At 39.9% G+C, this 72,089-nt stretch overlaps 1 protein-coding gene across 1 annotated transcript; it reads right to left on the bottom strand.

Moving 5' to 3' along the window:
* Nucleotides 1-18,913: 18,913 nt before the first annotated feature.
* On the bottom strand, nt 18,914-49,532 carry SMCO2 (single-pass membrane protein with coiled-coil domains 2). Its single transcript, XM_047741834.1, has 10 exons — nt 49,159-49,532; nt 44,230-44,367; nt 41,470-41,587; nt 35,645-35,781; nt 34,287-34,436; nt 31,003-31,093; nt 27,682-27,738; nt 26,013-26,069; nt 23,322-23,497; nt 18,914-19,162 (listed from the first exon to the last, which is right to left on the bottom strand). Exons 2-10 carry the CDS (start codon nt 44,355-44,357, stop codon nt 18,964-18,966), a joined length of 1,113 nt encoding a protein of 370 aa, XP_047597790.1. The 5' UTR covers nt 44,358-44,367; nt 49,159-49,532; the 3' UTR covers nt 18,914-18,963.
* Nucleotides 49,533-72,089: the final 22,557 nt, after the last annotated feature.

Here is a 72,089-nt window from a genome sequence, read left to right as displayed (position 1 = left end):
GCAGGATAGAATAACAGGAAGTTGCCTCCCATCCCCTCTGCAGCTGGAGTGATAACAGCTGCCATCAGAGTCCAGAAAGCAGAAGAGTCAAGAGGAAAGCTGAAAACAGGCGGGGGGCTGAAACAGTAATGTTCATACCAGGGGTTTCAGAGTGGGTGAGAAGGAACCAGTGGGTAAGATTTCAGCCTCCTCCCTGCACTCTTCTGCTCCCCCTTAGCAAGAGTTAGAGCTTATCTTTTCTACATTTGGGCTTCAGCATAATGGTTCATTTAAAAAAAAAAAAAGTATGCATATGTATACTGACCTCTGGGTATCTTGGAGAAGCCCCCAAAGGATTAGAACAATGCAACAGAAGTGAAATAGGATGCCTGACTAGCGGATACCTGGAATTTCCCCACTATCTTGGATTCTAGCTGGCTTAATGGAAAAGTCCATTTATAACTCCTGTGGTTTCAACACTGATTAGCTCTGTAGGTCTAGATATCTATTGTCCACCTAGTTCTTCCTATGGTTAGCCTTACCTTTAGTACCTCTGAGTTGTGCCAGATACTAACACTATGGGGTATGGGTGGGGAGAAGAACATTTTGAAAGCAGGAGACACCCTACAGAGAGTAACAAAAATAGAACTTGAAATAGACCCCAAAGGTCATCTGATGCAACCCCCATTGGATGCCCTTCTATAGCATTCCTGACAAATAGCCTCCTTGTACGCCCTGCTTGGATTCACCTGGTAACAAGGAGCATACGAACTCAGAGAGCAGCCCACCACTCAAAATCTTTCTCCTAGCAAGCAGTTCCTGCTTTTCTGACTTTGTCTTCCAAAGACTCGGTCTTGTGTCTTATTTAATCCTCATAACCATTCATTAAGCTAAGTGTTATTATCCCCCCTTTTAACGTAAGGAATCAAAGGCTCAGCAAGGTTATATAAGTAAATTGCTCCAGAATACCTAGAACTGGGATTGAAACCAAAGTCTCTGACTACAAGCCTTTTTCTCTTTATACACCTGAAGCCTTGCCTGTCCACAGTCTACCCTTTTTCAGTTCTGTCCTCCCGAGTAACAGGGAGCAGGCTAACTCTTCATTCCTCATCCCTAAGCCAGTGCAGGCACATGCCCCACTTAGTTTATTTAGATGCAGATACCAAGAGAGGTTCACCTGACTCATCAAGGTCACATCACATGCCTGTCTGGCCTTCACAGGCTTCCAGCAGCCGCTCTCGAGAACACTGTCCTGATCATTCTTGACTTTCCTTTCAAAACACTTGAACGTGTCCCTTTACTAGGGAACAAAACCCAAACTCTCTTTGGGTATCCAAAGGCCCTTACATCCCTTACATCCCTTACATCCTGGTCTCCAACTTACCTTTCTACACTTAGTGATCCACTCTTCTTCATACTCCCGTGTTGTGCAAAGTTGGCACCCATATTCCCTAATAAATTTTTTCCTTAATCTGATTTTTGCCCATTTCTAGTAACATCTACCTCACGGGATTTTGTGAGGATTTGAGGAGACATCATGGGCAAGGTGATAGAACACATTGCCTGACATATAAGACATCAGTAAAGATAGTTTCCTTTTTCTTACGCCACAAAACAATTGTACTATTATTTTTAGAGAGGGCTTATATCCCTCACTAAGTTCCTGAGGACAGGATGCCAATTTGTGTTATCTTTAAGTTCTTTAGGAAACCCAAAGCCCTGCTTCACCCTATAGACATTCAATAGAAATTCACTGGTACTGACTGACTGACTGAATGAATGCTGTCTTTTGCTTAAAACTTTTCACCTTCCAGGAGCTACCTCTTTAGAAACTGGTAGCTCTAGAGAGCTACCAGAGAGCTCTAGCTCTCTCAGGAAGAACTGGACCAAAGTTGTTTTAAAGGATGTGGGTGCCTCAGACTCTTCTTACCCTAGTCAAACTGCTAAACACAGAGTGAGTTGGACACATGGTATAAATCATGAACCCAAATTCAAATGAAACAAGCCTAGCTTTAGAATTCTTTCTAAAGGAAATTGCGGCTTATTCCGTCTGATTCTAAGCAGGGCATTGGTGATAACCCAGGCACCATTTTAATATCCTTTAGCTGGATACTAGGCCACTGATATCATCTATGAAACCAACGTTCCTCCCTATTCCCTTCCTGCCCATGGAGACAGTTTAGAAAGAAGACTGGTATCTCCCTTCAAGTAGGGTCTTATTTCAATAACTCTTCCCTTCCAACCCGGATTGTCTTCATTATTCTCTGGTTACCTGCCAGACAAATCCAAAAACCCAGCTACATTCAATTACCCATTTTATTATTCTATTTATAAATGGAAAACAACTTTAAAAATAGAGACTATTGCTTTTCATGGTCCTTGATTAATGTTCAATTAATGGCTATACTAAACAAATTGAATTCCCTTAAATAGTTAAGTCCATTTACAAACATAGTTAATTGAATTTCCTAAAAAGCGTGTCTGGTTCCTAGACTCTGAGAGAGTCCAGAGAGATGGCTGGTCAGTCCTTCCAGGACACAGCAACAATTCCTCTCTTCTGTTCCATGCAGATGATGGGCAGAGGGTTCTTCCCAAGCAGGCCAAACCCAGGCTGTCCAGGGATGACAAGTCACTGCCATTCCTTCTTACAAACAGGCACTGTGCACAAAGCCTTTTTAGAGGTCCCGGGAATGTACCCAATCATGCTCTGTACCCAGCAGAGCATTATTCATAACCAGTAACTCTCACTTTAATTTTCATCTGCCACAATATTTAGTAAGGCTCATTTTTCAAATACTATATCATGGCTCACTACTAATCAAAATTTACCCCCCTGGAGAGTTGTAGTGTACCCCATTCTCTGGACGACTGCCACATATGATTCCCAGACCCCAGACTAATCCATTAATTTCTACCCCACTCACCTTTTCACCTGGACAATCATTAATTTACTGTTGCTTTATTCAGTCTCTCCTAATCCTTAACTAGAATCCTTCTACTTAACTAGAATTTACATTTTAAATGGCAGCTTAGATTTCATTGAAACTTCTAGGGGGATGAAGAGGAATGGGTTTTAGTAAGCACAGATGTAAAATGAAGATGGGACGACTTGTTCAAATAAATGCTTTTGTTAAAGGGACTTTTGTGGCAAGTCGAAACCAGTTGAGGATTAACAAATCTTTAGGCTAGAGCATCTTATCTCCCAAATCCTATAAAAATGAGGTTCTCTCCTGCTTTCCCTAGCTCCTCCAGATTCTATCTCCAGAAAGACCTTTTCACTGAAGGATGCTGACTGTGTAGCATGTGAATTGCCAGTAATTAGTATGGTGGTTTGTTAAACTAGCCGGGGTATTAAGGAGGCAAAGAGAAAGTGGCTCAGCCATCACTTTAGTATGTCTGTCTTTAAGTGCTTTGAACCTTGTTTCTCTTATATCACCCTGATATAATTTCCATTTGACCCTATATTGCCCGAATTCTGAATTAATCATAGTGTAATAGCCATAGAACTACCTTCTCCATTGTAAGATGCTACTCTGAAAAAGATCATCACCCATTCCTGAATAAGAGGAAGTGTAAGAAATAGCACCTCCTCTTTGGTAAAACTAAATAAAGCACGGAGTTCTAAGACATAGGATCACTCGACATTTTTGACACTTAGCATAAGACAGAGGATCACTTCATCATCTATAAATGGGATGACTTCAATGCTAAAGAAAGCACTGGAGTAGAGCCACAAACCCCTGGATGCTGCCAACCCCACAGCTTCCTTCTGACAGAGTCCAAAATGGTTCTTCACAGAAGTCTCAGTTAGCAGCCCAAGATCTTTGAACGGTACTGACTGGACCATGGATTCCCACCTGAATCAAAAATGGTCGAGTATAAACTTGCCAACAACATGGAGCAAACAAGCATGGGAACTCACCAGCAGAGTTGCCTACTAACTAGTCTCAGTGGCCCCATCAGATTCTCTCTCAAGATAGTGAAGGTGAGACACATTAAAAAATAATAATAATAACAACAACCCAGAGAGTAAAGCAGAAAGAAGCAGAGAGGCACATAGAATGAAGGCAAGAAACAGAAGCATGAGTAAGTAGCATTATGAAGTCTAGAAAGTCTAGAAAGTGAACCATGAGACCATAAACCCCAAAAGAGTAGTGGAAAGTAGCAGCAGAAGTAATAGCGAAAGAACGATGATAATAAAAATGATGATAATAGGAAACACCAATTTCTCTCTGGTACTATTTTTTTCTTTTTTCTTTTTTTTTTAAAGATTTTTTAAATTTATTTGACAGGCAGAGATCACAAGGCAGAGAGGCAGGCAGAGAGGAGAAAGCAGGCTCCCCACAGAGCAGGGAGCCCAATGTGGGGCTCGATCCCAGAACCCTGGGATCATGACCTGAGCCGCAGGCAGAGGCTTTAACCCACGATCCACCCAGGCACCCCTGGTACTATTTAAATGCTATAAATATATTAACTCCAATCTTCTGAGGTCTGTTTCCATTTCACAGATGAGGAAACTAGGCCACAAAAGGCTAAGTAACTTGCCCAAAGTCCCATGCTAGAGTGATTCAACCCAGCTGAGCACTAGAGTCTGTGTTAAGAGGGAAGCTGAGTTACCAAGAATAATAGACACATAGCCTTACTGTTGAATATTTAACCATGCTCCTGTTCTTATGAGGCTTGATGATTCAGTGGTTTCCAGCATTTCCTTCATTCCCCGGATAGTCTCACACTAAATCTCCACCACTTGAGGTAATCTGAACTCCTGAAATAATCTAGCACTGGAACTTCAAATGAGACAATAAATGTGAGAGCATTTTACCTTCCCTGAAATAAATGGCCCAAGTGAGGTGTTTTTATTCTGAAAGAAGGTGAAAGTTCTGAAGATGCAGTCCAGTGATCAAGATTGAGTTTTTCTCGTAATCACATCGCTCTGCAACATAGCTTTGCATCAGGCTCAGTCTGTCTTGGTGGTATATTTTTCCACGCACTGTGGGAATTTTAGAGTGTGTTCGTTTTCAACATGTAATTATCATTACATATTAATTAAATATAATTATATTAATTACATGACCCTGTTCTACCTCATTCCTTCCCTAAGCAGCTAGAGCGAAGAGGCTATGATTACAGGGGCAATGAACAAAGACCCAAAGAAAAGCAGCTCGAATATTGTTTTATCCTTCCACCACCTCTCACAACAGTAATCAGATCGCTTAGGGTATTGAAGGAGTTTTAATTTATTCTAACTCTAATGAAAAATCAGGCCATACATTACTACCATCTTCTTTTTTCACAAAAAAATTAAAAACTTTTCTCGATCAACCCCATTTTGCTTTTATTGAGCCCATTCGTGAGAGTGCCCACAGATGTGATGACAGGTGATGCTTTCTTACAGGGCTCCTTTGCAGGGTTCTGAGCTTTGCTTTCAAAAGGGCAATCAGTGGACATTGTGAATCAGTGCCTCCCTCAGCATGTTAAGGAGGGAAAAAGTTGGAGCTTAGAGTCAACCCTCCCTTAGCAGAGGTTGAGTAGCAAGACATTGAAGTCTGCTGAAATACTAGCAGAAGATTTAGAACTTTCTGTGTTGTACTAAAAATTATTTCCATATGGTATCATTGTTTGAAAAGTTGTTAACGTTGGGCATTTAATCCTGATTTGTTCAACGCACTGGCTTCTCAGTGCTCCTAGAAGGTAATAAACATGTAAAAGAAAATAATCACCCCTTTCCAAAATGCCACTCAAAATCCCCTGACTTTACCTCATAATGAGGACTAATCTTATAAGGATCAGCTTTCTTTGTCCTGTCCTATTTTAGATATCGGGGTTGTGTTCCGTTGCCATCTAAAGCTTTATTTATTTATAGAATAAAAGAGTCATATGTGTGGAAATAATAACACTTTTGTCAGAAAGTCAGGCAGCAACTTGGAAGCTCCAGGGTCCAAGTGCCACTTTCAGCGGAGCACACTTCTACAGACTTGGAGAGAGAAAAGAGAAAGAAATCGCGTACCCTATAGCAGAGACCCTAAGACTATAAATAAGCAAATTATCAAACAGTCTGCGTTGTTCACCCCAGCAGAGTCTCTCAGCTCTGAAATGTCCCTGCTTACTCCCCATATACACTCTCCCTTCCTCCTGACTAATGTCTCACTGACCAGAAATAGATAAAAAAAAGCCCAAACTATTCTTTCCTGTGACCCTCTGACTCAACCTCCATAAGACATTTAATGTTAAACTTTAAACACCTTTGTTGGTAACCCTTTCATGTTTTCTGAGAACTAAGTCCTAGAACCTGATTTAATCTTCTCAGCAAATCTAAAGGTAGGTGCAGTTATTATCACAACCTTCCAGATAAGGAAACTGAACTGGTTTTAGAAGCAGAACTTGCTCCATGGGCGGGAGATGTGTGGAGTCACAAAGGGTCCATGCTTAGAGGGGCCCCATACTTGGTTTAATCCACTGTCGCCATCTTGAAATTCGAAATTCCTTAAAGGGCCCCACATTTTCATTTTGTACTGGGTCCCACAGAATATATAGTTTATCGTTTCTAGAAGGAGCAAATTTCCCTAGGTCCCTTTATTGGTTTTCTAGGGTTGCCATAATGAATTACTGCGGATTGGGTGCCTTTAGGCAACAGAAATTTTTTTCCTCACAATTCTGCCAGCTGGAAATCTATCAGTGTCAGCAGGATTGCTTTCTTCTGAAGCTGCTCTCCTCGGCTTGTGGATGGCTTCCCCCTCTCTTTGTCTTCACATGGTCTTCAGGATTAAGGCCTATCCTATGACTTCGTTTTAACCTAATAACCTCTTTAAAGACCCTATCTCTGAATTCAGTCACATTCTGAGGTAGTAGGCATTAGGTCTTTGATATCCAAAGGAGGAGGGGGGCAGGTAAGGAGAGGACAGATGGAGAAACAACTCAGCCCATAAGAGTCCCATAACAGGGGCTCCCGGGTGGCTCAGTGGGTTAAAGCCTCTGCTTTCGGCTCAGGTCATGATCCCGGGGTCCTGGGATCAAGCCTCGCATCGGGTTCTCTGCTCAGTGGGGAGCCTGCTTCCCTCTCTCTCTCTCTCTGCCTGCCTCTCTGCCTACTTGTGATCTCTGTCAAAGAAATAAATAAAATCTTTAAAAAAAAAAAAAAAAGAATCCCATAACAACCGGTGTGTGGAAGAGCCTCTAAGATTTGTTCTATTCATTATTCTCTATGTGTCTTCACAAATACCTATGTGAGTTGTAAAAGTGTCTCTTATCACCCTTAGGAGAAGCAGAGGCATAGAAAGGTCAGTACTTGCTATCGTGAAACTAAATGGCAATACAGGAAATGCGTTAGTAGTACGATGTCAGCGCTGGGTTGAAACCTCAGCTCTCCTGGCACTGAGTCCCCTGCTGGCCCGGTACCACCTTTCGCAACCTACACACACAGACACTGATGCCAGGGAAGACGGGCCTTCTCTACAATTATAGGTTCTGGACTCTTTGCCTTTGGTAGATTTCAAAATAGCACAGTTGACTGTTTCTAGCCAGGAAGAAAAAATCATTACTCTTCTCCTCACAAGTTACACAAAGGCACCTCTGTGGACTACATCCAACATACCATTGTGTTACGGTTTTATCTCGTTCTTTCACTGGCTCCAAGCTGTGAGTGTGAGCAGGGAGAAGTGAGTTTGTGGAGATTAACAGGAGAGTAAGGTAACTCATTTAAATGATAAAACAGGAAACCGGTCTCCAGTTTGGACATAGATAGTGTTGGAATGTGAACAGATCTGGAGTCCGGACCAAAGACTTGGGCAGTATTAAAATATGGTGTGCCAAGGGGCACCTGAGTGGCTCAGTGGGTTAAAGCCTCTGCCTTCGGCTCAGGTCATGATCTCAGGGTCCTGGGATCGAGCCCCGCATCGGGCTCTCTGCTCAGTGGAGAGCCTGCTACCTCCTCTCTCTCTCTCTCTCTCTGCCTGCCTCTCTGCCTACATGTGATCTCTGTCTGTCGAATAAATAAATAAAATCTTAAAAAAAAAAAATATGGTGTGCCAAGGCAGTGGGCAAGGGAGGCACCAGATTTCTTCTTTTAAAGAAAAGCGTTCTTGACGCCTGCTGGGCAGGGAAAGCGTTTATCGTGCTTTGGCTTGCAGGTACAGTGATGTGGGAAGGGTCGGAGAGGAGGGACAGGGCTTTGGTCTTAGCCCTGGCCTTGATGCTAATGGTGGGCAGGATACTTCACCTCTCCAGACTCAACCTTCTTTTCGGCAACATGGTGCTTTCAAGTCTCATGCCTGTCTCTCAAATTCAGTATTGTTGATGGGGTGTAGCAAGTTCTCTTTGCAAAAACAAGAGAGCATGGCATATGCATATAGTTTTTCATTGATCGTTCTCAGTTACTGTAATGTGATCTTTTATAATTTATTAGTTTTTAAAAAGACATTTTCCTGGAAGATTAGAAAAACCATACATCAGCAGGGAAACCAGACAATACTATGACCAGATGATCAAAACTAACATGACTAATGATGGGAAGATGGACTTTGTATGACTGCAGATATGATGCCCTGAGAAGGACACAACACCACTTAGGTGATTTTCTGGGCCAAGATGCATAGTATGAATCAAATCATGGGGAAACATCAAACAAGCCCAAACTGAGGACCTTTTGTAAAATGATTGGTCTAATCTTAAAAATGTCAATGGCATGAAAGTGAAAGAAAATTTGAGGAAGCCATCCAGATGAAAGCAGGTTAAAAAGACAAATTACGCACAAGTAAAAGTCGTCTTATATATTTCAATGGGAATATATATATATTCTAATAATATATTAAGAATATATTAATATATTATTATTAAGAATATATTAGAATAATATATATTAGAATAATGTATAATATTATATATAATATGGATTATATATAATATAAATATATAATATAATAACACATAATATATAATAGAATAATATATATTCTAATAATATATTAAGAACATATTCTAAATATATTGAGCTACTTAATTAACCAACCCTGGAACCAGCCTGGCTGCAGACATTTTTGTCACATGATGTAATAAACATCCTTATTCTTTAAGCCAGTATTGCTTAGTATCTGTTACAGACAAAAGCATCCCAACAGTTAAATCTCTATTTTTAAACAAGATAATGTGGCCATTTGCACTGCTCACTTATCAAACACATGTAGCAAAAGTTCTTCCAAAGGAAAAAAGTCATGGGACCAAATCTGGGTTTTGAGCATGTGGTGAGGTCACTAGCCAGAAGCTAAAGGGAACACGAGTTTCTAGATTGGGACAGGCAGTTCCAGTCATGCCCAGAAACTGAGAATGGGAAGGCTAGTCTTACTTTCTGGAACATTCTGACTCTGGAATAAGTACTGGGATTTAGATTGCTTTGGCTTCCAGAGGGGGATTCAATATGGGGAATAGACAAGGTGGAGGAAGCAGTAAAAGCCGTAGCTCAGTATCCGTGCCTCATGTATAGGCTGGGTGAAAAGTGGACCATTGGCCTTTCCAAGCCTATGTTAATGACCTTTGCATCAGTGTGATTTCTGGGAATAGTGATCAGTGGCAGAGATGATGCCAAAGAAGGGCAAAGTGGCAGGTGGTGTCTGAAAGCTACAGCCCTGGTGGAGGCTGAACTTGACAAATCAATGTTAGTTCACTGATTCGTTAATAAACCTTTATCAAATACTTGCTATTTCTAAGTAATGTTGTAGATGCTGAAAATACAGGGCTTACCATGGCATTGTTCCTGCTTTCACAGAATTTACGATCCATGTTTGGAAGGCTGTGTGTCCCACGAAAAGGCTACAGACACTGTACTCAGATAGATGAAGATTCAAGTCCTGACTCTTCCATTTACAGTGGGACAATGGACTTATCCTCTCTGTGCCTTAGTTACCTTATGTAGAAGAATGGAGATAATGGTGTGCCTGGGTGGCTCAGTCAGTTGGACATCCTACTCTTGATTTCAGCTTGGTCATGGTCTCAGGGTTGTGAGATGGAGCCCTGTGTTGGGCTCCACTCTTAATGGGGGGTCTGTTTCTCTCCTTCTCCTTCTGCCCCTCCCCCAGCTTGTGTGTGTTTTCTCTCTCTCTCTCTCTAAAATAAATAAATAAATCTTAAAAAAAAAGAATGAGGATAACAATAATATATGACTCATCAATTCACTCTGAGGATTAAATAATGAAATGTGTAAGAAGTGTTTCACATAGTGCATTAAACATAGTAATTTGAGGGCTCCTGGGTGGCTCAGTGGGTTAAGCCGCTGCCTTCGGCTCAGGTCATGATCTCAGGGTCCTGGGATCGAGTCCCACATCGGGCTCTCTGCTCAGCAAGAAGCCTGCTTCCCTCTCTCTCTCTCTCTCTGCCTGCCTCTCCATCTACTTGTGATCGATCTCTGTCAAATAAATAAATAAAATCTTTAAAAAAATAGTAATTTGATAAACATTATCATTTTTATTATTATATGTGTAGTTAGTGTTACATTATCAGTTAATAACAATCATTGTTACTGTTGCTATTTACATTCGTGCTCTGCTTGTGCTGAAGGATAGAATTTTGCTGATAAATCTGAGTGCAGCCTTATCTGCAAGGCCACCAAAGGAGGTCAGGTTGATATGTTCAGAGACTTGCCTCAAACGCACTAACTGCCCTCTTTTCCTCAACACCTTTGATGTACACACAAGAAAGCGTGTGAGAGGCTGTGAAGGTCTAGGAAGCCCCAGGACTATTGTCTCCTCACATCAGCCATATTCTTACCTGGAGAGATTACTTCCATCTGAGAGGGAGCAATGTACTTTTCCAAATGCAAAGAAAACATTCACGTTGGGAAGGAATTTGTGTCATTAAAAACTCCAAGAGCCGGGGGCTTTTCAGTCACTTGATTTGCTATGAAAGATCTTTCCATTTCTCCCTAATGCTTCACTGACCATATTTTTGAGGAAGAAAATAAGAAAATGAGAAACAAATTATTCCTACATCCACACTTAAGAACATTAACTGTGCAGTGTGGACAGAATATCACATGTGGTATTATTCTGAAAAGGCCTGGATCTCATCAAGTACAAGTACAGGAGGACGTTTGGCCATGTATGAGAATGCTTCTTAGTCAAGTGCTCTTCATCTGGTAAACTCAAATGTCGCAATAGACACTACTGCTTGTTCTTATTCAGGAAAGGAAAAAAATAACCACACAAACAACACAGGCATTTGGTAAAGTTCTAAAAGAACTCCCTTAATTCCAACATTCATAGCTTCTTTTTCTACCTAGGCCACGTATCGGTCAAATGCATTTAATTATGTACTTGATAATACACTTATTAAAACTTTTACTTGCTACCATTTAATTCCAAAATGGCTGTTACCCATAAATTAAAATTTGTTTGGATCCGTTTACAAAAGAAAATAAAACTCATTTGTCTTGTTTACATATACTTTAAAAAAAAATCAAACTAGACTTTGAAAAGTAATTATCTCATCCACCTCTGTCTCCACCTACTCAGTTTCCCTCCTTGGATCTACAACTAAGAGTCTGGAACAATATAGACCATAGATTAGGCTGTTAGCCATTCATTGATGCCATTGAACATCCAGGCTTTTTTTTTTTTTTTTTTTTAATCTCTTGTGGTATCCATCAGCCTTGCCCTAAGGGTTGTAAGGCCAAACTAGATTGTACATTCCTTTCATGGTTGCAAGAGGACCTAAGGAATTTCAAGCACCAAATGTGCACACAGTGAAATCCGAGAAAGTAAAATAAGAGATTTTTCCTTCTACTATCTCTTTTTAAGGTAAAGGAAACTTGCTCAGACACTTCCCCTCCCCTGGTAGATATACTCTCAGGTTTCACTGGTCAGAAATGAATCACATGTTTGCTTCTAAACCAATCATTAACAAAGGGATCAGGGCCTTGTGTAAGCCAATTAGGATCTGATCCCCAGTGGTACAGGGCAAGGATACCTCTCTCAACAGTAAGAAGGGGAAGTGAGGCATGGCGGCTGGGTAGTCGTTGCTACATTATTATGAACTTTGCCTTATTTGTTAGGCTATATCACTTGGAGATCATATCAGTAAAATCAGTCACTTTTAAATCAAGAAGAAAGAAAAACCCATCATCCCAAGCAGTCAAACAAAAACCGATGTATCACTTGGTCAGTAACTATTCTATGACACAGAGTTTTAATCAGTCTTCTCAAACGCATATAGAAAAAGAGATTTGAAAACTGAAATTTTTAAAAAATTAAAAATTAAAAACTAAGATGGTTTCAGACCTTATGAAGTTAAGACAAAATTGAAGCTAATCTCCTAGGTGACAGGCCCTCAGACAGAGGAGCTGTCCCGTCTCTCACACCCACCCACCCTTACACATACCACCCCTCACTGTAAACTAAATGTCCTATGGAAATCTTTACCTTTCCCCAATTCTGCGGGATGGCATGTCTGGGACCCTTAATTTGAAGATACCGTCTCATCTACCTCTAACCTAAGGTGAACAATATAACCTTGGACTCAATTTCACCTGCCAGTGAATTTAGTTTTGCTGCCTTGAGACTTAGTAAGTCCCAAACACCTGAGTGCATTTGTTCCCACCAATTTGCCCTCTCCTCTCTAGCCTAGGGTGATTATACAGTCTGTGTGAATGAATCCAGTCATGTAACTGGGAAACTCATTTGCCCTACGTGGAGCATGTTTTTCTCCTCTTCTTCTAATCCTTTATCCAAGTGCAAACCTCTCACAGATCTAGCTAGCCCTTTTCCTCCTATGGTTACCTATCCTTTTTAAACTTTTACTCCTTCACCCTGGATATAGCTCATTTCTTTTCAGACTTTTAGCATTTGGAGCAAAATAATCTCTCAGGAAATTTTGCTCAGTAATTATGATGCTAGTGTCCCCCCTTTTAAATGGACATATTTTCTGATATGTGTACAGGTAATGTGGTGTCCATATAATCCTAGCTTAGTCTCTGCTCTTGTGGAGCTTACATTTCAACAGAGAGAGATGAATAATAAACCTAATAAATGAATAAATTATATATATGTTAGAAATCATAACAAAATAAAAGAGGACAATTGGGAGGGCTGGAATGGGGATGGGAGGATTGCAATATGAAACATGATGGTCATATAGGTCTCATTAAGATGACGCCTTTAAAAGTTGAGATATGATTCACATACTATAAAATCACTGTTTTAAAGTATACAAATGCAGTAATATTTAGTATATTGACAAGGCTGTGCAACCATCACCACTATTGAATTCCAGAATATTTCATCACTCTAGAAAGAAATCCTATACTCATTGGTAGTCACTCCCTCTCCGCCTGCCATCAGCTGTTAATCTACCTTGTCTCCATGAATTTACCTATTCTGGACATTTCATGCAAATGGGATCATACAATATGTCACCTTTTGTGTCTGGCTTCCTTCACTTAGCATAATGTTTTCAAGGGTCATCCATGTTGTGGCATGTATCAGTATTTCATCCTTCTTTTGTGGTTAAGTAAACACTTTGTTGTATGGGTAGACTATATTTTGTTTACTATTGGTTGATGGTTATTTGGATGGTTTCTAGTTTTTAGTTGTTAAGAAATGCTGCTAGGAACATTCATCTACAGGTTTTTGTTTGGACTTATGTTTTTTAATTCTTTTTGGCTATATATCCAGGAGTGAAACTACTGGGTCATATGGTAACTCTACATTAACTTTTTGAGGAATTGTTTTTCTAAGAGACTATTTCATTTTACTCTGCCATTAGGAGTAGATCAAGTTTCTAATTTCTACACATGCTCACCAACACTTACCATTATCTGCCCTTTTTATTATAGCCAAGGGGATGACATTTGAACTAAGATTTAAAGGCAACATGGAAGTGAGCCATGTGTGTATTCAGGGCACAGACTGGCAGGCAGAGAGACAGCCGGGGCAAAGCCCTTGAGGTGAGAGTATGCCTGACGTGCTCCAGCAACAGCAAGATGGACAGCGAAAGTGGAGTGCTGTGATCGAGGGGACAAGTGGAGCAGAATGAGGTGAGAGCCAATGGAGGGCCAAGTACAGGTTGCTGAAGGCCATTGTCAGGATTTTGGTTTCGTTTTAATAGAAATGGTAAGCCACAGAAAGATTTTGGAGCAGAGGGGTGATGTGATTTTACCTACATCATAGCAGTATCATTCTGACTGCTGAATTATATGTGGATAAGGGTGAATCAGGAGAATCAATGAGAGAATTGGTAAAATTTTGCAATAACAGTGATGTTATTATTAAGAGCAGTTGCTGTCAAGGAGATGGTCAGGAGAGCTTGAATTCTGCATATGCTTTAAGGTAGAACCAAAAGATTTCCTGCCAGACCTCAAGTGGAACATGAGAAAGAAAGGAATCAAAATTTGTCCTTCAGTGACTTTCTTTCCTTTCTTTCTTTCTCTATCTCTCTCTCCTTCCTTCCTTCCTCCAGAGAAGGAAGAGAGAGAAAGAGAGTGAGAGTGAGCAGGGGTGGAGGGGCAGAGGGAGAAGGAGGGAGAATCTCAAGCTGACTCGCCACTGACCATGGACCTAGATGTGGGGCTCAATCTCAAGACCCTGAGATCATGACCTGAGACAAAATCAAGAGTCTTGTGCTTAACTGACTGAACCTCTCAGGCACCATCAGTGACTTTCATTTCTAGAAATAGTGTATCAAGAAGTATATTCAAATTCACTTTTTCTCGATTAGGTCAGATCAAAAGCTCTTTTTTTTTTTTTAAAGATTTTATTTATTTGACAGAGAAAGGGCGAGAGCAAGAGAGAACAATTAGGGAGAACTGCAGAGGGAGAGGGAGAAACAGGCTCTGCACCAAGCAGGGAGCTCAATGTCAGGACCCCGAGAGCATGACCTAAGCCAAAGGCAGAGGCTCAACCAACTGGGCCACCCAGGTGCCCCAGATTCAAAGTTCTTAATTAGGTAATCTCACATGTTTAAAATATTGTCCATGGTAGTAATAATAATAATAATACCCTACAACCTATTAAGTGTTGAGTCCTTTAATCCAACTATCTCATGAGGCATGTATTATCTTCCATTATTTATACATGTGTGAACAAAGACAGGATTAATAACTGACAGCTTCCCTAATTTTTGTCCCTGTTTCCAACTTAGGACCAACCCCTAACCATTATGAAGGATGCCCCCCTTCTAGTTAGCCCATCTACATCTCCCTCATGCCAATAGCCTTCAATCAAGACATACCTGAAGCCTTCCTTTTTTTTCACTGTTAAGCTTTCCCACTCCTCTGCCTTTCTTGAGTCTCTGTTAAGACACAAGTTATGGGGCTGACTTGTTGCTATAGCACGTTTGGAATAACTAGTCTTTACGTGTTCTCATTTGGTTAGTCTTCATTTGTTTCTCCCTGGGAGAAACTCCCTGGGAAAGGACTTTGAAGTTGAGACTCAAGTGTAGGTTTACTGGGGAAGAGTCTCTAGATCTTCCCTGTGAAGGGGATGATGGGGACAAGACGGGGCAGAGAGAGAAGCTGCACTGTGACATAGTTGCACTAGAGCTTTAATTACTCTCATGGGGAACTGAGTCAGGTTGGCCCTTCAGATATGTACCCTGGCCTGGATCACTTGTTGGATGCAGAGTACCCTTGGGAAAGGAGAGGAACCTTAGGCAGAGGAGATCTCTTTGACCAAGACAAGTTCAAGGGGAGATCCTAGCTGTGAACTCTCAGCAGCCAACACTCTGGGGAGCTGTGGAACAAGTGCTGGGATGGACTTCGGGACAGAGGGAGGGTGGAGATTAGAAGACCCTACCAGACACACAGTTGGCAGCAGATGATGACTCTAACATAAGCTTTGGATCCAAGTTTAAATCTTCTTTCACTACAGTATAGCTGTCTTCACTCAAAGAAACATGACCAATGGAGACTTTGTGACCATTTATTTTCTGTCCTCCTCATCCAAAACCAAGATCATATTTGTAAAATGACTCTGACATTTTTTAGTAAGTGATTGTGTACATAGCGGTTGACTCAATTGAATATGGCATTTAAAAGATCTGAAATAAAACCCAACCAACCAAAGCAGTTAACTGAATTACCGCATAAAGGCATTTAGATCATGTTAATATTATGGTACTTTACTAAATGTTTCCCTCTCTCAGTAGAGTAGAACATTGTGACATCCAGCTTTCCAGCTTGAGATGTTGGCAAATTGAAAATAAACTGATGAGAAAATAGTACATTTCCCACTTTAAGGCTATACATGCCCTAGTGAAAATTATTCCATCTTAGTTTAGATATTAATAAAGCCTATCTAAGTAGTTAGTAAAATATTAATTTTATCCTTAAAATAATCTAGTTCCCTACCTTATTTTCATCACTAGTGTTATATGATTATTGCAGGACTTTTAACTTTAATTGAGTTAATTAAACTCAATACTTCCTTTTTGGTTTTATAAACAAAGCAGCTGATCCTGTATCTAGTAACTGGAATTTTCCTGAAGATTATCAAAAACATATACCAAGTTCTGTCTACCAGTTGGTCTGAATAGTCCCTTTAATATTTGTAAATAAATCTGAGACTTCAAAAAGAAAATCTGTCTGTTAGCATGTTCTCTCACAATTACATGACCTTTTGAATATATTACTCATCGTTCCCAGAGCTTTTGGCTTTTTCCCTTTTCTGTTTGTCCTGGAAATTCCCTCATCCATACTCATTTCCTTCTCCCTTCCTGCAAAAGGAATCATCTCTTGATTAACCTTGTATGGGATCTCAGTCAAATTGTAATTCCAGGTAGTTTTGCCCGTAGCATAGCATAGCATAGTGGTTCTTAAACCTGTAGTCCTAAGACTTGTTAAGGGAATCTATTAAAACAGAAGATATTAGAGATTCATCCAAGGTCTAAAGATTCAGAATTTCTAGAGGTGAACCTCAGGCAAATGTATAACCAAATTTCTCTTTGTGGAATTCTGTTAGGTATCATAGCCCGAGAGCCACTCACAAGAAAATGTTGCATTTCTAGCAACTGATAGAGTTTTCTGGCTTTAGAATGTCGTGATGAAAGTGGTATTTGGGTTATATTCTTTTCTAACATTGTGTGTATCATAGCCTCTGGAGGAGGAAACGATAGGCTAGCTTTTCCCAGCAGTAATCCATTTTATAATAAGGCCTAGCAGAATGGAAACTTTATAAATGTAAGGAACAGGGGCTGTTTGAGAAAAATTGCTATAGAAGAATTAGAAGGACCTGGTGATTTCTAGAATACTAAAGCCAAAAGATAGTAAAGGAGTTGAAGGTACCATTGAGAAAATGGCTATGATGGAAATTATTATTTTTTATGATGGAATTGTTGAGCAAATATTAAGTGTAGCACAAGATGAGGTGATAGGGAGACCACAAAGATAAGAGCACATAATTTAATTTGCTTCAATAGGTATTTATTATCTGCTATGTGCACAGAATTATCCTAAAGCGTGCCAAGGCATGATTCCCAAATCTAGATTTGTATTATGTTTGGCTGGGGAGATTTTCTTTAAAAGATTTATTTATATTTATTTTAGAGAGAAAGAGAGCACACATGTGACGCGGGGAAGGGCAGCGGGAGAAAGAGAATCTCGGGCAGACTCCCTGCTGAGTGCGGAGCCTAAAGCAGGGTTGGATTCCACAACCCTGAGATCATGACCTGAGCTGAAATCAAGAATCAGAGGCTTACCTGACTGCGCCCCATCCCCCCACAGTTGCCCTCAGCTAGGGAGATTTTTGAGAATAAAGTTCCTGAACCTCACATTAGCTCTACCGAATCTAAGTATCTGGAGGTGAGATGGAAAACCTTTAGTGTATAAGGTTCCCCAAGTGATTCCAATGTACACCATCCATGGACCAGTTATTTGGCAATCAGAGAACACAAAAATGAGTAAGGCAGAGTCTTTTTTTTTTTTTTTTTTTTTTTTTTGACAGACAGAGATCACAAGTAGGCAGAGAGGCAGGCAGAGAGAGAGGGGGAAGCAGGCTCCCTGCGGAGCAGAGAGCCTGATGCGGGGCTCGATCCCAGGCCCCTGGGATCATGACCTGAGCTGAAGGCAGAGGCTTTAACCCACTGAGCCACCCAGGCGCCCCAAGGCAGAGCCTTTTGAAAAGAATGCATAAGCTGTTATGTTGAGCAAAATGCCCTAGCAAGTTTCCTGACTCTGCCTTGTATTCATGGCTTCTAAGTTTTACCCAGATGTTTCTCTGAAATCCCTTTTCCTCATCTCTGCCATGAAAATATTCTCCACCCTTCAAGATCCATTCAAATGTGAGAAGAGCTGGAACCACATTCCCTGTCACCACCCTTCCAATCCCAAATCCATTACATAACCCAATATTGTAGAATCTACCCTTATAGTAACCACTGAACCCCTCATCTCCTTTCTAGCCTCATCTCCCCCTCATTAGCTCACCTGAACCACTGACTGGCCTTGTAGCTCATCCCTCACATTCCATCTGCCCTCCTCCAATGTATGTATGTATGTATTTATTTATTTGACAGACAGAGATCACAAGTAGGCAGAGAGGCGGGCAGAGAGAGAGAAGGAAGCAGGCTCTCCGCTGAGCAGAGAGCCCGATGCGGGGCTTGATCCCTGGGCCCTGAGATCATGACCTCAGCCGAAAGCAGTAAAACTGATTATGATGGAAAGAAGTTCGTTCTGTGCTTTTCTTTTTGAGGAAAATGGGGGAAGAAACAAGGAAGCTAATACTGGGTAGTCTCAGTGTTCTCAGCGTTGGAGGAGAAGATCCTAGTGCTTTGAAGTAAATGTATAAACAATGTGTGGAATGATTCAAGATGTAATTGTGAGTCATAAGGGTAAAGATAAACTGTTTTCATTTTTTCTTTCTGTGAACAAGCAGTTTCCATATAACTACTATGTCTTTTGCCAAAAACCCCATAGTACTTTTTTGAAAAATATGTTAACCAACATAATGCAAGAACAGCCAGAATTTTATTAAGGAGAAAGCCAGTAGGGTAACAGTAACTTCTAAACCTCTAGGAAGGTAACAAGTCTTCCACTTCCAAGTTCAAGAAAGGCGCAATGATCTCCCGGAGTTCCCACATTCTGCGGCGTCCAAGCATTGTGGGGAGCAAGCTTTCAAAGATAAACGTAGCATCAAAAAATAGGATGTAACATGAAAGTCCAGTGAAGGTGAGGACATAAAACATGATGAAAATCCTCAGTGCACGTTTCCTACAAGGAAAGAGAACATCTGCATTACGAACGTTCTGAAGAAAACCACACTGAGACTCCTAGTTCCACCCCCCAGGTAGCTCTATAACTTCAAGGAAGTAATTAAACTTCTCTTGACCTCTGTTGACATCCTCAAAAGAAGGAGCTTTGAATAGTTGAGCCTGTAAGTCCCTCCTAGGGCTGGCATTAGAATTTTAAGGTTCTATAGCCATGAAACAATGAAACCTTGGAAATTATGAGACCTTTGAAATGCTCCTCTCACATTCTAGCAGATTATTGACATCTTGACCTCACTTGTGAGGTATAGTGACACTGATTTGGAGGGAAATAAAGGACCAGGCCCTTAGATATTCCTGGAGATATAAAATGCAATGTGACAAATGGAGTCTAGCTCTATCACTAGTTTTGTTCCTGCACCAGACTTACCCTTTTAAGGTAAAACCAACCTTCTCAAGTCTTTCAGGACTCCTCCTTCTAGGCTGTACCTATGATGTATTTTATTTATTTGGTTTTAAATCCTTGCATTATTATTTTCTAACTATAAACACAATACAGGATTAGGGTAGAAGATCTGGAAGATCCAGAAAAACACAAAGAAGGAAAGAAGTGTCGCAGACAATCCAGCCACCTGGAGATAATGGCCTTCGATAATATATTTCAGAAGAGAAAATTTAGAGCACAGTTAAAGCTAGCTATGGATCTATTTTGTGATCCAAGTCAGTGGATTCTGTAAACCTGAGCCAAGTTGCTTGACATTATTGCCACTGGCTGTCGCTTGCTAGTGACGCAAATAGTTGCTTCTATTTCACACATTTTTTAAAATTAGAGATTTATTTATTTATTTCAGAGAGAGGGAGAGAGAGAACATGAGCAGGAGGTGCAGAGGGAGAGGGAATCTCAAGCAGACTCTGCACTGAGTGTGGACCACCATGCAGGGCTCGATCCTATGACCCCAAGATCATAACCTGAGCTGAAACCAGGAATCGGTTGCCTAACTAGCCTATGCTACCCACGCATCCCATCACATATTTTATTAGAGAGCCAATGTATTGATAAATACTCTAGTCAGAAGAAGCTTTGAGGGTTGCCCTGCCCTCAAGGGCTAAATCTAGATTTGTTTTTTCTTATGAAAGGAAAAACGATTCACTACTAAAACATAGCTAGTAAATAAACACTGTTCTTCCTAAATTTCAAAGCCAGTCATCTTTGGAAATACCAAACTGGAACATTTTCAAAGAAACACATTTTAACATTATTTTTAAAGAGAAAAGTAGTTTTTTAAAATTATGGATAATTTGGAAAACAGAGAAATGAAAAAGTTATAATCTATATATATAATCTATCATCAGCTAAGTATTGTTTCTTTTTTCTTCTTTTCATTCATTCATTCTTTCTATTTTGTATGAATTTTTTGTCTTATTTTGTTTGTTTTTCTTTTGGTATAGAGTGTGTTCTTCCAGTTTTTTCTTACCTTAAGTGAACACTCTGGGTATGGTTAGGTTCAGATTTATATCTATCTATCTATCTTTCAGATTTGTTTTTTGACATGACTGAATCATTTGAGTTTGATTTATAAGTCAATATAACTTAAAGTATTTTTAGATTTTCTATTATAAAAAAAGAACATGTGTAATATTTATTTTTTAAAGTGCAGACTTTTTTTTTTTTTTGGAAAACGTCATAGCTACTAATTCAAAATACTTTCATATCACCTATGTAGAACCAAGTATTTGTGTCATTAAATATTTGAGTAAAAAAAATTTTATTCATTTTGAATTTACCTTCTTTCTTTTTTTTTTAAGATTTTATTTATTTATTTGATAGAGAGAGAGACCACAAGTAGGTAGAGCATCAGGCAGAGAGAGAGGGGGAAGCAGGCTCCCCGCTGAGCAGAAAGCCAGATGCAGGACTCAATCCCAGGACCCTGAGATCATGACCTGAGCCGAAGGCAGAGGCTCAACCCACTGAGCCACCCAGGTGCCCCTTGAATTTATCTTCTTTCAAGAATAAAAATATTCTTTTAAGTTTTTAAATGCTGTTTATCTATTTACATGTTTATTTACATGTCTGCCCTGCATAAAACCTTTAATCTTTTCCAAAATGTTCAGATCATTTGTGGAAAGTCTACAAGGGAACTGAAGAATTGGGGATTATACCAGGAAGAGGTATCTTCTGAGCCTAAAAACAACAACAACAACACCTGCAAGATAAACCTCCTCAAAAAGATAATGTATAAGTATGCTTCAGTGGAACCAGTACATTCCCAAGAAATGTAGTTAGACAAGAAATTGGTCAAAGTCTTCGGTGGTCTTAACTAGAGAGTATAATAATGTGATGAAAGATGGTCCACTCAACTGGATTGTAATTTGTCCATTTATATTTAATAATCATTTGATTATCAAGTGATAATCAAAAGGCATTTACTTGTTTGATTTTTGAGATATAATTTGCATACTATAAAATTTACCCTTTAAAGTGTATAATTCATTGGCTTTTAGTTTATTCACAGGGTTGTACTGCCATCACCATTATCTAATTCCAGGAAATTGTCATCACCCCCAAAAGAAAGCCTGTACCCATGAACAGTCACTCCCTATTTCCCACTACCTTAAGGCTACTCATTTACTTACTGTCCACATGGATTTTCCTATTTTGGACACTTCACAGGAATGGAATCATATAATGTGTGGGCTTTTGTGTCTGACTTCTGTCATTTGGCATACTGTTTTCAAGGGTAATCCAAGTTGCGGCATGTATTAGTACTTTGTTCTTTTTTGTGGATGAACAATACTCCGTTGTTTGGATACACCACATTTTGTTTACCTATTCATTAGCTGATGGATATTTGTATTGCTTCTATTTTTATGAATAATGCTGCTATGACTATTCATGTACAAGTTTTGTGTGGACGTATACTTTCAGTTCTTCTGGGTGCATACTTAGGAGTGAGTTGGTTGGTAGCTGCCCTATATTTAACAATTCCAGGAACTGTCAAATTGTTTTCCAAAATGGCTGCACCATTTTACAACCCCTCTAGCAATGTCTGAGGGTTCTCATTTCTTACATCCTCTCCAATGCTTGTTATTATCTGTCCTTTCAATTGTAGTTGGCTTAGAGATGTAGAGGGGTACCTCGTGATTTTGATTTGCATTTCCTTAATGACCAGTGGAGTGACTATCTTTTCATGTATTTGTTGGCCATCTGTGTATCTTCTTTGAAGAAATGTCTATTCAAATCCTTTGCTCATATTAAAAGTTGGATTGTTTCCCTTTCTGTTGTTGAGTTCTACGACTTCTTTATCTATTCTGGATACTAAATCCTTAATTTTCAGAGTTCTGAAAAAGTTGATTCAATTTTTTTCAAGCTCTTTCATTGATTTTTATGGGGGAGGAGATTTCCTGGGGGGTTTTACTCCCCTATTTTCATTGGCATCACTCCTCACTTACTTATTAATTTACTATCAGTTCAGTATGGTGAAGGTGTTTTATATTTCATGTCCCCAAATGACAAAGATGCCTGTCTTTTGGTAGCGCATGGATTATTAGGAGGAAACAGATTTGAAATAATTTAATGGCAATTACAGGTTGTAGGTTCTAGATCAGGATTATATGTAAGGCAGAGTGCACCCACGAGACGTTGCTGAACATTCTACTTGGATTGATTCTACTTCTGATTCTAAAGAATCAGAAAAGTTTTCTTAGAGGAGGGTACTACTCCAGGTATATATGATGGTCTGGCATCTTCAGAAAAGGATCCGAAGAGTCAGAGTTTGCTAGGATGTATGTCTTTAATACCATAAAAGGGAGAGGCATCCTGCCTGGTGAACAAAGGTTTTCAAATCCACTTGGCAGGTACGTTCCTTTGATGGACGGGGCTGCATCTTAGCTTGCAGACGCCATCTTTTAAGATTTATGTATACATAGTTACCTAAAGCAGTAATAAAGAAATCTGTATCTATTTATCTAATGCAATAGATCTATAGCTAAAAATAATATGAAAAACACTATGACTCCAAAAAAACAGACTTTTAAAGAACAAGAAGAGATAATGTATAAAGGAAGATAAATTTTAAGTCATTCCTTGAAGAAATTCATCATACTAAGGTTCATACATTTTGGGGGCCTTTGTCCAGCCCCAGGGGCTCCATTCTCTGACTTACCACACTGTAACGCTGGCAGGACTATTCTGCACTGAAGCGGGTGGTGGAGCCTGAGGAAGCAGTGGCTCACTTTCTTCCATGACCATTTCTTCAGGACTCTGAGAGTCTGTTTTCCCTTCTTGCATTTGGTACATTCCCAGCTTTGTACTCATCAGAGTCATGTCTTTGTAAAAGTTCTGAAAAAAAATAGCAATCAACTATCATTTAAAAAATGATTTTAGAGGTCTGCTAGTCTTATTGTAGATGATGCAGAGTGCTTTTCCTCCAGAACACCTCAGGAGCCCACATTACCAATCACATATGAGTCACATGAGGAGGTCTTGGGCAAGTGCAAACTCACCTAATAGAAAGAGACTTACACATTCACAAAATAAGGTAGCAGCATGGTAGACACACATGCTAATCTTTAACTACTGACTTATTCATGTAGGAAGATAACTATCCTTATACTGAATTCATCTGTTCAATTTGTTCATCTATGCAAAACATATTGACTCCCACCCGGCACTATTCGAGGATACTGTGGTTAACAAAATAGATAAGGAATGTGCATTCTATTACATGTGCCTTTTTAAACCAAATGGCTAAGGAATTACATGCACATTTATAGGGGCTGGGGGAGAAGCAACACACACACTCACACACACACACACACCCACACCTATATATACACACACACAGACACACATATACACACACATTACATATGATAGACTAGGATACATGCTAAAGAGAAAATATTAAGGCACAAAAACAGACACATAGATCAATGGAACAGAATAGAGAGCCCAGAAATAGACCCTCAAGCCTATGGTCAACTAATCTTTGACAAAGCAGGAACGAATGTCCGATGGAAAAAAGACAGCCTCATCAATAAATGGTGTTGGGAAAATTGGACAGCCACATGCAGAAAAATGAAATTGGACCATTTCCTTACACCACACATGAAAATAGACTCAAAATGGATGAAGGACCTCAATGTGAGAAAGGAATCCATCAAAATCCTTGAGGAGAACACAGGCGGCAACCTCTTTGACCTTACCCGCAGCAACATCTTCCTAGGAACATCGCCAAAGGCAAGGGAAGCAAGGGCAAAAATGAACTATTGGGATTTCATCAAGATCAAATGCTTTTGCACAGCAAAGGAAACAGTTAACAAAACCAAAAGACAACTGACAGAATGGGAGAAGATATTTGCAAATGACATATCAGATAAAGGGCTAGTGTCCAAAATCTATAAAGAACTTAGCAAACTCAACACCCAAAGAACAAATAATCCAATCAAGAAATGGGCAGAAGACATGAACAGACAATTTTGCAAAGAAGACATCCAGATGGCCAACAGACACATGAAAAAGTGCTCCATATCCCTCGGCATCAGGGAAATACAAATCAAAACCACAATGAGATATCACCTCACACCAGTCAGAATGGCTAAAATGAACAAGTCAGGAAATGACAGATGCTGGCGAGGATGCAGAGAAAGGGGAACCCTCCTACACTGTTGGTGGGAATGCAAGCTGGTGCAACCACTCTGGAAAACAGCATGGAGGCTCCTCAAAATGTTGAAAATAGAACTACCCTATGACCCAGCAATTGCACTGCTGGGTATTTACCCTAAAGATACAAACGTAGTGATCCGAAGGGGCACGTGCACCCGAATGTTTATAGCAGCAATGTCTACAATAGCCAAACTATGGAAAGAACCTAGATGTCCATCAACAGACGAATGGCTAAAGAAGACGTGGTATATATACACAATGGAATACTATGCAGCCATCAAAAGAAATGAAATCTTCCCATTTGCGACGACATGGATGGAACTAGAGGGTATCATGCTTAGTGAAATAAGTCAATTGGAGAAAGACAGCTATCATTGATCTCCCTGATATGAGGAAGTGGAGATGCAATATAGGGGAGTTAAGGGGGTAGGAGAAGAATAAATGAAACAAGATGGGATTGGGAGGGAGACAAACCATAAGTGACTCTTAATCTCACAAAACAAACTGAGGGTTGATGCGGGGAGGGGGGTTGGGAGGGGGGGGTGGGGTTATGGATATTGGGGAGGGTATGTGCTATGGTGAGTGCTGTGAAGTGTGTAAACCTGGCAATTCACAGACCTATACCCCTGGGGCTAATAATACATTATATGTTTATAAAAAATAAAAATTAAAAAAAAAATAAAGGAAAAAAAAGAGAAAATAGTAAGATGATGAGTTAGAATAGCTGAGGTTTGTTGGTGGGACACTTACTCCAGATAGGGGGGTGATTAGGCACCTCTGAACAAGTGACAGTTTGACTCATTCATTTCTTCTTTCATCCATTCACATTTACATCAAGGTATTGTGGGAGGAGTTCAGATATGGAGCCATTTTTCTGGCTAGGGGAGATTATGGGAGGTCTGGAAGAGGCGACGACCTTTGGGCTGAGCCTTGAAGAACACATAACATGTCGACATAGAGGCTGAGCTCTAAGTGGAGGAAATGTAGAAGCAGCACAAGGCTGTGAGACCTGGGGAGTCCGCAGACTGCAAGCTGCTCCACCCAAAGCAGAGGGCCAGGAAGTGGAGAAAAAAGTGATAAGGAAAGAGAAAGAGAACAGTAGGTGGCACACTCTTAACTTCTAGAGAAAGAATGATCCCTATATTTGGATTTTATCATTATTTGAACTTGAGTAACTGTGAAATCTTACCTTCATTCTTGCAATGAGTTTTTCCTTTAATTCATGAGCTTCATTACAAGCATCTTCCTGAAAAGATACCCACAACTTTGGGTAAAACAGAAATTATATTTTTCTGGTTTATACCATAAAACGTCACTCATGTTGACACCACTTAGTTGTAAAGTGACTTCTTTGAAACTAACTTTTACTTAGTAAAATACTTCCTCTCAGCAAGTTCATAATATAATCATGGTAAATTGCAGGAGGAATCACCAAAAGATTAGTATAATTATTTTTAACATTTTAGGAGTATAAATTTATACAATAGCAGCTTATGATAAATCATCTTTTTCTCTATTCCTTATTCTTTCCTTGTGCCTTAATAAACTTCCAAGACACTAGGTGCTCCTGGGTGGCTCAGTTGGTTAAGCGTATGACTCTTGATTTTGGCTTGGGTCATGATCTCAGAGGTATAAAACTGAGCCCCATATTGGGCTCCATGCTGGATGTTGAGCCTGCTTTAAGATTCTCTTTCTCCCTCCCCTTCTCCCTATTCCTTTCCCCACACCTGTGTACATGTGTGTGCTCTCTCGCTCTCTCTAAAAAGAAAACAAACAAACTTCTAGGACACTAGTTGGAGAAACAGTATGTGTCAAAGAAAAAAAATTGTATTTCTTTTAAATATTTTAAAATTCATAATATATGAATATATGTTCTCATTATGTTAGTTTAAGTATTTGGACTTTATAGTTTAACAAAAGAGCTACCCACAAAAGTGTCTGGTCCCTCTGGTTGGTTTCTTTCAGCAAGTTCAAGAGACAGGCTGAAAGCAAACTTTCTAAGACATGGATGCCAATTATACATATGTCAGGAGTAAATAACTCTTTTAAGGTTTTTAACTAATTGTTTTATAATAGACTTGCAGGATACTTTGAAAGGCAGAGCAATAGCAGGAAGAACAGTGTTCTGGGATTCAAGAACATGGGTGCTAGAGGTGCCATTTCTAGAAATTTTTCTTAAACAAGTACTTGCAAAAGCAAGCAAGGATATGAATTGGTGAGGCAAAATTTGTGATAGCACATTTATTATAAAGCCCCAAATGCCCAATGAAATAAATTTAATAAGTCCAAAAATCAAATCCTACATTATAAAAACAGTGAAAAGGTAAAATGACATCTAGTGGCATAGAAAGTTGCTAAAGAAAAATGCTAAGGGAAAACAGCAAGTTGCAAAAAATATATATAATATAATCCCATTTAAATTGTAAAGACAACATGTAAGCACAATGTATAGGAAAATTTAGAATATAAATGTACTAAAATATTCACTGTGTTTATCCTTGAGGGAGTGAAGTTATTTTTCTTTTTTTTTTAATAGGAAATAGTTCTATGTTTTAATTATTAAAATAAGCATGCATTACTTTTGTTAGAAGAAAAGATACACATACTTTAATTTTAAAATGGGAGAGCAAGAATGAGACTGGTCTTTTCACCTGGAAATATGGGCAAATCACATCACATTTTTGAGTTATGATTTTCTCCTCTGAAAATGAGGGTGTAGGCTACAAGATATTTCCCTGCTAGGCTAAAATACTGAGCCTATCTTTCATCCAGTTTTGAATTCCATTCACTAAAATTCTATAAATCTGAGATTCCCTTGAAGAACTGGTTTTCTTCCTTAATTATAATGCCATCATTACCTGGACATATTTGTTATCCATTTCTTCTATTTGCTTTTTAATTTCCATGATCTTCTCCTTTAAAACAAAAGGGCATAAGTCAAAAGTTGTAGTGATGTGTGGAATTGAAACCAAGAGAAGATTTTTAGAAGAAAGCTCATTTATGATCAAAAAGTTTGAGACTTAATAGCAACTGTTTTTTGTTTTGTTTTGTTTTGTTTGATACTGCTCTGGGTACTGATCTCCACAATCAACATTAAGTTGAATCAACAAGATACAGTTGTCTACATCCTACGTTAAGTGACCCTTGAGCTAGGCATTGTGCTAGTTGGAAACACGTAATAAACACTTACCCTCAAACAGCTTCCAGAGAGGGGCACCTGGGTGACTCAGATGGCTAAGCATCTACCTTGCAGCTCAGGTCAAGATCTCTGGGTCCTGGGATCGAGCCCCACGTTGGGCTTCCTACTCAGGGGGAATTCTGCTTCTCCCTGTCCTTCTGCCTCTCCCCCTGGTTCATGCTCTCTCTCTCTGTGTACCTCTTTCTCTCAGATGAGTAAATAAAATCTTTTAAAAAACCCAGCTTCCAGAGAATGTATAGTTACACCCTTCTTTTACCAAGTTCAACCATCACCAACCCCTGAGTTGTGTGACTTAATTATTTAGAAAGGAGTTGCGATCTTCTAATCATTTTTACTTGGTACCCTGGTTTACTTATATAGTAAATATCTTAATACAGTACTTATCTAAGATAGTTGTACCAAAGATATGGATTCGAGTCAGTTGCAGAATGAAAGTCGAGATGTTAATATGGAGATCTCAGAAAGCTTCGTGGATTTGGGGGTTAAATATCCGGCAATAGCCAAAGGCCACCTCAAAGTCCTTTCCTCACCTTAAAGGTCTTTTAAATTTGTTTCTGCTGTGTGTGTGTTTTTTAAGTGATTTTACCAATTTTTCTCTCCTTTCCCTTTCAGAATTGTTCCTTTCTTCACAAGATATAAATGAGCCAATACATGTGGTTTTATTCTAACTTTATTAACTTATTTTTCCTTTAATTTGCCCACATCACACTTCGGTTATTGGTTCCATATCTAACAATCTTCCTTTCCCATTACCAGAGTGAAACTACAGCCATTCCTACTGACTTTGCTTCTGTAATACTTATATTCAAAATTTCTTATTTAGGGACACCTGGGTGGCTCAGTCAGTTAAGCATCTCTCTTTGGCTCAGGTCATGATCCCAGGCTCTTGGGATTGAATCCTGCATTGGTCTCCTTGCTCAGCTGGGAGCCTGCTTCTCCCTCCCTGCTGCTCCCTCCCTCCCTGCTATGACCCACTTGTGCATTTGCTCTCTGTCCTTGACAAATAAATAAATAAAATCTTTAAAAATTTTAAAAATAATTAAAATTTCTTATTATATTACTGCATTTGCTTTTCTATGACCTTTCCCATCAACTTTTAGACTTATTGAGGACAGACCTTGTGCCTATTTTTTAAAGTTATGTGTATTGAGGTATAATTTACATACAGTAAAACACACTTTTAAAAAGTGTACTGTCCTATGAATTTTGACATAATCAACAGCACAAGATATGTAATATTTCCATCATACCCCAAATTTCCTTGTGCCCCTTTGACAACCCCCCATTCCCTTTCTCCATGCAACTCCAGCAACCACTAATCTCTTTTCTCTTCCTATCGTTTTGCCATTTTCAGAATGTTATGTAAATGCAGTCATGAAGAATGCAATCTTCTGCATCTGGCTTGTTTCATGCGGTATAAAGCACTTGAGACTTATTTATGCTGTGGGATGAGTAAGAAGTCTATTCCTTCGTATTGCAGAGTATTATTGCATCATATAACATGTACCACAGTTTATCCACATACCAGCTGGTGGATATTTGAGGTGTTTATAGTTTTTAAGTCATGCTGTTTTTTTTTTTTAAGTGCATACAAAATTATGCATCTCCAGGACAGAGAATCTCCATAGGTATTGTCCTGCCTTCCCTTTTCATACTATCCCAAACTTTTGTTGGTTTCTTTTTTAAATCTCACTCTCATTTATCTTTGTGTTCTTCCATCTTTCTCCTCATTCCTTTGATACCCTCCCAACCCTAACTTCTATTGAAATCCACATCCTTGTAACACAGCTGACTCTTGGAGGAAATTTTCCAAGGCAGAATATTTGTTGGCCTTTTCTTCCCTTTTCTCATAATTTGCAATTTCTAAAGCCCAAAGATAGTGAAAAGAACTCTTGACTTTTCAATTAGCTCAAAATGAGGTTGCTACTTCAAAATTTTGGACTAAATCGTGGCTAAATGTATCCATACCTCCAACCCCTTGTGTTAAATCTGTGCTGATCTATAGCTGGCTTTAATACTTAAGGGTTCTAAATAAATATTGTCTTCCTGCAATAAAGGAGGCATTTCTTCTTTATTTCCTCCAAAATTCATTTAATTTAAGCTTTGGCTTGAGCTAAAGTAGAGGAGGTAACAAGACACAGGTTTCTCCTTTCTTAGAGAATTGTTTTTCAAAGCTATGACGTTTAGAAATACTGTCAGCCAGGGCTCTGAAGTCTGTTTCTTATCCAAAGTTGGTCACTGCCTTTCTAACTTCCTATGACTCTTTAAAAAAAAGTGGGGAACGCCTGGGTGGCTCAGTCAGTTAAGCAGCTGCCTTTGGCTCATGTCATGATCCCAGGGTCCTGGGATCGAGTCCCACATCAGACCCACAGCTCAGCAGGGAGCCTGCTTCTCCCTCTCCCTCTGTTGTTCCCCCTGCTTGTGCTCACTCACTCTTTCTCTGTCTCTGACAAATAAATAAATAAAATCTTAAAAAAGACTCTTTTCTCAGAAAAGAGTCTCTTGTCAGTGCAAGGCAAGAAAACAACAGGAAAACTGGATTGTGAAAACCAACACAAGAACTCTTCACGAAGGCAGCAGAGATGAACACAAATATATCTCTTACATTTTAAGATTGCTGTTATTCACAAATATTTAATTCCTGGATGTCTTCTTGAACTGTTAGGTGCTGGGATGCAAAGATCAAGAAGAGGATTCTTTCGTTAAGGTACTAATCATTGTCTTAAGATGGCATTAAGATAGAAGCCTACTGAATTGAGTTTCTAAGTAGAATTAAAAAGTCTAGACTTTCTGTGTTGTCAGAGAATAGAAGTGGTGGTACCCACATGAAAGGTGTTCCGAACTGACCACCAGAGAGCTCTCCTCGTGGCAAAAGATGGGTTTTAATTCTTACTACGATCTCTTAAATAATAGAAGAGTGGGAAATGGTGGCAGAGTCCCCACAACCTCCCAGATTATCTTTTCCAAGCCTCCAGCTTACCTCAATGTTTGCTCCCTGATCAGGGTCAAGGTCCTGGTGTGACTCTAGCTTTTCAATTTGACCCTCCAGAGATATCACCTCATTTAATAAGCTGCAAATAGACCAAGAGATGGACTAAGTCCTATGGATTAAGAAAAGTCACCCAATAGACAATCTTTCAAGAATGAAATCCTATTCTTACATAGGAAGACTCTTCAGTTGTGGTTGTGTTGGAATGGGATGTCACGAATGCAATGCAAGAAAGTAAAAAACACAAAATAATCTAGATAGTAGTAAAGAAATGTGAGGCCCAATTGGATACAGGAGCAGAAAATTTAAAAGATTAAAATAGAAGCTTAGCTAAATTTCTAGGAAAAAACCTACAGAAAATCTTTGGGACTTATAACTAGGCAAAGATTTCTTACACTTAACACCGATAACACTACGTATAAAATAGATAAACTAGACCTCATCAAAATTTAAAGCTTTTGTTTGGCCAAAGACCCTGTTAAATGGATTCACTTGTCAATATCTGGCAAAGGTCTTATGTCTAGAATATATGAAAATGTCTTAAAACTCAACATTAAAAAACCAAACTATCCAATTAAGAAATGAACAAACCACATGCACAAACATTTCACAAAGGAGATATATAAATGGCAAATAGATACATGAAAGGATGACCAGCACCATTAGCCATTAGAGAAATTCAAATTAAGAGTATAATGATATATTACTACAGATTTATCAGAATGACTAGGATACAAAATAGTGATAATGCCAACTGCTAGTGATATGGATTAATTGGGTCACTCAGACATTGGTGGTGGGAACGTAAAATGGACAGCTGTTCCAGAAAATAGCTTGGTGCTTCCTGTCACAACTGAAAACAGACTTACCATGTGACCCAGCAATTTCATTCTTGGGCAGTTATCCCAGAGAAGTGAAGACTTCTTTTCACACAGGAATTTGTATGTGAACGTCCAAAGTAGCTTTATTCATAATAGCTGAAAACCAGCAATAACACACTTGTCCTCGGATGGGTGAATGGTTAACCAATCTCTCTCTCTCTCTCTCTCTCTCTCTCTCTCTCTCTATATATATATATATATATATATATATATATATAAAACCATACTATGGAACACTACTTAGCAACGAAAAGAAAGGAACTATTGATATACAGACAACAACTTGGATGAACCTCAGGAAAATTATGCTGAGTGAAAAAATAAATCTCAGAAGGTTACATAATGCATGATCTGATGTATCTAACATTTATGAAATAACATAATTACAGACATGTGGAAGTGATTTCTCATTGCCAGAGATCAGGGAGGAAATAGGTGTGGCTACAAAGGGCTAACACAAAGGAATCTTGTGCTATGGTAAAACTGAGAATCTTGATGTGGTTGTGGTTATGTAAGTCTGCCCATATAATAAAATTGCACAGAACTATACACACACTCACACACACACAAAAGGGAGAATACACATAACTGGTAAAATCTGAATAAGTTCTATTTATAGTACCAAGGTCACTTTCTTGGTTTTGATGATATACTAGAGTTGGACAAGATATTACCATTTGGAAAAGCTGAGGGAAGATGAAATGGGCAAATTCCTCAAAAGATACAATCTACTGGGCACCTGGGTGGCTCAGTTGGTTAAGCAACTGCCTTCAGCTCAGGTCATGATCCTGGAGTCCTGGGATCGAGTCCCTCATGGGGATCCCTGCACAACAGGTAGTCTGCTTCTCCCTCTGACCCTCTTCTCTTTCATACTCTCTCTTTCTCTCAAATAAATAAATAAAATCTTAAAAAAAAAAAAGATATACTCTACCACTAATATATACCCAATGGTTCAGTAGCCTGAATGGCCCTATATATCATTAAAGAAATTAAATCTGTAGTTAAAATTTTTACTGTAATGAAATATCCAGACAATATGGCTTTGCTGGTGAATTCAGTCAAACATTTTAGGAAAAAATTATGCAGTTCTACACAAATTCATCCAGAAAATAGAACAGGTGGGAAAATAGCCCAATTTTTTCTATAAGACAAGTTTTCTGAGACTAAGACACTACAAGAAAGAAAAAGGCCAATATCTCTCATTAACATACATCCAAAATTTCCCTTTAGGTAAATAGTGTCCAACAATATATGAAAAGAATAATATGCTATGACCAATTTGAGTTCATTCTGGGAATTCAAGCTGGTTCAGCATTCGAAAATCAGTCATTAATTTGCCATATCAGGAGACTATGAGCAAACAAACAACATGCTCATTCGTAGATGCAGCAAAAACTATTGAAAAAAAAATTTAATCTCATTCCTGATTTTAAAAACATCTCAGTAAACTAAGAATAGAAAACACTTTCTTAATCTCAAAAAAAAAAAAAACCTAGCAAAACACTTTATATCACACTTAATGCTTTTTCTGTAGGATTAAAAACAAGGGAAATATGTCTAGCGTCTGCTGTCATTCCTCCTATTCAACGTCATACTAAAAGTTCTAACAAATATAAGGTAACGAAAAGAAGTAAAACACATGCAGATAGAAAAGAAGATATAAAACTCTATTTGCAGATGACATAATTATCTATGTGGAAAATCTCAAATAACTTACAAAACTACTGGAGCTAATAAATGAGGTTAGCAAGGTCACAAGACACAAGACCAATATATAAAAACCAATTGCATTTCTATATCCTGGCAAATAATTCGAAATTTAAAAGTTTTAAGTGTAATGGCACCAAAAGGATGAAATACTTAGGCATAAATCTAACAAAATGTGGTATGTCTGTACCCTGAATTTATACACCACCAGTGAAAGGATTTCCTTTTACTCCAAAGCCTTCTTTTTATACTAGTAACTAGATAACTAATAATTACTCTTATCTTTTCTGTTTCATCTTAAAACTTTCCATTTAAATTCAGACATGCATTAACAACTATACTTTTTAATAATTTTTTCATATCATGCTGGTTGGATCCCTTTGGACAATACTGGCTACAGGTCAAGGGTTATTGGGGACTTGAAGTCCTTCCTCTGATGACCATTAATACAGCTTCAAAAAAAAAAAAAAGCCTACAAAAGAAGGCTTGTTCTTTCTTCCTTGAGAGATGAGAGAGCAAAGATGCAGATAACTTTGATACAGGCTTTGAGACATTGACTTCAAATGTAAGACTTGGTACTATTTCTCCGAAGACATTCCTAAGAGACTTTACCACCTTAAGACCAGAGTTTCTGAAGCTATGAAAATTTTCAATATATTCTGGCCTAACTCAACACCCTAAAATTACCTCTGCATTGTGTTTTCTGTTAGGTTTATTTTTCGGATAATATTGTTGATTTTCTCCATCCAGCCTATGTGATCGGCTCCAAGTTCTTTCACTTGTAGACCCATTTGTGTATTCCAGTAGTTCAGCTGAAAGAACGTGTTTTCCTGAGTCCTGCAGAAATATTATTATGATCAGTTTTAAGGTAAGAAATGGGAAACATCTTCAAATGGCCCCAAACCCTCTTTCTTCGAATGGCAAGTTGGTGTGCTGATTTATTTCCTGTCACCAAAATGGGTCAGGCAAGCATTTAGGCCTCAAGAAAAAATTTGAGCATTTATTTTATATCCATTTTAGCAGATCTTCATAAGGCTGGAGGAAATAAATGTATTTTACATTTTGCATTAAGTAAAAATAAATTTTTTAACTTCTGCATAGAACGAATGTTAAGAATTACACTATGCCAATGAATGTTAGGATAGTGATTCCGTGTTGTTGGATTCAGAGAGGTGTGTAACAGGGAAATGGTCTACTAGGGCTTAACAATACATTTCTTTCTTTCCTTTTTTTAAAGATTTTACTTATTTATTTATTTATAAGATTTTATTTATTTATTTATTTGTCAGAGAGAGACCGCGTGCGCACAAGCAGGCACAGTGGCAGGCAGAGGCAGAGAGAGAAGCAGGCCCCTCGCCAAGCAAGGAACCCAACGCAGGACTCAATCCCAGGACCCTGGGATCATGACCTGAGCCAAAGGCAGCAGCTTAACTGACTGAGCCACCCAGGTGCCTCTCATTTCTATTGATAATTATGATTCTTTTCTTTTTAAAAAGATTTTATTTATTTATCTGAGAGAGAGAGTGAGTGAGAGAGAGCACAAGTGCAGGGAGGGAGAGGGAGAAGCAGACTCCTCACTGAGCAGGGAGCCAGACACAGGGCTCCATCCCAGCCAGGGCCCCAGGATCATGACCCAAACTGAAGGCAGACACTTAACCCAATGAGCCACACAGGAGCCCCTATAATTCTTTTCTTATCTAGAAAGTTATCTGAGAGTGACAAGATACGCATTCATTCCAGCTTCAAGTGTACAATAACATGCTCAAGGGTTCTATACGGTACTCAGTGCTTATCACAGTAAGTGTACCCTTAACCCCCTTTATCTATTTTACTCATCCCCTCACTCACCTCTCCTCTGGCACCGACCAGTTTGTTCTCTGTGCTTGAGAGTCTGTTTTTTGTTTGTTTGTTCATTTGTTTTGTTTCTTAAATTTTACATATAAGTGAAATCCTATGGTATTTGTCTTTCTCTGACATATTTCACGTAGCATGTACCCACCACAAAATATTATTAAATGATTCCTCTTGCATGTGTCAAGGCTTACAGTTCAGGGATGTTCTCCTTGGAAAACTGCAAAGATGTGGACATGTCAGGATCCTCGTGTTGAACCTGATTTGTTTCTTGCTCCTCCCATTCATTCTGTAGGTCCCGGTGATGCTCAGCCTCCAGCTCCACCATATTCTGATAAAGGTTATGAAAGAAGCAAAGCAAGAAAAAAGGGTTATACGAAGAGGTGATGGTCTCTTTAGCCTACTCGCAGCCCTCACTCTGGGGGCAAGGCCAGTCTCCTGTCTGAGATTGGAGATTTCTACTGCGTTTATAAAATAAGTAGACATGCCCGACTGCTCCTTGGCTGGGACGGGGATGCATGGAACATGCAGTGTCCTCATGCAAAGCTCTTTCCAGTGCTGATGAATAACAGAATTCCACCTGCCCATGGACTCTAGTACTCCACTCAAGATCACTGTTTTCCCAAAAAGTCAATCTCAAGGAAAAATAAAAGGGGATAGAACTGTTCTATGTTAAGAGACTCTAAAGAGATATGCATGTTGTTTGGGTGTTGGTTTTATTTTATTTATTTATTTTTAAATATTTTATTTATTTATTTGACAGAGAGAGAGAGAGAGAGCACGAGAGAGCGAACACAAGCATAGGGAGTGGGAGAGGGAGAAGGAGGCTTCCTGCAGAGCAGGGAGCCTGATGCGGGGCTTGATCCCAGGACCCTGGGATCATGACCTGAGCCTAAGGCAGATGCCTAGTGACTGAGACACCCAGGTGCCCTGGATGCTGATTTTTTTAAAAGTACAAGCATTTCCTGGGTTTTGGCACCAAAAAAAAAAATTTATAAATAAATGAATGAATGGATGAATGAATGAATGAATGTATGGGCATTTGAGGGACAACCGAAAAAATTTAGAATGCTCAGAGACTTGAGGATATTAGATTATATCATGGAATTATTGCCAATTGTCCCGATGTGATGATGGAATCTTGGTTATGTAGAAGAAAGCCTTTATTTTTAGAAATGCTTCTGAAAATAAACAGGGATAAAGTCTCATGCTGTCTTTGACCCACTTTTAAATTTAAAAAATTCCATCTATTTACATATGTAAAGATAGAGCAAATGTGATAAATGGTAATGATTTTAAAATCTAAGTGTGAGAATAAGATTGATCTTCATTTAATTCTCTTAAGTTTTCTTTTTATTTAAAATTTCTCATAATAAGAAGAAATAAGTGGGGGAAAGCCAACTCTATCAGTTTGACCTATGAAATTCATTTCTTTGTTTTGTTTATTCTTTGCCTTGTTCTAGAAAAATATTCAAGGCATTTTCTGGTACTTCACTTCTAAGCATACACACAATTGACAATAATTTATCTTTGAACTTTTCTCTTCTTTAGTAACTACATTGTGAAATATTTCTCTGTCCTTGAAGAAGTTTGGTCTGAAATCCTTGCGTTTCAGCAAAACTATTTTTAAACTTGAAGGAGAAAAAGTTGGACTGCAGATCAGTGTGTTACTGAAATGTCTGGACAAATTACTGGCCACATCAACGGGAATAACTAACATTCATCTAACTCTTGACAAACTTTTTTCATGTGCCTTCTTTCCTTTAATTCCCATGATAGACTTGAGGTGGATAAAGCCAGGTGTTGAAACCCCCTAGGGCATTCATATTAATAAATAGTCCAAGGTTGGGACACCTGGGTGGCTCAGTTGGTTAAGCAGCTGCCTTCGGCTCTGGTCATGATCCCAGCGTCCTGGGATCGAGTCCCACATCGAGCTCCTTGCTTGGCGAGGAGCCTGCTTCTCCCTCTGCCTCTGCCTACCATTCTGTCTGCCTGTGCTCGCTCGCTCTCCTCTCTCTCTGACAAATAAATAAAATCTTTAAAAATAAATAAATAAATAGTCCAAGGTCATAAGGTGTAGTGGGTTAAGGGGTCACTCCAAAAAAGATATGTTCATGTCCTAATGCTAAGACCCTGAGAATGTAACTCTGTTTGGAAAAGAGTCTTTGCAGATGTAATTGAGTTAAGGGTCTAAGATGAGATTCTCTTGAATTACTTGGTCCTAATGAGAGACAGAAAGCACCTACACAGAGGGGGAGGTCATGTGAAGACGGAGGCAGCCACGTGCCAAGGAATCCCACCCAATCTTTTGCCAAGGTATTCACAGGCCGCAGGAACCCTGTGATATAGAGGAAAAAGCCTTCCTTGGGTATGGAGAACCTGAGTTCCAAGCCTTATTCTATTCTTGTACATCATGAGCCACCTGACCGCTCTGAAGCTCAGTTTCCTGTTCTGTAGGAAGAAAATGGAACCAGATCATCTCCAGAGTTCTGTCTACATCCAAAAAATCTACAATGATATTTTCTTGTTTTCATCAATCCATTTACTATAATGGTTGCTACACCACAAAAGAGTCAAAAGCCAGGAAGTAGAAATAAAATATATATATTTTTTAAAGCTGCAGGATTGAACAAATAAAGAGGTGTGTGTGTGTGTGTTTTAATAGCAAACCTAAAGTGTGCTTGCATGAAATACAAAGCCAAAGGGCATTACTTCCCATTTTTGTGCAGCCTCTTTGAAAAGCTCCTATGTCTCTGAGTGTTCCACAGGCACCTCAAACTCAGCAGAGCAAGAACTGAACGCACCGTATTTCCCGTCTACCTTGTCCAGGTTCCCGTCCTTATATATGTTTCCCTGATTCATGCAGATGCTTCTGTAGGAAACTGGAAAAGTCCTGGAGTTTTCATGGCAGATATTCTTTTCCCTCTTCATTACTCATGTCACATCTACTTGGGGTCCAAGCCTAGTAACACCTGTCTTTAAAACCTGTATCCTCTTCTCGCCATCTCCATGACTGTAAGTCAGTGCCTGGCCGTGTCCTCAGCACTTCCCGCCTGCTGGTGGCATCCTGGGCTATCTCCACCTCCGTAGGGTCCTTGCTGCTTGGCTGTTCATCACGCCTTTTCTTTCACCTTTCCTCCCTCAGAACACAAGTTCCCTTGGGCCCCTTTGTCTTTGCACATACTGTCCCTTCTTTCTGAAATGCTTTTCTTCCATCCAGTGTATCCTTCAAAACTCAGTTTTCATATTCCTGGTTATCTGCCCACCATGTATGTTGTAGCACATCTGCTACTTCTAGCAGCATAGACATTTTCTTGTCTGAGTCCCTACGAGTGTGTGAGCTCACTGAGGCGAAAGCGTTTTAGATAGAAATATTGATATCCTCAACACTTTGCCATGCCGAGAACACAGAGGATGCTCAGTACATGGTATTAGAATAAACAGATTTCTTATGCTCACCGCAGAACTATTTACAATCGCCAAAATATGGAAGCATACATCAACAGATGAATGGATAAAGAAGATGTGGTGTATATACGTGCAATGGAATACTATTAACCATTAAAAAAGATGAGATCTCACTGATATGAGGAAGTTGAGAGACAAGACAGAGGATCATAGGGGAAGGGAGGAAAAAGTGGGACAGGACGAGGCCAGAAACGGAGACAAACCACAGGAGACTCAATCTCAGGAAACAAACTGAAGGTTGCTAGAGTGGGGGGGGGGGCGGACAGATGGGGTGGCTGGGTGGTGGACATTGGGGAGGGTATGTGCTATGGTGAGTGCTGTGAATTGTGTAAGACTGATGAATCACAGGCTTGCACCCCTGAAACAAATAATACATTATCTGTTAAAAAAGAATTGAGATCTTGCCAATTATGACAACATGGGTGGACCTAGAGGGTATTATGCTAGGTGAGATAAGTCAGACAGAGGAAGACAAATCCTATAGGATTTCACTTGTATGTGGAATCTAAAAAACAAAACAAATGAATAAACAGAACAAAACAGAAACAGATTTATAAATACAGAGAAAAAACTAGTGCTTGCTGGAGGGAAGGAGAGAAGTAGGGGAAGGGTATGAAGAGATACAAACTTCCAGTTATGAAAAAAATAATACTAAAAAGACTACAGAAGTAAGCAAATACATTCTGCTTGTGAGATTGCAGACAAAAGCAGGAAATAGGAAAGAATGCTCACTCACCTGTCACCCTGAATCAACACTGTACATACATACAGTGCCTGCCATCAGAAAATGTGAAACTAGAGCAAACCTCATTTCTAAACATTTTGGGGGCTTTTTATGATTAGCTATGGTCATTCTCGCAGCCTGGCTAAAGTCCATTTTACTAATTAAACCAACTGATTTTTTTAAAATTTCTGTTAGTTCTGTCCTTTTTCTGAACCTTTAAATTGTATGGTCTTATTAAAAAAACAAATGTAAGATTGTACAAATTAAAGACCTTTTGTTTTTCTTCCAGAGAAGGAGAAAAGGGATCTTTCTCAAGAAGTCATGTATTTGTCCTTTTGTTGGCAAAGAGCCTCATTTGTTAATACTCCTGTTAATTATGTAACTACCTGTGATTTATTTTGTGTAATTACAGAATTTGCCATATAAATAAACTGGTATAAAGAAATACGGCCAAAATTTTTTAAAAAACCTTTTGGTAAACTTATACCCTGACTTGAAGTTTGTAAGAAATAGTCTTGTACTCTGAGGATGTGGACTGTTTGGCAAAAATAATTCACTCTTACCAAGCAAATAATTTTATTCTCTAATTAGACTTATTCTGAGTCAACAAGTGATGTTCACTGACGGACAGGGTTCAGCAGGCACAGTAAACTGTGGGGGAGGAAAAGTTTCCTTGCAAACTGGGTCTAATGATAGCAGCCCTTGCCTGAAGACCGGGGACAAGCCTCCCCGCCACCAAAATCAGACGACATTATTTATGGAGAAATACCTTCCATTCATGTGTTCCCTAGGATCATAACACCTCATACCTCAATTGCCCTTTTTCCTTTTCTCATCTTCAGCCTTCCTAAAAACCCATCCCAAGTCTCCCCTTCTAATTCAGTTTCTATTATTTTTTCCCATATATGCCCTGCTGAAGCGAGCACTATAATTTTTTTTCCCATAAAATGTGTCTGTCTGTCTGTCTCTCCTTTCAGTTCTTGTCTGTCTCATTGCGTCTATTCTCCACACCTCGAACTCCATCCCCTCATGCCTTCTATCCCCTTCTACTTCTTTGTTTACTTACTGAAGAGTCCTTAAAGATAAGGTCTAGCTTAGGATACCCTTCTATGGATTTACAGATTTAACCATCCCTGAATCCAAGATATAGTCAAAGGAGAAGCAGACAATAAGATCAATCTTGAACTTCCTTTTGGGGCTACATAAGCCTGGGAGTGGACAGTCCCACTCCATCTTCCCTTTATATTTTTCTGACTGGTTGAAATGAATGGTCAATGGCCTTGGGAGTCTATGGAGAGATTTGCTCAATGATAATAAACTGGGTCTGTCTCAGCCATGACTTTGCTTTGATCTAAATGGTGGTGAAAACATAAACGCTTCCCAGGACAATCTCAGGCATTTGTTGAAATTTCCTCCATTCCATGTCAGCTGGGTGACTGAATTTCAAAGACCGAGTGATGTTCAGAGTGAATGAAGAGTAACTAGATCTCTCTCCTGCTTCCTGTTGGAAGACGATCTGTGAGCAGGGGGTGGGGGGCAATTTGACACATGGCAATTTACTCTGAGGTAAAAAATGTCACCATTTTTTCACAAATCCCAAGGACAGAAGTAACATATAATGCACAAGTCATCGGGTGGGAGGGTTAGCAAGTCCCTCATGTGATAACAGCAGCCCTCAGAGGAGACACGACCTCCCTTCTGGTTTCAAGCTCCAATCACCCTGCAACTACTATGAGGAAACGCTCAGATCTTTCCTTACCACGTTGAGATATGAGGAGACATCAAGTTCCTCTCTCCACCCACTGCGACATTTAAGTCTCCCCTTACCCATTTAGTTGTCTCTGTCTCGTGAAGGAAGGCAGTTTGAGGCTTTTCGGAGAAAGTGTTGTCCTTATCATCTGATCTGTCCAAGATGTGGTCCATTTTGGTAAATCCCCTCAGCAAACTGCAAGCCACACACAATCAAAACACACGCTGTTATTGTGCCTTAGGTGCACAGTTTAGGCCTGCCCTAAACACTTCCAGAGGGAGAACACAGGACTCTTTCCCAGCCCCCAGGAGCCCCCGCTGCCCCATGTGCCGCTCTGACTCTGTGGGAATGGTGCTAGCATAGTGCGCTGCACGGACCAGGAACAGAGAGGCTGGCTAAGTATTTGCTGACTGAACCCATAAGTGATTTAATAGTCTAATCTCAAATTCCAAAGCCATTGTAGCTTTGTAGCTGTGTGTGTGCAAATAGGTGTGTAAAATAAGCAAACAATAAATACTCTTTAAGAAAGAGTAGAGTTAAAAAGTGTCATGTGGTTCAAAGATCATGCAGAACGGAATAAGTCAGATCCTGTCTTGATCTCTAGCCCTCAGATGTCCTCCCCACCACATTTATTAGTTTCTTCTTTCTTCTTCCACAGAGATTCTATGCCTAAATGAGCAGCTATGTTTATGTAAATATATATGCTTTTCAAATATGCATGAGAGAATATTAGATGCACTATTCGTACCCTATATTTCCTTTTTTAAAAGCCTTTGGTGTCCGTTTCATATCAGTACATACAGAGCTGTCTCATTTTGTTTTATTTTATTGAGATTTATTTATTTATCTGAGAGAGAGAGATCACAAGTGGGGGAAGGGGGAGGAAGAGAGAATCTCTAGCAGTCTCACCACTCAGCGTGGAACCAGGATGTGGGGCTTGATCTCACAACCCTGAGATCATGATCCTGACATCATGACCTGAGCCAAAATTGGGAGTAGGATGCTTAACTGACTGAGCCATCCAGGTGCTCCTGCCTCATTTTAAAAATGGTTATATGGGGGGGGGGGTGCCTGGTTGGCTCAGGGGGGTTATGCCTCTGCCTTTGGCTCAGGTCGTGATCCCAGGGTTCTGGGATCAAGCCCCACACCGGGCTCTCTGCAGCCTGCTTCCTTCTCTCTCTCTGCCTGCCTCTGCCTACTTGTGATCTCTGTCTGTCAAATAAAATTTTAAAAAATCTCAAAAAAAAAAATGGTTATATGGTATCCATTGTGGGGCCATACACTAATTTGTGAATGAATTCTTTATTAATACATATGTAGGTACATTAATTCATCTTCATCTTCATTAATTAATGAAGTTAATTAATGAAGTTAATATGACATTAATTAATTAATTTCCAATTAATTGCTACTGCAAACAATGTTGTAATTACCATCCCTACACATCTATGTGTCACTGTATATGTGTACAAGTGTATCTATTGAGTAACCCTAAAAATAGAATTGCTGGGTCAATAGATACATATATTTTAAATTTTGATAAATGCTACCAGGTTATCCCTTAAAGAGCTTGAACCCGTGCACATACACTTCCAGCAAAAATGATGAGCGTGCCCATCCTTTTCCCCTCCTTTTCTATAATCATATAAGACTAAAGTTTTTAATCTTTGCCAATCCCATATGCTTAAACTGGTATCTCATTTTAGTTTTAATCGTTTTTTTATTAGTGAGGTTAAGCTTCTTTGCCTGCGTGTATTAAACTCATTTATATTTCCTTTTCTATGGTAAGGGTGTTAATATCCTTTGCCCATTTCCTATTGGACTACTGTTTTTTTCTGGCATGCATACTCACGCACATGCGCGCACACACACACACACACACATACACACACACACACAGGCTCACACACTCACGTATACTTCTGAGTGAATCCTAGTCAGTTTGTAATGGAGGTCAATGGCAGGGGTTTCCAGTCTGTGGGTTTGAACCCTGAGGTGGGGGGGGGGACATTTTGCAGCTACCCTGCATATAAAGGGGTTTTGGAATCTATAAATATTTCTATAGACTGAATAAATATTGCTTACATAAATAAATACTGCTCAAAGTTTCCATATGTATATACAACTGTTATTGGTAAATTACAAATACATTTAAAAACATCTTCGATGTCATACTAGCTTTTTTTGGACATACTAAGATTCTGGAAAACCTTTTACTTTAATAAATTTCTTCCTATTTAAAAAGGTTGTTAACTAACTGAGGGTTGATGGGGGGAGGGGGGTTGGGGGGGTAGGGTTATGGACATTGGGGAGGGTATGTGCTATGGTGAGTGCTGTGAAGTGTGTAAACCTGGCGATTCACAGACCTGTACCCCTGGGGATAAAAATATATTATATGTTTATAAAAAATAAAATTAAAAAACAAACAAACAAAAAAGGTTGTTAACTATTGGTTTATATGACAACACGTTTTTATCATGTACTAACAAATGTATACATATATTTACATGAACATTTTGTGTTTTGTCTACTCTATAAAGTATTGTAAATGTTTTATATATTGTGCAGATGAAGATAATAAAGGCACAAAACAATCAAAGTATTTTTATAAATTGAGTTTGCCATTTCTATTCAGCTGAGGTCCATCTGGTTGATGACTGTAGGCCCCTTTAGTGTCTCACAAAAAATACTCATGAGGTCAAAATTAGAAGAATCATAGAAAAGACTGTCAACCCTACCCCTGAACTTGGTGATCTTGTTACTTGCATACTGCTGTCCCAAGCAAGTGTCTGGACAGGACCACAGCAACTGCCCCCAGGAGCCCAGGTTTCACTTACTTCTGCATCCCACCTTGAGCCGCATCCATATTTTGGAGAAAGCCACTGTTTTTCACAGTCAAATGTTGTCCCTTCCCAACTGTCATCATCTGCAGAGATGTCCTGTCACTTAGCTTCATGAGCGCCATTTCTTGAGCACTGCAGGGACGGTGATGGCAACAAGAGGGCTTTCACCACAGGATTGGCAACTACATTCCCTACACTGACACACTGAGAGCAGGTGTATTTCAGGGATCTTGGCCTTAACCCCTCTCCTTCCCAAACTGACCATCAATTGTAAGGGACCCCAAAGCAACTCTTAGGTTTCTCTGTTCAAATATATACAGGAAAGTCTTTTTAAGTGGCTGTTCCTTAGGACTTCTCTGGTGAACATGAAGGTTGTCTGAGCCTACGAATGTGTATTTTGAATCTTTGAATGGAAATATTAGAGAGCAATATAAAAGAGCTAGGCTAGGGAGATGGGAAAGTTTCACTTTTATAATCTCTTTCTGATCATGTGTATATATATGTACATTGTAAAAAATAGAAAAGGAGAAAGAAGGAAATAGAAATCATTGGTGCTCTGGAGATAACCAGAGATAGCATAGAGATATCCAGACAAAAACCACTGTTAATATTATGTTGTATTTGTTTCCATTTCTAAATTTGATGTTTGTCTTATTCTTTTCCTATCATTGACAATTAGGTTATTTCTAAGTTTTTACTAATATAAATAATATAGTAATGAATATCCTGGCTTAGTAATTTTCAGTGCATCTCTATTATTTCCTTAGGATACTTCTTGAGAAGTAAAACCACTGGCTGAAAGTGTATATGCATTGTTTTTAGAGGGGGAGAGAGCATGGGGTAGGGGGAGGGGGAGAGAGAGAGAGAGGATCCCAAGCAGTCTCCACAACCAACATGGAGCCCAGTTTAGGGCTTGATCTCACAACTCTGAGATCATGACCTGAACTGAAACCAAGAGTCAGTCACTTATCTGACTAAGCCAACCAGGCACCCCAAAGTTTATATGCTTTTCTAATTTAATTAATTAATTAATTTAGAGAGACAGAATGGGGAGGGACAGGAGGAAAGGGAGAGAGAGAGACTCTCCAGCAGACTCCACTGAGCATGGAGTCTACACAAGACTCAATCTCATAACCCTGAGATCATGACCTAAGCTGAACTCAAGAGTTGGATGCCCAACAGACCGAGCCATCCAGATGCCCCTATGTATACATTTTTAAAGATTTAGAAAAATATTCCCAAATTAATTTCCTAAAGGTTAAATCACTATATACCACTAGCAGCTGTATGTGAGAAGAGGAACTTTCATTCCAGCTGGATAGGCAAGTATCAGTGGGTGGTGGGGGAGTGAATTGTTAAAGGGAGTACTGAAGTGGTGAGAGACATAAAGGTGAAAGGAAATAGAAAGGGGATGGAGAGTTGCAAGCAGGTTCTAGAAAGCTCATATGAAAAGCTGTAAGAAAGGATCCATATGAAACAGAACTCCTAGTTATTAGCAGGAATCACAAGGATTATACCCATCACCAAACAGGAGGAAACCTCTCCAGGCTTCTGGAGAGTGGCCTGACCCTGAGGACCTTAAGAGACAGAATCCCTGAGGTCTGAGGGGACTGTGGACTGATGGAAGGGAAGGGATAACAGGGATTTCCCTGGAAGGGTGAATTATGGCTGAGATGAGGAATGGTAGGAGGAAAGAGGCTTGGGGAACCAGAGACTTTTGGAACCATCTGGGCAGCCAATGGCCTGGTCCATCACTCTGTGGAAAAATTGTGCTTTGTATTTGGCCATTGTGGGAATCCACAGTGGATGTGGTACAAAGGGGGCTCCTATGAAGGAGGAGCAAAGGCAAAGACTGGAACCTTTGATGTGAGATAGCTCCATCCTTATTAACTTTGAATGTGACAAAAATGAATAAAAATTTGATCTCTTTCGGGAGAGACACTGCGCCCTGCCCAATTTTATCACTGCTCCTATCTGGACAGTTTCATCTGTTTCCTGAAGATGTTAAGCATTACTAAGGCAAATCCAAGCTCTGAAAGATGAATGGCCATAAAATCTGCCTGGTTTCAAGTCTCTTTCCTGTCCAAAAATTAGAATACTGTGCAAATAATATTTCCTTTTTTTGATAATTCTTTGACATCCTGATAGCTTTCCATTGGGTGATTTAAAAGAAAATTTGCTTCTCTCATTTCAAGTGCCTACACGAATTCTACATCCATATATTTTCTCTTATTTCAATAACAGAATCCTAATGATGGCTTACGTTTGTGCAGCTCCTAGTAGATTACAGTGCTTTTCACTTATGATTTAGTTCCCATGACAACATGGCGAGGAAGGTAGTATTCCTGCTTTATGTGTCTGAAGGTCTGGGAGATGGTGTGATTGACTTAGAGTCATACAGCTGGTTAACTAGCAAATTTCCATGTCCTCACAGCTACCTGTAAGGGATTTCTCCTCCACCCCAAAAGATGATCTAGATGAGGACTCCCCATTAAAAACCTTCTGTGGTGTTGGAAATCTTCTCTATACTGTTTAGTATGGTAGACACCAGGCCCCTGTGGCTATTGAGCATTTGAGATGTAGCTAATGCAACTGAAGAATTGAAATTAAATTAACCTAAATAAATTTAAACTCAAATAGCCATATGTGGCTGGTGGCTACATATTGAACAACTCAGAATTTTCTAGACCAGAAATCAGCAAACTATAGCCTGCAGGCCAAAGCTACCCTGCCACTTGTTTTTTTTTTTTTTTTTTTTTAAGATTTTATTTATTTATTTGACAGACAGAGATCACAAGTAGGCAGAGAGGCAGGCAGAGAGAGAGAGGGAAGCAGGCTCCCTGCTGAGCAGATGAAGGTACGGTTCTAGACCATTACCTTCCTCTGTGATGGTGGGTGTTTGCTACAGTGAATCAACTGGAGGCAGTGAGTAAGAGTTTGAGTTTTGGAGAGGCAGGCTGAGCTCATATCACAATCAACCCTTAGCAGCTAGGCATAATCTTAATGTTCTAGGTCTGACTTTTCTTTTTTTTTCTTTTTTTTTTTAAGATTTTATTTATTTATTTGACAGAGAGAGATCACAAGTAGACAGAAAGGCAGGCAGAGAGAGAGAGAGAGAGAGGGAAGCAGGCTCCCTGCTGAGCAGAGAGCCCGATGCGGGACTCGATCCCAGGACCCTGATATCATGTAGGTCTGACTTTTCTCATTACTATCACCATTGTTACGAGAGTGGTGCGGGGCAAATCAAGTCATTCTTATTGTGCTTCATACAGTATCAGATGGATGCAGACACTTGGCAATGTTACCTATTTATCAAAGTAAAAACAGTAGAGATGAGAGCTATTAGGTTTCATTAGCTTCAAATATAATAAATAATGATGATGATGATGATGCTTATGCATGTGCAGCACCTTTAGTTTATCAAGAACTTTCACTGAGTGTTTCCTTTGGTTCTCACACCCACCCTCAGTGGTCAGGCAACCCAGGCAGATCTTATTACCTCTATTTTTAAAAATGCAGAAACTGAGACTCAGAGATAGACCATGATTTGCCCAAAGTTTTATTGCTAGAAAATGGTAGAATCAGGGTTTTAAACTTGCAAGTTTTGGCTACAAATATGACAATTATCCTACTATTATACATACATTTGATGCCCAATATGATTTAATAGGTTCCTTATTAGCCGTCTCACCTCAAAAACAAGTTAACTTTTTTTTTTAAAGATTTTATTTATTTATTTATTTGACGGAGAGAGAGATCTCAAGTAGGCAGAGAGGCAAGCAGAGGGGAAGAGGGAAGCAGTCTCCCCACTGAGCAGAGAGCCCGATGCAGGGATAGATCCCAGGACCCTGAGGTCATGACCTGAGCTGAAGGCAGAGACTAACCCACTGAGCCACCCAGGCACCCCTAAAAACAAGCTAACTTCTGAGGATTTTTTTTTTTAAGTAATCTTACACCCAGTGTGCGGCTTGAACTCAAGACCTTGAGATCAAGAGTCACATGCGCTACAGACCGAGTCATCAGGTGCCGCTGAAGCTACATCTTGACTAGTTATGTAGTTTTTGGTCCTTGCTACTCCAAGTATGGTCTGCTGACCAGCAGCATCAGCACCATCTGGGAGCTTACTATAAAGACCCAGAATCTCAGGTCCTACCCTAGACTCAACCAGCATCTGCATTTTCACAAGATCCCAGGTGATTAATATATGTATTGAAATTTGGAAGTATTCACACTCTAGACCTTTGAAACTCAAATCTGTCTTCTCCTCCCTAGAGGAGCCTATCTCTTCATTCCTGTATGTTTAAACCATTGGCCTCTAGGACTGTTTGGTACAACTGGAATGAATCCCTCCTCTTTTCCCTAACCTCATCAAAACCTCTACAATTACAAATTGGTGGGGCGCCTGGGTGGCTCAGTTGGTTAAGCATCTGATTCTTGGTTTCTGCTCAGGTCATGATCTCAGGGTCCTGAGATCGAGCCCCATGTTGGGTTCTGCACTCTGTTGGGAGTCTACTTGGGGATTCTCTCTTTCTACCTCCCTCTGCCCCTCTGCCCCTCTGCCTCTCCCTTGACCCCATGCTCATTCTCTTCTCTCTCTCTAAAATAAATAAAGAAAGAAATCTTTAAAAAAATAAAATTACAGGGGCGCCTGGGTGGCTCAGTGGATTAAAGCCTCTGCCTTCAGTTCCAGTCATGATACCAGGGTCCTGGGATCGAGCCCCGCATGGGGCTCTCTGATCAGCAGAGATCACTCACTTCCCCCTCTCTCTGTGCCCACCTCTCTGCCTACTTGTGATTTCTGTCTGTCAAATAAATAAATAAAATATTTTAAAAAATAAAATAAAATTACAAATATGAACAAGCATTACTCAAAAAGAACAGATCAACTATTTTAAAAGACAGCTGATGAAATCTGTAACTTACCTTTTGTGGGGGATTTTTTCCAGGCCTGGCCACTCAGATCCACCCTCTTCAGTACCTGCTGGTTAGACAATTTGGGCTCCCAGAAATTTTAAAGCCTGGTTCCAATAATCGAGGATTTGATGTCACCATAGGCTCCTGGCCAGTTTATGATGAGATGGTAACAGCTGTGAAATATGTGTATGCCTGGTGATATCCTTGTTTTTCCTGATTTGGCAATCACAAATAACCTCTCAATTCAGTCGGGGTAAACTAGCGACAGTTAAGTTTCCCTGGAGAGTTTTGGTGATGCCAGATCCTCCTTTCCCCAGCACCAAAGGAAGAGATGAAGCCATTTATGAGTGGTACACACCTAGGCAGGTGAGTTTGCAGTTGGACTTGCCCTCCCTGACATTCCACATGGAATGCGGCACATGAGACCCTTCAACCCCCTCTGACAAGGTTCCAGGGGGGCCATCGCTCTCCTGCATTCTTTTAACTTACATCTCCAGCTTGTCTCCTAGTTTCCTTGCTTCTCCTGCCAACACTTTAGAAACTAAATCCAGCCCTCTGTCCCTCTGTCTACTGACACAGTGCTCTGGGATGCCCTTCCAACTTCAGCTGCTTCTGCCGTGCCCACTCCTTTCACCTCCTTGTCTGAACAAAGGCATCCCAGACCTTCTGCAATAGAGGACATGACTTCTCCCATCCCCCCACTCCCCCTTAGCAGGAATGAGGAAGCAGTTGGTCTGGCAAACCAGAGCTACTCTTACTTTATGGCTCTGTCCATACTTCCTCTTACATTCTCTACCACCCACTTTCACTTCTTCCAAGACTTCATTGCCAAGATCACATTTTCCTTGGTACCTCTTCTTCTCCCTCATTCTTGGGGAACTCAGCACCCATGGGAGGGGTCTAACATTCTGACGTCAGGGGTCTTAAGCTACCAACTCTTAAAGATTTCCTATGCAAGTACCAACATTATTTGGCAGCATGGTGAGGAAATCAGAACAACTTTTCTAAACATGAACTTTAGAATGAGGTCAGTGTTTCAAACCTGGCTTTGCCATTTATTAGCTATTTGGCTTGTGGTAAAATATAATTTCTTTGTTTGAAAAATGTGTTGGAGAATATCTGCCAACTTGGTTTGTCAAGAAGATTAAGGCAAGGGCACCTGGGTGGCTCAGTGGGTTAGGCCACTGCCTTCGGCTCGGGTCATGATCTCAGGGTCCTGGGATCAAGCCCCACATCAGGCTCTCTGCTCAGCGGGGAGCCTGCTTCCCCCTGCCTCTCTGCCTACTTATGATCTCTCTCTCTCTGTCAAATAAATAAATAAAATCTTCAAAAAAAATTAAAAAAAAAAAAGAAGATTAAGGCAATAATTCAAGGAAGGAGTTTAGGGTACTGCCAGATGATTGCTAGTGCTCTGGCTAGAAAGAAGGCTCTAGGAAGACACCAAGGGCTGTATGCTTTGTTGACTGTTGTACACCAGCAATAAGCAAGTGGCTGGTATTAGGCACACAAAAAAATTTTGTCAAAGAATAAAATGAATACATATATGGTAGCCATGTTTTCTATGTCAATATTTTAGGTCTTGTCATCACCCTGAGTATTTCCTCAGCTAAAAGCTCAATGTCAGATATCTCATCATTCTTCTTCTAAGCTTTCTATGCTCCAGACTCCTTCACCTTGTGGCCTCCTATAGTACAGTACCTGCTGGGCCAATCTTCAGTCTTGGGTTCCTGCCTCATATTAAGACGATGCTCATAACTTTGGTTGTCCTAAGTAACTCTGTGTTTCTTTAAGAAAAATCCTGGATGTCTTGGTGGTTCAGTTGGCTACACATCTGCCTTCAGCTCAGGTGATGATCCCAGGGTCCTGGGGCTCAAATCCTGCATCAGGCTCTCTTCCCTGGGGAATTCTGCTCTTCCCTCTGCTCCCTGCCCCCCTGCAACTTGTGCTCTCACTCTAAAATAAATAAATAAATAAAATCTTTTTCTTTCTTTCTTTTTTTTTTTTTAAAGGAGACAAAAAGGGCGCCTGGGTGGCTCAGTGGGTTAAGCCGCTGCCTTTGGCTCAGGTCACGATCTCAGGGTCCTGGGATCGAGTCCCGCATCAGGCTCTCTGCTCAGCAGGGAGCCTGCTTCCTCCTCTCTCTCTGCCTGCCTCTCGGTCTACTTGTGATCTCTCTCTGTCAAATAAATAAATAAAATCTTAAAAAAAAAAATAAAGGAGACAAAAAGAAAAGGAAAAAATCACAAGATTCTTATGAGGGGCTCCACCAAAATTTAACAACAACAATAAAAACTAACGCTGAGTACTTACCTATATGCAAGGCACTCTTCTAAGTCTTTTACATATATTACCTAATCCAATTCTTACCATCTTTCAAAAAGGGAGGGATGTGGGATTCAAACCCAAACCTATATTGGCTCCTGGGACCACGCCCTCAAGCACCACCAAATATGACTACTCTTCACATTGGGTTCTCACTGTTACTCAGAAAAATTTACACATCTCTTGTTGCCTCCCGGACATATGGGGCCAACAGCTGTTTTCTGTCTTCCTTGGTTCTTTTCCCTCTCTTACCTACTCCCAAAATGCAGCCAGCTCCCTCTATGAGCAGTGACCCAGTCTCCCTCATTACCCGCATTACATCATGGCCACCTGATGGAAGGGCTCTCCACCGCCAGTCAGCTCCTCTGTGTAACCTCTTCTCCACTCAGAACATCCGTATGCTTTCCTCATCCTCTCCCATACCCTCAGAGCTCAGAGAAAGTACTTTTCCACTTTCCTTCCTCCCTTGAATCAGACCCTTTTTCCTTCTTGGGGATTATCTTCCATTAATTTTCCATTCTCTTGTAATTTCAGAAACTCTTTTTGGCATTCCCCTAAGAAGCTTGCAATTTCTTTGAGGAAATGGACACATAACTTCAAGCTCTGTCTCTGCATTATTGTTTGCTCTGCGTGAAAATCTTGTCATGCTTCCCTTCTTGTAGAAAAACATTCCTTCATTCTGTGTATTTGAACTACCATCTTAGCTTTCTCCTTTTAACAAAAACTTCTTAAAATATCGACAACTAGAGTTACCCATTTCTATTGTTCATTACAAATTCTTAAAATGTTTTCAATATGGCTTCTTAATTACAAAATATTTTGCCCCTTTTTTTTGTATTTTTGGAGCCTTTAATAATGTAATTTCTTTGGTGGAGTGAATGTTTATTTTTTTTTTAAAGATTTTATTTATTTATTTGAGAGAGAGAGTAAGAAGGAACAGAGAGAGGGCCAGAGGGAGAGGGAGAGGGAGAAGCAGACTCCCCACTGAGTAAGGAGCTTGATGTGGGACTTGATCCCAAGACCCTGGGATCATGACCTGAATTAAAGGCAGACACTTAATGGACTGAGCTAACCAGACACCCTGGTTGCTTATTTTTCCATTTACTTTAATAACCCAATTTCTTTGGTGGAGTGGAAATAGTGCAGTTTGTTTCTCATGCTTATTTGATCCCAGAGGTTTTTTCATGCTCAAAGCACTGTGTTTCATGGACCAGACTTCAGGAAATCCTTTTTAAAGATTATAGGTGATCTGGGGCGCCTGGGTGGCTCAGTGGTTAAAGCCTCTGCCTTCGGCTCAGGTCATGATACCAGGGTCCTGGGATCGAGCCTCACATCGGGTTCTCTGCTCAGCAGGGAGCCTGCCTCCTCCTCCTCTCTCTCTCTGCCTGCCTCTGTGCCTACTTGTGATCTATCAAATAAATAAAAATCTTTAAAAAAAAAAAAAAAGATTATAGGTGATGTAAGTGAAGTTCCAGGCACACAGGAAGGTTTTCTAAGCAGTAGCAACCACAGTCACAGGGCATTTCCCTCCCCACCCCCCCCCCCCCAACATTGTTGTTGCATCTTGGATATCATGACTAGGCAGCTTTCTTGAACTAATCTCTAAATGCTCAAAACACCTTCCCCCAAGGCCTGAAGCTAGGTTTAACTACCCAACATCAGTTCCTCCCCAGCAAGAGGTTCTGTTCTGATCCTTTTTGAACCTCCTTGCCCATCACCAGGCCACCTGTAGCCCAGTGAGTCTTGAGATGTGGCACTTACTCAAGAAAGACATTAGAGGGGTACTTGAGTGTCTCAGTTGGTTAAGTGTCTGACTTCAGCTTAGGTCATGATCTCAGGGGCCTGGAATCAAGCCCTAAGATGAGCCCCATGTCAGGCTCCACGCTCAGCATGGAGTCTGCATGTCCTTCTCCTTTTTCTTCTGCCCATCTCCCTGCTGGTGCGCTCTCTCTATATCTGTCTCTCTCTCAAGTAAATAGAATCTTTAAAAAAAGGTGGGAAGCATTAGATCCCCATGAAAACCCTACACTGTGAATGTATTGGCAAAAGGCCTCATTGGGAACCCAGAGATTTCAGGAATTAAACCTACAAAGGAGTAAATACGTGTTTATTAATCAGAACCTTTTAATGAGTACCTTTCTGTGGAGGGTTTTGTAATAGTTTAATTCACTTTCTAACATTGTTACGAAGCCAGTAGTTAGATCAAACAATCTGCCTTGAATGTGCCTCTTTTTAAACTTTGCCAGGACAGAGAGATATCTGCAAGTTACTTAATATCTCTGAGCTTCCCTTTTCTCATGAACAAAATAGAGGAATGTCTACCTCGCAGACTTATTGTGAATAGGAAGCGGGGTAATTGTGTATAAAGCATTTGGTTCGGGCCCTGGAATGCAGCAGGCACTGAAAAAGAGAAGTGACAGCGTGGAGGAATAAAATATGTGAAACCTCAGGTGGTGAAGGTCTTGACCTCCAGGATAAGAAGAGCGTTATTCATCCTACATCTGGGAAGCCCCTGGCTTCCAGCCCTTTAATAAAATGATTCTCACTGTGTAAAGAAAGACAAAGTTGAAAGAAAGAAAGAAAGAAGGAAAGAAAGAAAGAAAGAAAGAAAGAAAGAAAGAAAGAAAGAAAGAAAGAAAGAAAAGAAGGAAAACTACTGTGTCCTGATATTCAGGAAAGGTCTTCAAGACCGAAACTCTCATATTAGACCCTAAACAAGAGTGATGTCAGAGGGTGCCTGGGTGGCTCTGTGGGTTAAGCCTCTGCTTTTGGCTCAGGTCATGATCTCAGGGTCCTGGGATCGAGCCCCATATTGGGATCACTGCTCAGCGGGGAGCCTGCTTCCCCCTCCCTCTCTCTGCCTGTCTCTCTGCCTACTTGTGATCTCTGACTGTCAAACAAATAAAATCTTAAAAAAAAAAAAGAATGATATCAGATTTGGAGCTATAGAAAATGGTAGAGGACACATAGAATCAGAAAGATTGGGTGAAGTAGTGCCTACTTTACCTACTCCAGATATTTGGTAATAAAACATCAGTGTGAAGTCCTCTTATATGGTGGTAACAGCATCCTCATCTCTACTATCAAATATTTATCAGCTGCTTATTGAATCTAGGACACTGTGCTAAGGAAGGCGGGGGAAGAAAGCATGTCCAAGGCTGTCTTTACCTTCAGCTTAGCAAAAGATAAAAACAGTAACATTTAATATAGGTTGAATGGCAAGAGTTGGGACATTTATTGCATTGCTATGAAATTGCAGAGCAGGGATGCCTGGCTAGCTCAGTCGGTTAAGTGTCTGCCTTCGGCTCAGGTTATGATCCCAGGGTCCCGGCATGGCATCCAGTGCCAAATCGAGCCCCGAATCAGGCTCCCCGCTCAGCGGGAAGCCTGCTTCTCCTTCTCTCGCTTCCCCTGCTTGTGTGCACGCACGCTCTCTCTGTCAAAAAATAAATAAAATCTGGGGCACCTGGGTGGCTCAGTGAGTTAAGTCACTGCCTTCGGCTCAGGTCATGATCTCAGGGTCCTGGGATCGAGCCCCGCGTCGGGCTCTCTGCTCAGCAGGGAGCCTGTTTCCTCCTCTCTCTCTGCCTGCCTCTCTGCCTGCTTGTGATCTCTCTCTGTCAAATAAATAAACAAAATCTTTAAAAAATAAATAAAAAATAAATAAATAAAACCTTTAAAAAAGAAAAAAAGAATTGCAGAGCAGAGGGATTATTGGAAGGATGCCTGCATAGGGATAGGGTGGCTTTTCTAATACTTTTAAAGAGTTTCCTGTCAGAAATGTGACTGAATCAAAGGTTGTTCAGATAAATGATGAAGAGGGAAGAAGGTTTTCTAGGGAATGGGTCCTGTCTTAAATATGTTGGCATGCAAGTGCAAGGAGTTCGAGCTTAAACAGAATTTGATGAGGAGATAGTTTTCCAGACAAATTTCATTGTATTTTATTCAGCTGTAATTTAATTGATGTTTTAATCATTAAACAGAAAAGAAGACAATGATGAAATAGACATTTATGTCAATACGTATTTATAGCCATATTGATATTTTTTCTTTTCATAGAGAAATAACTTTCAGGATGTTCATCCGAAGGTTAAAAGTGGCTATTTTGGAGTAGTGGGAATTTTTGTGATTTTCTGTCCAGCACAAAGTTCAGAGAAGAGGAAAGAAAGGAAGGAAGGCAGACAAGCCTGCGGGCTATGGGGAATTAACAAAGATTCCTATGAAAGGACCTGCCACGACCTAAGTCACGCTATAGGAACACAGCAATTTCAGGCAGTGTTTTAGAAAGGAATACCTGGTTTCTAAGTAAGTGGTTAGGAAATGAAGCAGTGGTTTCTGGGCATGGGTGTGGGTTTTCCGAGACAAGCCCTCTGAGACTCATTTCATTCCCTTTTGCATGACAGATGCAATTCATCTTTTCTGCGCACAAAATCGCCTCTCAAGCATTTAACACTGCAACTGACACAGAATGAGAAAAATGGAATCATTTTGGAAGCCCAAGAAAGTAAGCCAAAATAAGGAAACATAGTTTTTCTGCTAATGGAAAAAAGGATCTAACGTAGAATGCAGATTTTCTCTTAGTCATCCTCTACCTGAAACATGAGCCATCGTACCCTCCTCCGAGAGGAGATAACAAGAAAGTGTTACATTTTAAGTTTAACCAAGAGTTCTAGTTAGAGTTTTCATTTAATATACCATGAGCAGATTTTGGCTTTACCTGTAATCTTAGGGAATTTCTACAGAAATCAGGAAGACATTTGGAAAGAAAGGCTGTGCAACCCTAGTGATATGGATGTGTCTAGCTCTGGCGTGCCTTTGACTACAAGGATGAGAGCCTGTATATTGCCTGAAATTCTCAGTCATTTCAAGCTACAATTTTGGGGGTGCCCGGGTGGCTCAGTGGGTTAAGCATCTGCCTTCGGCTCAGGTGATGATCCCAGAGTTTTGGGATGGAGCCCCACATTGGCCTCCCTGCTAAGCGGGGAGTCTTGCTTGTCCCTCTCCCTCTGCCTGCCACTCCCCCATCTCCTGCTCATGTGCTTTCTCTCTCTCTGTCAAATAAATAAATAAAATCTTTAAAAAAAAAAAAAAAAAGCTATGATTTTGGAACACCTGGATGGCTCAGTTGTTTTTGCATCCCACTCTTGATTTCGGCTCAGGTCATGATCTCAGGGTCATAAGACCGAGCCCCAGGGCAGGCTCTATGCTCAGTGTGGAGTCTGCTTGAAATTCTCCCTTTCTCTTTGTCCCTCATCCTGCTCTCTCTCTCTATCTCAAGTAAATAAATAAATAAATAAATAAAATCTTAAAAAAATATATAAAAATAAATTAATAAAATAGTAAAAGTTTTAAAAATAAAATAAATAAGTAATTTAAAATAAAATAAAAAATAAAATAAAAAGTTAAAACTATAAAAATACATAAACTAAAAAATGAGAAGACTTGTCTTGTAATCATTCTTCTCCTCAGAGACATCAATATTTTGATGCATAGTCTTCCCAGATACTCACGTACTCATATATACATTGCCTTACTTATTCAAATGCTTTTTTTTTTTTAAGTAGGATTCCTGCCCAGTGCAGAACCCAACATGGGGTTTGAACTCATGATTCTGAAATCAAGAGTCAGATACTTATCTGACCAAGCCACCCAGGTGCCCCCATATTCAAATGCTTTTTATATAATTTTACTGTGCTCACACTGTGCTCACACTGTGTATTATGTCCCACATATGCTTTCCTTTTTCAATACGTCTCAGAACCTTCTAGGTCAGTCTTGTACATTTTCCTCATTTCCTTTTAATTATTGTGTAATATTTCATACGATCAACATCCATATTCTAACCATCCATTCTTCCCATTCTTGAATATTTAATTTGTTTTCAAGAGAACATTAAGAAAAATTATATGCCAACAAATTAGACAGCCTAGGAGAAATGGATAAATTTCTAGAAGCACATAACCTTCCAAAACTGAATCAGGAAAAAACGGAACATTTGAACAGATCTATTATGAACAATGAAATTAAACCTGTAATCAGAAAGTTCTCAACAAACAAAAGTCCAGGACCAGATGGCTTCACAGGTGAATTCTACCAAACAGTTAATGAAGAGTTAATATTGATTCTTCTCAAAGTATTCCAAAAGATAGAAGAGGGAAGAAAGCTTCCAAATTCATTCTATGAGGCCAGCATTACCTGGAAAACAAAACCAGATAAAGACACTACAAAATAGAGAAGTACAGGCCAATTTCTTTCATGAACATAGATGCAAAAATTGTCAACAAAGTATTAGTGAACAGAGTTCAACAGTATGTTTTAAGGAATCACTCACCACAATCAAATGGGATTTAGTCCCAGAATTCAAAGGTGGTTCAATATTTGCAAATCAATCAATGTGTTACATCACATCAACAAGAGAAAGAATAAAAACTATAAGATCATTTCAATAAATAGTTTATTTTTTAAAAAATGATTGTCTGAAAATATGTAATATCATGGAAAATACGTAGAGTATATAGCCAAGTGGGCGAAAAAGGCAGCATACAGACATTATATCCAATACAATCCCATTGGAAACATATTTATTCATACTGACTTACAAAGAAAGGGTAAGAGAAAACAACAAGAGTGTCAACAATGATTATATTTGCGTGATGGGATCATACTTGATTTTTGTCATTTGCTTCATTGCTTGTCTGCATTTTTCAACATTTTTTTGCAATAAGCCTGACAACTTTTGTAATTATAAAAAAAATCAACGGTGTTACTTGGAAAGTAAACCAAAATGACAGTTACTTAGCTAGGAAAAGGCAATCTCTCTTCTTCATTCACGCAACATTTGCCTTACTGACTTGAATACAGTTTCCCTGGGGAGCGAGCCAAAGAGTAAGCCAAGAAGGCTTGATAGAAGCCCAGCGAAAACATCTGTAGCGAAGGAGGTGGGGGGTGGGGCGGAAGGAAGGAGAGACCAAGAAATCAGTCAGCATCCAGTCTCCTCTCATGCTCTCTACCTCCTTTTGTTCAAACAGTTCATTCTGGTGAGGCCATAGGCATTTCTGAAATTCTCCAAGGTGGGGAGCTGCCAGGGGCAAACGTGGCCATTCTTTCATGTGGGAACACGTGTGACTGCTGTTCAGGGAGGACCTGCAAGGGAATGTTTCGTTCTCTCGCTGGGCTTGACTCCAAAGTATAGATTTACAGAGCTGTGTACAGTGCCACTGAAAGAGCACTTACATTTCCCAGCATGGGTTGGGGCAGTGGCTTTTACCTCGGCAGACCCTGGGTAGAGTCATCTTTTTTGAAACGATAAGACTTTAAACAATAGGTGGCAGCCCCAAACCACGCTAAGGAATCTTGACCACATTTGCAAGCCTGTCTGGGACACAGTTTCCTGTCCAGCCAGCTCCTGGAAGGGAGATTTTCGAGGCCAGGCATCTCCTGTGGCATAATAGATGCTCAGCCCCAGCCTGGTTGAAAACTTGGGGCCAATACCCTGTACACTGGGATGGAAGCTTGAAATACTCAGAGGGACTTCAGGAAGAGTAGGCGGTGGATTCTCATGTTCTGAGACTGTTGACATCAAACAAGTCCAGAATCACGGGCTTTCCCAGAACATGTGTTACAACCATGCGCCTAGGAGGGAAACTTAAGTTCCCAGAGCAGGTGCTCCCTTATGATAGGATATCAGAAATGTGCCTTCCTTACCTTCATTTCCTCTATTTTCTACTGACCGCTCTGAAATCCTACTAAAGTTCCATTCCATATGATTATGGAACAAACAGATTTTGCAAAATTATCGTTATCTCTGGAAGAGGTATCATATCAGCCATGACCTCTTAAATGTGACTGAATTTTACTCTAACTCCTGCTAGCTGACAAGTGTTCCCTGCAGAGAGTGATGGTTATTAGATGATGAACTGGGGTGAAGAAAAAGATCCCCTTAAGGACTTTGCTTCAGGAAAGCAGACCCAGTAGGGTTCTAGAAGTCCAAGTCATGTAAATCCATCAGGTAATCTACCGAGTAGCCCAAGAATGAGGATACTTAAGGGAGAGGGGGTCTGGGGACCAAGAATATACAGTCAGTCTTCATTATTGACAATTTCCATATTTGTGAATTGACTTACTCACCAAAGTTTATTTGTAAACCCCCAAATCAACCTCTTGGTGTTTTGTGATCCTTTGTGGGTTTTCACAGAGCCCTGAAAACTTTGAGTCACCTAACATGTTCCAAGCTGAGGAGGGACAAGGTGGTACTCTGCCTTCTTGTTTCAGCTCTCATGCTATAAAGTGTCTTTTTTGCAGACTATAATGGTGTCAATTCTTACAGCAGTGATTTTTTTTTTCTTTTTCTTTCTTTCTTTCTTTTTTTTTTTTTTTTTGGTTGGTGATTTCATGGTTTAAAACGGTGGGCTTCAAGTGTAGTGTTAAAATGCTGTCTAGTGTTCCTTTACACGAGGAGGCTGTGATATGCTTTTTTAGAGAAAAAACATGCGTCAAAGAAGCTTCATTCATGCATGAGTTATAGTGCTGTTGGCTGCTGGTTCAATGTTAATGAATCAATAATATTCGTTAAATATGGTACCTTTAAACAGAAGCACATGAAAAACAAAGTTGTGTATTGATCAGTTGATGAAAATGTGACCAAAAGCTCACACGACACTAACCCTGGATTTTCCCGAGGAAAACTATCCAGTATTTGCTAATTTGCAGCATTCTCAGAGACTTTATACGCCAATAATGAGAATCAACGGGGATCTTAGACTTTAGAAGAAGAAGAAGAAAGAGCAACTGGTAAGTAGCTATCTTTAGTAATAAAATAAATGACATGTACTGGTATCTTCCTATTATTCATGTGAGAAAAGATTGAGAGCCTCAGTGTGGCTGTTCATAAAGCATATCAAAATCTGGAATTCCTTGGACTATATCAATGCTTCATAAATGCTTTAAAATTTCCCCAAGGAATCATTCAGGGCAGTGATTCTTTCCCTATAAGGATAATCTCCTTCGCAGACATCCCGTCGGGGGTACTTAGCTGTATGAAGCCAGTAATCCAAAAATACCAAGAAACTTCTACCTAGAAAGATGTAGCCCATTTTACCTTACCATTTGGCTATAATTTCATTATTATTTATGTGGCAGTCTAATTTGCCTGAAGTGCCGTTTTTAAATAACTACAGGAGTACTGCTTCACTAATAAACATTATTTTAATAACTCCTCCATAATTAAGGAAGTCTCTGTTCCAGACTTAGTGCTGTTTCTTTCTGTGAGGGCTCGGGATTACAGTCTTGAGTGTGCTAATTTACAAGACCTAAAGTATGGATTCTCGGGTGTGTTGGGGGGGGTGGGGCTATTTATACTGAAACAATAGTCCTAAACTTGGTAGTGTTAGAATCTAACCGACTTATCTAGATAAGAAGACTCAGCTAACTGATAACATCCATTTATGATGAGTACACAAGTGCTTCAGTGAAAACCAGGCATCAGAAGAAACAGGTCAGGTCATGTGGTGCCCATCAGACAAGCCAGCGAGGTCCGCAGAGGTGGAGCTGTGGGATGGAGTGGGGTTGGCTGACACTGAAGAAACAGGGTACTTGTCTCATACTCAAGGAAGCCATAAGGCCTAAATCAGGACCAGAGAGAGGCTCAACGGCCTTGAGTGGCCCTTGGGACAGCACTGGCTGAGGCTGCCTGGGGCAGTGACTTCCACAGATTTCTCTCCTAAAATGAACGGAGCTGAGCCCGGGATGAACACTGTGTCCCTGCATGAGGTCTACATAATTCATTCCTTGCTGCATTTGATAAGTTTGCCTGAAGAGGCTATTATGGTTTGAGAAGGGGCTGGGAGCCAAAACTGGCAGATAAAGGGAAAGACAAAGGTGAGAGAGAGGCAAGAGGCAGCAATGGAGCCAGCTACTCTGGCCAGAAAAATTCTGTCTAGAGATGTGAGACCCAGGTAGTCAGTCAGGCATTTAAGCCAACTGGGCCATTGTCTTCTTGGAGTTCAGGGGAAAGACTGATTTTTTAAGAGCCTGTGGTTCTGCTGTGGGAGGAATAGAAGTTCCTAGCCAGGGAAATGGAATTACAAAGTGCACATAGGACAGTGGGACATATTTGCATTACTGGTAGATTACTTGGTGGATTTATATCAGGGGTTTTAACATTTCCCCCCTTTAGGGAACCAGTTGAGAACTAAGTCTGCCTAAATCCTCTCGAGTTATACTTAACTCAATCAAGGCACAATAGGTTTTAAATCAAATTTCTTCTATGCAGGAAGTTTCCAGGAAGGCAAAGCAGGGAGAGGAGCCTCATTATTGTCAGTCTTTCAATACAACCTCAATAAACAGTTTCCTATCTTATAAGCCAGAGTTCTTCAGAGAAAACAGAAACAATAGGATATATATGTTTTGTCCTATTGGTGTACCAAATCATGACACCGGCTTTCCTGGGTCTTCAGCTTGTAGATGGTAGACTTGGGTCTTCTCATCCTCCATAATCACATGCGCCAATTACTCATAATAAATCTTGGGATGAGAATACCTAAGATCTGCCATGTGCAAGCTGGAGACCCAGGAAACCTGGTGGTGTGATTCAGTCTAAGTCCAAAAACCTGAAAACCAGGGGAGCCAATGGAGTAAATCCAAGTCCAAAGGTAGGAGAAGATGAGATGCCATGTCCAGCTTATTGAGGCAGAAAAAAGAGGCTAATTCCTCCTTCCACCTTTGTTCTATTCAGGTCCTCAGTGGATTGGGTGATGCCCACACACAAAGGAGGGGGCAATCTATTGAGTCCACCAATCCAAATATAAATGTCATCCAGAAACACTTCATAGACATCCTTGGAAATGTTTAGAGGCACCTGGGTGGCTCAGTCGGTTGAACATCTGCCTTCAGCTCAGGTTATGATCCCAGGGTCCTGAGATTGAGCCTAGCATCATGCTCCCTGGTCAGTGGGGGTCTCTTTTTCCTCTCTGCCCCCCACCATTTGTCTTATCTCTCTCAAATCAATCAATCTTAAAAAATGTTTAATCTGGCCACCTCATAGTCAGTCAAGACGACACCTAAAATTGACCATTACACTGTATTATTTACAATTAATCTCAGTAACTTATTTTTTATAGAGATGCTTTTGTAGCTGAGAAAGCTTGTGAAGTTGTTTCTACCCATTAATTTTTCAAAAGTATGCAACAGATGATGGCTTGCTTTTTCCCTTACACAGATAAAGATAACTAAAGCATAAAATGTTTGTGTATCCAAATGATGTTTATGCAGAGATCCTAGCAAAGTATTTGGTTTGTATATATCCATTGAAAGAAACATCGTTCAGACGTTGATGTTCATCTAGTCACTCTAGCTTTATATTCTGCTCTTGTGGAAGTGTGGGTGGCATGAGCTATAAAAAAAAAAATCTTCAGCTTAGCCAGTCTAGCACAATACTTCAGGAAAATGTGAATTTGGCTCAGGTAATACAGTTTTCTGACCTGTGCAAAACCCATAGCCCAGATTAGGGGCGGTCTTATGGCCAACATATTGTCAAGTCTGTGGTAGATGAAAAGTACCCCTCCTTGCCTTCTCTGCCTCCTCTTTCAATCCGCTCTGCTCTTTTAATCCTTTGGTTCTGGTATTGATAATTTCACCCCTCTGTCCTTATTAGCTCACTTATTAGAAAAAGCTTGGGAGCCAGAGACTGAGGGGATTAGAATCTTGTGGTTGGAGAATAAGGGTGGAGGATGTAGGAGCAGCCTTGAGGTGAATTATCAAAAAGATGGTAACTTTTCTCAGGGGAAAATTTAACCTCCAGCTAGTACATCTAAAGCAGAAGATTCCGCTTATAGGTCATTTGTTTGCTGCCCCACCTTGAATCACATTATAAAAAGTTTATTTACTCTTCTTTAGTACACTGGTAGACAGAAATGAAGAAAGAGGGTTAAAGAACTAAGCCCAGGGGTCCCAGAACCTGGCTGGGATCCCTTGTGTGGATCCTTAAAGACCAGCATGTCTGATGGCCTAAGTTTGGGTTTTGTCTTTCTGACAGAAAGCAGAGAAGAACATTGATTCCAGGTCAGTTCTCACTTTTATTGACTTGTTTTTGCTTTTATGCAGTGGGAAAAAGAGCAAGAAGAAAAATGGCAGTTCACTCAAGGACAGCCTGTCTTTCTATGTCCATGAGTAGTATTCTAGTAAACTCAGTCAAGTCTGACCACTTGGGAGAACTAAGGGAGAAGACCACTCCCACTTCCTGTGCAATTCTGATGTGGCAGGCATTGTGTTCTGACTTTATATGTGTTATAGCGTTAATCCTGACAACATCTTTATAGAATAGTTGATGTTATTCTCATTTTACCAGTGGCTAGCAAGTTCTAAAAAGTGAGTCATTTGTCCAAGATTCTACACCTAGTAAGTGGCAAAGAAGGAATTAAAGTCCCAATCTCTTTAAACTGGAAAGCTGATGCTTTCTCTAATTATTTCCAAAAGCTTTTATTTAGGGGTGCCTGGGTGGTTCAGTTGGTTGAGTGTCTGACTCTTGGTTTTGGCCCAGGTCCTGATCTCAGGATCGTGAGATCGAGCCCTGCATCAGGCTCCCCCACCTCAGCAAGGAATCTGCTCAAGATTCTCTCTCTCCCTCTTCCATCCCCCACCCTCTCTTTCTCTCAAATAAATAAATAAATACATGTTTTTAAAAAGCTCTTATTTAATCAACAACTATTTTTGAGCATCTGTTATGGGCTAGGTCTTGTGCTATTGTAAAGAATACAAGGATAAATAAACACACAGTCTTGTCCGCAGAGAGCTCACAGGCCAGAGGGGGATGGGGCACACAGGTGCAGTGTGTTAGCTGCTAGTGAAGATTACCAGGCAGACACAGAGGAGAGGCACCTGCCTGAGTCTTGGGGGATCGAAAACATCAATCCAGAGAAAATACCTCTACAGGAGCTTTAAAAAAAAAGTGCTTCTCAAATTTTGATGTAAATATGAATCATTCTGGGATTTTTTTTTCGCTCTGGGATCTTATTAAAATATAGGTTCTGATTCAGTAGGTTTGGAGCGAGGCCTGTGCATTTTTTTTTTTAAAGATTTTATTTATTTATTTGTCAGAGAGAGCGAGGGAGAGAGAGCGAGCACAGGCAGACAGAATGGCAGGCAGAGGCAGAGGGAGAAGCAGGTTCCCTGACGAGCAAGGAGCCCGATGCAGGACTCGATCCCAGGACGCTGGGATCATGACCTGAGCCGAAGGCAGCTGCTTCACCAACTGAGCCACCCAGGCGTCCCATGGCCTGTGCATTTCTAACAGGAGAGGCTGATGCTGCTGGCCCACGGCTCACACTTCTTAGCTGTAAAGCTCTAAAGGGAAAGGAAAGGTTAGCCAGGTGGAAAGGTGTGTTGGGGAGAACTTTCCCAGGAAAGACAAGGAATGCGCAAAGACTCAGTGAGAAAAAGAGCAAGATCAACTTCAGGGAACTGCCATTGATCCAGCAAGCCTGGGTTATAGGTCATGACAAGGTGAGCCAGCCTGACACAGGACTAGAGGCAACAACAAACAAGTGAGCTGGGGGGCGCCTGGGTGGCTCAGTGGGTTCAAGCCTCTGCCTTCTGCTCGGGTCATGAGCCCAGGGTCCTGGGATCGAGCCCCATATCGGGCTCTCTGCTCAGCAGGGAACCTGCTTTCCCCTCTTTCTCTGCCTGCCTTTCTGCCTACTTGTGATCTCTGTCTGTCAAATAAATAAATAAAACTAAAAAAAAACAAAAACAAAAACAAGTGAGCTGGAAGCACATTATGCAGGCTCTGTAAGACTTGGTAAGAAGCTACATCTGATGCTGAGGGCAACTCAGATGCCATTCAGTGTTTTCAACTGATGAGTTCCTGTCTCAGATTTAGGCTTTCCGAAAAGCATATAGGCTATCGCATGGAAAATGCATCAGGACAATGTTCTCAACCCTGTTGCTTGTTAGAATCACCTGAGAGCTTTAAAAAAAGTACCAATGCTCAGTCCCCGCATCAGACAAAAGGGATCTCTAAGGCAGAGCTCGAAGTGTGGTCTTCGGCCCGCAGCATCAGTATCAGTTGGGACCTTATTCGAAATGCAAATTTCTTAACTCCAGCCTGCATTTACTGAATCAGGAACTACGCGGATGGGACCAGCAGTCTGGGTTGTAACAAGCTCTCTCAGGTGACTCTAACGGAGCTAACATTTGAGATTCATTAGTTTAGATGGAAAACAGTAGGGAGAGGAAAGAGACGCCTACTGTACAATTTATAAACTAGGTAAGCTTCTGTCTTATGTACTGAATTGTGCCCCCTAAATTCCTATGTTGGAGCCCTGAGCTTCAATGGGATGGTATTTGGAGGTAGGACCTTTGGGAGGTAATTAAGTTCAGATGACGTCATGAGGGCGGGGCTTTATGAATTATCGCCCTTACAATACCAGGCGCCAGAGGGTCCATAAGGTCTCTTTTCTCATCACACGTGAGGGTTTAGGGGTAGGATAGCTGTCTGCAAGCCAGAAGAGAGCGGTCACCAGAAATGGACAGTGCTGGAGCCTCCGTCTTGGACTTCTGAGCCTCTAGAATGGCGAGTAAGTAAATAAATTTCTGTTCTTAAGTCACCTCGTCGATGGTGTTTTGTTATGGCAGCCCGCCTATACTAAGACGCTTCTGGAACAGTGGGCAATCTTACTGTGACACATGGGTCCCTGTGGAGTTACTGTTAAAATACGTATCTTGGAGCTTGTACGCATGAACTAGTTTTAATTATAACAAACTGAGCCTTGATAACTTGTGTTGTAATATCAGTTTTGCAGTTGTGGCTTTTTTTTGTTTTGTTTTGTTTGTTTTTATGTTTGTATTCTAAAGTTGGTATGAGTAATTGGAATTGTAAACCTGTAATAGCATTGCCATAAAATATAGGATGTCCAGTTAAATTTGAATTTCATATGAGCAAGAAATAACTTTTTAGTAAAAAGTATGTCCCAAATAGTGTTTGGGTTCAAACTCCTCTAAAAAATTATTCATCATTTGTCTGAAATTAAAATTTTACTGACTGACCTGTGTTTTAGTTTACTCAATTGGAAATGCTAACCTATAACAAATTAATACAGATCAAGAAATATTTATCAAATGAGTGATGGGGTTGATTAGACATATAGAGTAAGGGGATGAGTCAGTGATGCCTTAAAGGTTTCTGGTTTGGAAACTGGGTAAATCTTGATACCCTATAGGAAAATAGGGCACACTAAAGGCAGAGCTGATTGGGGAGGAAGGACAAAAGATGAATTACATTTTGGAAATGTGGATATGAAGGTCCTTCTTGAATATATAAGCAGATTTAATTAGTAGGCTTTTGGAGATATAGTTCTGGACATAAGGAGAAACATCAGGAGGGAATCACAGGTTTAAACATCATAAGCAATTAGGTGGTAGGAAATTTTAGGAGTGGATGAGATCCCAGAAACCAGGTAGAAAAGAGGGAGTTGTTGAAAATAGGATGTAGACGGAAGATTCTGAGGAGTTGGGAGACCAGATGTAAGCCGAGACGTACTCTTGGGTCAACTTCAGGGAACAGGAACCCCAATCTTCCACCCTTTCACAGGAAGAAGGGTGGAAGGGAGGGCTGTGCATGCAGGTGAGCTTGGTGGAAGGAAATGGACTTGCGTCAGGAGCTCTGCATAGATTCTTTTGCCAAAGGAGCTCTTTTTCCCTTGTGACCTGTTCATTCTGGTTGTGCTCATTGTATCAAATAACGTAAAATGATGGAATGAGTTTCAAAGGTTTTTTTATGAAAGCTAAGCTAAACTTTGGAAAAATCTTAAAATGGCAAACTGCACTTTTTTGTTGTTAAAGTAGGGGTGGGTTAACACAGCTGTAAACATTTGGATCTGGGAAAAAAAAAAAAAGTAAACACCTAGTAGGATTTTGCACTTACATTGCTTTACCTACAGAAATTCAAACTGGGCACACAAATGAGAAATCATTGGTATGATTCTGCAGAAGTCCCATTAACAGATCCCCTCCAAAATGCCATGGGCCTAACTCAGAAAACTAACAAACGGACGTATACTTTTTAGGGTAAAATAAAATGTAAATTACACCTGTTCCCATTTCTTAAGTGATTCACTGTTTGGTTTTGGTTTTGTTTTTAGTATATTTCCAACAGTTCTTTCTAGTTTAATTACTCTATGATTGGTAAAAACTTCATATATTTAACGTGTGTATATTTTGGTATATGTATGCATTGTGTTATGATTACCATAACCAAGCTAATTAAAGTATCAGTCACCTGACATAATTACCATTTTTTGTGTGTGATGAGAACTTGAGATCTAGTCTCGACAAATTTAAATATACAGTACATTATGAGCTATAGTCACCATACTTATGTGTTAGGTCTCCAGAACTTACTTGTCTTATAACTGATAGTTTATACTTTTAAAAAAATTTGTGTATAAATTCAATTTAAGTAACATATACTATATTATTTGTTCTGAAGCAGAATTTAGTGATTCATCAGTTACATCAATACCCAGCACTTATTACTTCAAGTGCCCTCCTTAATGTTTATTACCCAGTTATCCCATCCCCCCACCTACCTCCTCTCCAGCAGCCCACACTTTCTTAGAGTTGAGAGTCTTATGGTTTGTCTCCCTCTCTGTTTTCATCTTATTTTATTTTTCTTTCCCTTCCCCTACATTTATGTTTTTTTTTTTAATTCTACATATGAGAGAAATCATATGGTATTTGTCTTTCTGACTGACTTATTTTCCTTAGCATAATATGCTCTAGCTCCAACCACATCATTACAAATGGCAAGATTTCATTCTTTTTGATGGCTGAGTAATATTCCATCATAGATTTCATCATATATATCATCATATATATATACACACACATGAATATATATATATTTCATCATATATATATAGACATATATATATATATGTCTATATATATAAATATATCTCACATCCTCTTTGTCCATTCATCTGTCCAAGGACATCTGGGCTCTTTCCATAGTTTGGTTATTGTGGACATTGCTGCTGTAAATATTGACATGCATATGCCCCTTTAAATCACTATGTTTGTATCCTTTGGATAAATACCTAGCAGTGCAATTGCAGGGTTTTAGGGTAGCTCTATTTTTAACGTTTTAAAGGATTTCGATACTGTCTTCCAGAGTAGCTTCACCAGCTTGCATACCCATCAACAGTGTAAGAGGGTTCCCCTTTATCCACATCCTTGCCATCATCTGTTGTTCCCCGAGTTGCTAATTTTAGCCATTCTGACAGGTGTCAGGTGGTAATCTCATTGTGGTTGTATTTGTATTTTATTTGTATTTGCTGGATGGTATTGAGTGTTTTTTTTTCATGTGTCTGTTGGCCATTTGTACGTCTTCTTTGGAGAAATGTCCGCTCCTGTCTTCTGCCCATTTCTTGACTGGATTTTTTAGTCTTTTGATGTTGAATTTTGTAAGTTCTCTATAGATTTTGGATACTAACCCTTTATTTGATGCAAATATCTACTCCCATTCTGTAGGTTGACTTTTAGTTTTGTTGACTGTTTCTGTTGCTGTGCAGAAGCTTTTTATCTTGATGAAGTCCCAATAATTCATTTTTGCTGCAGCCAAGGTCAAAAGAGGTTGTTGCCTCTGTTCTCCTCTAGGATTTTGATGGATTCCTGTTTCACACTTAGGTCTTTCATCCGTTTTTGAGTCTATTTTTGTGTATGGTGTTAGAAAGGTCAAAGTTCATTCTTCTGCATGTGGCTGTCCAATATTCCCAATACCATTTCTGGAAGAGACTGTCTTTTTCCATTGGATAATCTTTCCTGCTTTGTCGAAGATTAGACAACCGTAGAGTTGAGGGTCCATTTCTGGGTTCTCTGTTCAGTATCATTGATCTGTGTGTCTGTTTTTGTGTCAGTACCATACTGTCTTACTGATGACAGCTTTGTAATAGAGTTTGAAGTCCAGAATTGTGATGCCTCCAGATTTGGTTTTCTTTTTCAGAATTACTTGGGTACTCAGGGTCTTTTCTGGTTCCATACAAATTTTAGGACTGTTTGTTTCAGCTCTGTGAAAAATGTTGATGGTATTTTGATAGGGATTACGTGGGAGGTGTAGATTGCTTTGGGTAGCATTGACATTTTAACAATATTTGTTCTTCCAGTCCATGAACATGGAATGTTTTTCCATTTCTTTGTTTCTTCCTCAATTTCTTTTATAAGTGTTCCATAGTTTTCAGAGTACAGATCCTTTTACTTCTTTGGTTAGGTTTATTTCTAGGTATCTTATGGCTTTTGGTGTAATTGTAAATGGGATTAACTCTTTAATTTCTCTTTCTTCTGTCTCATTGTTACTATATAGAAATGCAGCTGATTTATGTGCATTGATTTTATATCCTGCCACGTTGCTGAATTCCTGCACGAGTGCTAGCAATTTTGGCTTAGAATCTTTTGGGTTTTCTACATAGTGTATCATGTCATCTGCAAAGAATGGAGTTTGACTTCCTTGCTGATTGAGATGCCTTTTATTTCTTTTTGTTGTCTGATTGCTGAGGCTAGGACTACTATGTTGAAGAGTAGTGGTGAGAGTGGACATCCCTGCCGTGTTCCTAAACTTAGGGGAAAAGCTCTCAGTGTTTCCTCATTGAGGATGATATTTGCTGTGGGTTTTTCATAGATGGCTTTTATTTTTTATTTTTTTTAAAGATTTTATTTATTTATTTTACAGAGATCACAAGCAGGCAGAGAGGTAGGCAGAAAAAGAGAGAGGAGGAAACAGGTTCCCTGCCGAGCAGAGAGCCCAATGTGGGGCTCAATCCCAGGACCCTGGGATCATCACCTGAGCCGAAGGCAGAGGCTTTAACCCACTGAGCCATCCAGGTGGCCATTTAGATGGCTTTTATGATATTGAAGTATATTCCCCCTATCCCTGCACTGTAGACTTTTTATCAAAAGAGGATGTTGTATTTTGTCAAATGCTTTTTCTGTATCTGTGGAGAGGATCATATGGTTCTTGTCCTTTCTTTTATTAATGTGGTATATGACATTGATTTGTGGATGTTGAACCACCCTTGCAGCCCAGGAATAAATTATCATTTGCTTGTGGTAAATAATCCCTTTAATGTACTGTTGGATCCTATTAGCTAGGCTCTTGGTAAGAATTTTGGCATCCATGTTAATCAGGGATATTGGTCTGTAATTCTTCTTGTGGGTGGGGTCTTTGTTTGGTTTTGGGATCAAACTAATGCTAGCCTCCTAAAATTTTCTTTCCATTTCTGTTTTTTGAAACAGCTTCAGAAGAATAGGTATTAATTCTTCTTTAAATGTTTGGTACAATTCTGCTGGGAAGCCATCTGGGCCTGGACTCTTGTTTGTTGGGAGATTTTTGATTACTGCTCCACTTTCTTTGCTGATTATGGGTCTGTTCATGTTTTCTATCTTTTCCTGTTCCAGTTTTGGTAGTTTATACATCTCTAGGAATGCATCCATTTCTTCCAGATTGCCTAATTTGTTAGCATCTAATTGCTCATAATATTCTCATTATTGTTTGTATTTCTTCAGTGGTGGTTGTCCTCTCTCCTCTTCATTCATGATTCTATTTATTTGGGTCCTCTCTCTCTCTCTCTCTTTTTAAGATTTTATTTCTTTTGAAACAGAGTGTGCCCGAGAAAGCATGCACAGAAGTGGGAGTGGGGAGATGCAGAGGAAGGGAGAAGCAGAATTCCCACTCAGCAGGGAGCGCAGTGCAGGCCTCCATGCCAGGTCCCTGAGATCATGACAGAGCTGAAACCAAGAGTCAAATGCTTAATAGCCTGAGCCACTGAGGCTCCCCCTTTTCTTTTCTTTTTGATAAGTCTGGCTAGGGGTGTATTGATCTTATCAATTCTTTCAAAGAAACAGCTCCTAGTTTCATTGATCTGTTCTACTGTTTTTTTTTTTAAATTTTATATCCTTGATTTCTGCTCTAATTATTATTTCTCTTATTCTGCTGGATTTAGGCTTTATTTGCTGTACTTTTTCCAGTTCCTTTAGGTGTAAGGTTAATTTGTATGTTTAAGACTGTTCTTGCTTCTTGAGGAAGGCCTGTATAGCTATGTACTTCCTTCTTAGGACAACATTTGTTGCATCCCAAATGTTATGAACTGTCTGTTTTCATTTTCATTTGCTTCCATGTATTTAAAAAAAATTCTTCTTTAATTTCCTGGTTGACCCATTCATTCTTTTGTAGGATGTTCTTTAACCTTCACGTATTTGTAGTCCTTCCAGACTTTTTCTTGTAGCTGAGTTCAAGTTTTAAAGCATTATAGTCTGAAAATACGCAAGGAATGATCCCAAGCTTTTGGTACCTGTTGAGACTCAATTTGTGTCCCAGTATGTGATCTATTCTAGAGAATGTTTCATGCACACTCGAAAATGTATATTCTGTTGCTTTAGGATGGAATGCTCTGAATATATCTGTGAAGTCCATCTGGTCCAGTGTGTCATTCAAAGCCGTGTTTCCTTGTTGACCTTCTGCTTAGATGATCTGTCTATTGCAGTGAGTGGGGTGTTGAAGTCCCCTACTGTTATTATACCATTATCAATGTGTTTCTTTAATTTTGTAATTTTTTGTTTATATAATTGGCTTC

Source organism: Lutra lutra, chromosome 8, assembly GCF_902655055.1.
Source record: "Lutra lutra chromosome 8, mLutLut1.2, whole genome shotgun sequence".
Lineage (NCBI taxonomy): Eukaryota > Metazoa > Chordata > Mammalia > Carnivora > Mustelidae > Lutra > Lutra lutra.
This window is presented reverse-complemented; position numbering and strand designations above follow the sequence as displayed.

What these genes read in the sequence shown, in the direction of transcription:
- SMCO2 (XM_047741834.1), bottom strand. Translation starts at nt 44,357, where the DNA reads ATGGCGCTCATGAAGCTAAGTGACAGGACATCTCTGCAGATGATGACA. An exon ending in GCTCAAGGTGGGATGCAGAA is followed by an intron (nt 41,588 to 44,229) that starts GTAAGTGAAACC and finishes TGTGGCTTGCAG; the next exon opens with TTTGCTGAGGGGATTTACCA. An exon ending in ATCAGGGAGCAAACATTGAG is followed by an intron (nt 27,739 to 31,002) that starts GTAAGCTGGAGG and finishes TTTGTTTTAAAG; the next exon opens with GAGAAGATCATGGAAATTAA.